Source organism: Labrus mixtus, chromosome 7 (assembly GCF_963584025.1).
Source record: "Labrus mixtus chromosome 7, fLabMix1.1, whole genome shotgun sequence".
NCBI lineage: Eukaryota > Metazoa > Chordata > Actinopteri > Labriformes > Labridae > Labrus > Labrus mixtus.
The window spans coordinates 17,087,724-17,157,429 of NC_083618.1; the positions used below are offsets into that span (position 1 = coordinate 17,087,724).

Consider the following 69,706-nt stretch of genomic DNA (forward strand, 5'->3'; position numbering starts at 1 on the left):
TTGTGGTTCGCCTGTTGTGGTCTACAAAATATGGAATACCGTCCACAGTGAACCTCATCTCCCAACCCTCTGGCAGGGGCTTGTCATTTAACAGCCTGAGCAAAGGAAATCCAAATGAACAGAAAGCAAACAGGTTAACAAAATAAAAAATGAAAATTATGGACTTCATTTACAAAAGACTTAGGAGAGTATAAGGAGCATAAATGATCTTAATAAAACAGCACACTATACTTCTGCATCGCTCAGATTAATACAAGACTGGCGGATCTGAGAGTATATTTTCTGACATTAGAAATATCTCATAGGAGCAATATGTAACTGCAACAAATGTTACTGAGGTCCAAATTCAAAACATTTGAGAGCGCTGTTTCCCCCCTGCCCCTCCTCCATAGAATCAATGTGCATGCGTGTTGCCATGTCGCAGAGAAGCTTCACTTTTTCAGTGTTTAATCACTTCTGTGTCAGTCTGTAAACATTTCTGGGTTCTAACCTCTCTAATGCTGAGGTAATGCTTTTAAGGTCGGGTAGAATCAGTTATATCTGAACCAGTTTGCTTGCCAGCTTCCATCGCTGTAACACCTGTTGGTTTGCTGTTTGCCTTGCAAACCGAGGGGCGTCCGTAACAGCCGTGTGGAGTTTCCCTTAAAACTGCTTACTTCTGTGGTCAGAACAAACAGACCATTGCAGACAGGAATTGAAACATAGGAGGAGGACATACTGGCTTCTGCATTGTTTTTAGAGAAGCCAGCACTTATCATGTTGCCTTAATGTCTGATGATATAGTAAGGTCATGTTATGATTTAATTCAGTAGATATCCTACATATTGCTCCTGAAAGGCTGATGGAAATGTTCAAGGTATTTTATTTTTTTTAAATTGTTTTATCTCTTGTTTTATAGAAATGTGCCATCTCATTCATATGAATTTTATGGGTTAAGAAGTGAATGTCCTTCACACTGACTCCTGACATTAACTAGTGAAAGTAACAGTTTCATCAGATGATCAGGTGCACACACAACTTCCTCATCATAAGCAGTTTATTTATGATTCATAGCACACAGAGTTTAACCTATCAATCATTTGGATTTGAGTTACATTACACTTCCTACTTTCTCTAAATTCACTTCCTCTCCATTGTTAACATGTATGTGTCCTGTCATTATCCAACTGTAGGTTACTCATACTCATAGAGTTCATGAGTAGAGAGGAATCAATTATTAATACAAGAAAATAGAAAAGCCTGTTTAAGCACATAAGGAGGGCTAAACGTCTCTCGCTCTATTCTATACTGAAAGGTTTTAGTAAACCTGGAGCTGAGCAGGATGCTTACACGTTAGCGCCTCTTACAGACCTTCAAATGTAATTACAACCAATTCTGTAAGAGTCCTTTATTCTTAATAGAGATAACCAGGCACACACTCACCCTTGCGTCCTGGGGTCTTCCCACTGTGTTGTCCGAGTCGAATGATGAACAAAATATACTCTGCCATTTGTGTCTGTTCTCTTCTCTGACATTGAGAAAGAAAAAGAGTCCATTTCATTTCATGCATTAAAACTGAAATCAAAGTCATAGTCCGAGATTACAAATTGAAAGTGTTTTTCTATAGTATCAGTAAATTATATTTACCCCAGCCGTGAGGTAAAGGTCCCAGCGGGTCAAACTCTTTATTAGCTGTGGCCGCCAACTGGTCCTGGAGCTGAGGAAGAGAGAGAGAGAGAGAGAGAGGGACAAATATTGATTGAGTTTTAAGCACTGCCTTTGTGTACAACTTGTTGAAGCACAAATCTCTAGTAAAGTTTAAAATGATCATGAGGCAATTGTAAACATACAGATATCATTTTTATCTCTGTTCTGACTCAAAACATGTAATCCATAGATAACCATCATCAAAAGGCAGCATAGATGTAACTTGTTCATAAAGAGTAAGAGTTAGTAAAGAATGAAAAATGCTTCATTTGCTGTAGAAGAATCCTTCATGTGGACATTCCTTATTCAATCATAGATATATTTGTGATAAGAGTCATTCAACTCAAGTCATTGTCATTCAAAGTCATTCAAAGGGAAGTATTGTTATTGGCTGAATAGTGTTGGGATGGGAATTTAAGTAAAAAAAAAAAAGAAAAAGAAGAAATGCACTACAAATGCAGTGATTGTCACAGCTACAGCAGAGACTGCTCTTACCCCATATATGAATCTCTGGTTGAACTGCTGCATGGCTCCCTGCAGCTGGCTACGCTGGTTTTGCCACTCCTCATAGTTACGCACAGACTCCTGCGTGGGGCGTTGCCATGTCGTAGTCCTGGTTATGTGGTCGACATAGTACACCCTTCCCATGGGGTCCACCCTTCGCTCCCACCTGTAGAAAAGGGGCGAGAAAAGAGAAGGCAGTGCTTTGATGTTAAAATTTGTTCTTGTACTTATACACATCATTGCCATCAAATTTAAGAACAAAACATCATGAAGGAAAGAGTGCAGCTCCTCTGTTGAAGTGGTGGTCCGAGGTATATTTTTAATGGTATTATAATTGCACATTCTTTCAGAGCAGGGCAAGAAGCATGGTGACTTAAATAATGTAAAAGATGAAGGGATTCGGTACCCTGTAGGAAGGGGCTCAGGCCTGTCCCAGGTTGTCCTTTTCTCAATATGATCCACATAGTACACACGTCCGTTTTGGTCCACTCTCTGCTCCCACCTAAAGCAACGATATGATGATACAGATGAGTGAGCGAAGCAAAAGCAAAGAAAAACAGGACTGAGATGAAGAGCAAATGTTTTCTACACAATAAACACATTTTTACCAAAGCTGCAGGCCAATATGCCTAATAAACATAACATGCAAAACAAAGTATAGTGCCTTGCTCCTTACCCTGGTGGTAAGGGGCCATTGCTCATTGGTGTGATTCTGGGGGTTGTGGCCAGGGCTGCTGTGGTGGAGGTCTCTGGTGGTTTTGGACCACTTGCTGCCTGTGAAGAACCTGCAGTAGCTGCTGCTCCTCCTGCACCTGAATCATCCTGCTGATTTGAACATCCACTAGCCGACGCCTGAGAGGAGCCATCTGAAGCTGGACCTTCACTAAGCTCACTTGGAGAGGAACTGCTAGAAGAGGCTGGAGAGAGAGGAGAGGTTAGAAAGACGGGGATTAGAAAACATTTAAATCTGCAGAGTTCTCCAACACATGTAAGGTATGTAGTATGTAAACGAATGTCATATTGTAACGCCCTTGATGTCACTCTTGTGCTTTTCCTACTTGGTGAGGCTGCAGGTCTGCGAGGAGTAGCCGGAGGAGGTCGAGCTGGTCTGGGAGGACGCGAGGCGCTGGAGCCCCCTGGAGATCGGGAAGGTGAACCCTTACCATTTACAGCATGACCGTTGGGTACAATCACCCACTCCTCTGAGTCACTAGAGGGGGAAGTGTCTCTGCTTGACCTGGGGATAAAAACATTTACCTTAGTTCATCTACAGGTATGCAAGAAAACACAAAAATGTTGGCTTATCAAATCCATAACAAAAGAGTTAAACAAAGAGGCATGTGTAGGCCTATAAAGAAAAGTTTACTAAACCTGTTGCCAGTGTCTCCATTTTGTCTGGCATTCCCGTTGGGAACAGAAGCTAGAAGACAGAGAAAAGGAGGACAGTGAAATCAACTTTGAAAATAATATTGGATGTTGCTGCATATTTAACATATTTTGACCTCTCTTACAAAAGCTGACTTTTACATTAATTTCAATATGTATACATCAGTACTGATCAGTCATTCAAATAGTCTTAAATGCGTCCATCCACTTCTTTAAAACCTGAATTGTTTGAATGCCAACCACTGCAGGACTCTGTAAACCAGCCCACAATAAATACATGATAAAGCTGGCTAACAACAATGTCTGGGACCCCTACCACACTCTGAACAGTGAATATGCAGTATTACCATCAAACCTGAGATGCGGCATCATGTGTTTTAATAAGGTCAGACTGAAGCACTCTTTTGTACATTAGTCAACTCTAAAGTTTAGGATGGAGCTGATTACCAAATCTAAAGTATGTTGAAGGCCTCTGAATATTTGTTTGGTGTTTGAAATGTTGTCAAATGTTGACAATGTTGTGTTGTCGTGTCTTTTATTTCTATATTTAAACCAGTCTGCTGTGATGCAAATTTCAGACTTTGACAAAAATCCAATTAATCAATCAAAAAAAACAGAAGTATCTGTCCGGCTCTAAGAAAACACTGATTACAAACTCCAACATTTGAGAGTTGGATTCAGTACATGTGTCCATCATTTAGTCTCTCACACTGATGCTGTGGTTGACCTTGTATTGGGGTACTGTATTGTTTCTTACCCTGTTCTCTCTCAGCCGTTGCGAAGGTTTCCGGGTCTACCTGCATGCCGTCGAGACAGACCGATAGGTCACCTACAATATCCTGGGCGTCTCTGTCAGAGCACAGCTGTAGTGTCTTCACCACCTCAGATACTGAAGAGGACACAGAGGATAATATTTAACCGAGGCTGAATGACAACAAATCCCACTAATCACAAAAAAAACAGCTACATGTAACCATCACATCAAATTGAAAACAGATGATTCTAAAGCTGCACTGGGGAAGTTTGATTTACACTTAAGGTACTTACATTTAACAATGAAAATTCTGACATTAAATTAAACAACATTCCCCCCCCCCCCCCTTTCTAGTCATTCAAAATAACCTCTATCTCAAGTTTGTTGGGTGCAGTTTTTAGCCCAGCTTGTAGGAGTTGGGGCCCTGGAGATGTCTGTGTCAGTCACTCTATCAGCTCAGTCACATGAGGTGTAAAAACCACCATGATCTCAAGAGTGGCGTGCAAAGTTTAGAGAGCAGCTGCATAGAACATTTCATGTCACATGGTGCTTTACTGTTGCTGACCAGGGGATGAGGGGAGGCATTGTATTAGGCTGAAAAAAGCATACTACGGGCAAGCAGAAGGTCATACACTTAGGTGAGGCATGTGTCCCAGAAGGAGAAAAACAAAACAAGAACAGCGCTTTTTAATGTTTAGGCTTATTAAAGCCCAATAAAACATTCTCATAACAAACACAGGCAGATATGTATTCATGAAAAGAAAGTGTGTCCAGTGTCTGCTGTGTGTTCAACATCTGCAAAGCATCATATTCTGCCTACAGGCAAAGACACAGAAAGAGAATAATGAGCAGAAGATCACAAGGGATTCAACTTTTTATATTTGTTGTAAATAAATAAGCTGTCTTCTGAATACCTTTCATTAGTTTGTGGGAATCAACTCGTAGAGCATGAAAATATGAACTTCAGAGTTCAAATGGAAAACAGCAGTGCAGATGTGTGTGAAGGTTATTTGTCATCAAGGTCATAGTGGTGCTAATTTTAATCCAAAGACAGTGTAAAGAAAGCTTACCGATTAGCCTTGAACTTTACAAGTCCATAGTTTCAAATGCCGTTCAATGGAAAAGTAAGTTTGGGATTTAATACATTTTTTTGCCTGTCATCTTAAAATAGTGGATTACCACCAAGTTGAAAGAAAGTAGGATGAACTCACATTTCAAGTCGTTAGCCTTTAGAGTCTCATTGATCTCCAGTGTGGCCATTCCCAACAGGATGTCTGCTTTAAGTGTTTGATGACTCCAAACACGGAAGATCAGCTTGCTAACAGGAGTCACAATCCTGCAGAGAAGATAGAAAACGACGAAATAAGTAAACAACTAAGAAAATTATGAAGTGTTACCATCACTTATACTGAAATGATCTGAAGTAGACAAAGCAGCTGTGAGAAAATAAGATGATAAAGTTTCAGATATTTCAGTTGGGGGAGGTTTTACTTTATAAGGCGTTGGCCTCTCAATTCTTCTTTTTACATGTGTGTTATTTATGTTTCCTACTTGATTCGATAATTAAATTCATCAAAAGCATTTCAAGTTACTTTAAAAAGGCAGACGAAGTATGATTTTCATTTTCTTTAATAGATTTATAACAAAAATAATCCCTCTTGATCATCTCTCATGATCCACTAATGTGTGTGTGGCTGTGTCTGTATCTGCACAGGCCCTGCCATCTGTCTGTACTTTCTTATTTATCTTGGCCTGGTTCATTCTGGCAACACTTGGGGCACTAGTGTGTTACCCCCATTGAGCAGGTAGACACTCAAAATAAACATCGCCAACTGGTTATATTGTTGTTAGCCTTTCTCTTTATAAGGGGCCAAAGCAGGGTTGTGCAGATATGTTGACATGTGCAATAGAACACAATGGCACTGAAAGTGTTTGGAAATTATGAATAAATACATTCTCTCTGAAACACTGCTTGGTTCTCACTGCTCCTTCACTTCACTCATTCCCAACCTTGCTATGCCACCACTGCTGCCCTTCCTCTCAATTGTTCAAGACAAGACTTGTAGAATAAGGGATGGTTCAAGTAGACGTTTTTTAAATTCCATGCAAGAATCCCAGTGGTGTGATACTGGGTCTACCAGTTACTCATTAAGGGAATTGTTTATAAGAAACAGAATCCGCTGAACGGGCCAAGTATGTTTTCACATATACTCCAGTTTTATGTCACTCTCAAAGTGCAAACAGGATTATTTTGAGTAACATAGAAAAGTACATGTACTGTATCAAAAAAAAGGTCAACATAGATTCACAAAGATAGAAAAAAAAAATCTATTACATACTTAAAGTTAACGTATAAATAGTTATACAGAAACAAAAAGTTTAACGGCAAAACAGCAGTAATAAAGAAGGTGTTGTTTGCATGGCCTTTGCAAAACACATCTGCTATTTCCATTATTTTATTCAAAAATATCCTTTAAATCATCATCTTTCTCATGTTGACAGAATCAACACATTTTTCCCAGTTCAGTAACTTAATGCAGCAGACGTTCTGACACATCTACACTGTGGACAACAAACATAGCCTTATACTAACAACAAGCAACAAAGTTATAGATGTGTCAACACCAACAATGTTTAATGTTCGCTGACAACATTTATATCATCCACAAGTACTTCAATCAATACCGGTTCTGTTACTTGTTTAACTGCTTCTTCCTCTTTGACAAACACAACGGTCATACTCACACTGTGAGAGCCTGCTTCCATTTGGGACTGTGTGTGTTGTTGCACTTTTCAGTCCTCTTTGACTGACCATCCACGGCTACCTCGACGTAAGGACTGGGACCAAACCAGTTCTTTTTGTTCTCCTTCAGCTTGGCTGAAAGCACTAAAAAGAAAGAAAGAGAGGAAACGTTGTGTAGCTCTCAGTATATTTGCTAAAATGTTTATAAGAAACAGCATGGGGTAAAGCTGCAACAACTTGATAATACCATAAACTTAATGCGTAAACCACCACATCCTGTGGCCACACAACTGCAACAAACACTTTCTGCATCAGTATTGCAATGGGAAACATGATGACACAAAGTCTGTAGTTCCCTAAACCCAAAGTCAAACATTTATACGCTTTATTAATATATCAAACTTGTAACATAGTTTTGATAGAACATCTAAAAATATTGCAACAATAACTTACCAGTAACTTGAAGTTGGGCCTTCATGGTTCATCCATAACACTGCAGCCTTGTTTGGCTGCACTGAAGGACCTGCAACCAGTGACGTCAGATGTAAACACAGGACACTCTATTCAATTAACCTACTTACAAAGTGATTAGGCTATCAGGTTGCTTCAGTCACTGGAAAACAAAACTTTGCTCTGCATACAAGTACAACAGTATGGATTGAGGAGGCTCTCTATGCATGAGGGTTCCAGGTTAACTCTAACATGTATCCTTGTATTTCAGACTCTTGAGCAAAAGCTTGACATTTCAGGGAAAATTCCTCAATGGTATTGATTTACTTGTATGCATTAAATTAGATTTTAGATTAACATAATGTGCATTGTGTTGCCTGATCTAGTCTAACAAAGTGTTGTACAGAAATAACTTTCACTTTTAACATCCACTGAAGCGATGCACTAAAGTTGATTTCTTTAAAACTGCATAAAACGCATATTACCAAGTGGCTTAATTTAAACCTTAGCTATTTCAAGGTGCCAGCTTTCATAAGAGAAAATCCCATCCTTAACTTTGCCAAGTTAAGTATCTCTAAACCTACTTTGCTAATCTATCCTATGGCGAGGCAGGATGATAGCTATAGACAGGGGAGATGCGTTTCTACTCTTTTTTACTGGCTGATGTGTGTTAACCTAACAGAGGCGACGTGTTGTCTGTCAACTAAAACATGAAGGTAGCTAAAGTGTGGCTCAAAGTTAGCTTTACAGCTTTACCTGTACTGTTAGCATGAAGGGTTAGCCAGCATCTGTTGACAACTTCATACACCAGCCTCACGTAGAGAAAGGGTTTTCAATGTGACAATACTCTGATGTAATAATGACTGGTGTGTAAATGCTGATGGGAATCACTAAAACAAGGTGAGAAGTTCCACTGCCAGGAGCAACTTTATTCGCCTACGTAATGTAACACCGTGGGATTAGCTAACCATGCATTAACTATCGCTGGTGATGCTAACACAGCCCGGCTAACTCGACCAGCTTCAGTCGTTCAGCGGGATCAATCTGACGATATACCTGAGGAAACGACTACCTGTCCTTACCTGACAGTGGCAGACGACAAAAGGGCAACACAGACTTCAGTTTCAGATATTCCTATGTTGTTGACAGGTAGATGCAAGCCATCAGCACAGACCCGTGTTCCGCTAGCCAGAACGAGACCAGCGTTTCCGGTAAAGGTTTTCAGAATAAAATAAGGAAGAAAACAAACCCTTCAATCTTAAGTAATCAATTTTGCTCTAAACTTATATAGACCTAATCTATAACCAGATAAGATAAATCAAATGAAGTTGCTCTAATAAAACACAAGTAGAAGAATTACATAATATGGCATTATTATCTGCACAATCCAAGTTCCTCACTTGTATTAGTGTTAGTGTATTAGAGAAAATCTTGAACTATAGATAGATAGATGATAGATAGATAGATAGATAGGTAGTTAGGAAGATAGATAGATAGGTAGGTAGGTAGGTAGGTAGGTAGATAGATAGATAGAGAGAGAGAGAGATACTTTATTGATCCCGAGGGAAATTCAAAGCATCCAGTAGCAGGTTACAAAGACGTATATGACATGAAACATTTGTTACAAATTAACCACAAAACCGATTCCCCCCCCATACATATATATTAACCCGAAAAAAGATTTAAAGAATACCCCTAGATGAAACAAACTTAAACTGTGCAATTAAAAAATAGACTTATACAAGAAATGTACATAACCATATAATCCACTAACTACCTTTCTTTTTAAGATAAGAAAAACACGTTCATATATATAAATAGTATCTGTTCATGCTGAGTAAGTTTTTCAAGATTTTGAAAGAGAAGGCTAAACAAAGAAGTTAATTAACATCAAAACAAAAAGGCATACACAAAAGATTGGAAGAAAAAAAATAAAAATAAAATAAAAGCTTGAAAATAGACCAAAAATCTAAAACGCCAGACATCACAAATTATGCCAATATCGCAGACACATTAAGCCTTTGCAGTTGTGTTTTCTTTCAAATAGTCCAAAAATGAACCAGATTCCTTCAAACATGTATTGTTCAACTCAGACATCAGAAACCATATCCAATCCATTTGGGCTATAAGAAACCTTCATTGAGCCATTTCTGAAAGCAGGGAGGGCTGGTTTATTCTTTTAGAGCAAAAAGGTGCAAATTGAAGGTCAGGTTCAGAGACTTTCCTGAGGACTCAAGAAAACATGTTAGCTATCTTTAATCAGAAATCGTGCAAAGCAGCATAGAGCCATAAAAGGTGTGTCAGTCTGCCAGCTGTTGTTTGACATCTATCACACAGAGGAGACATATAAGAATACGTTCTGTTCAGTTTAATCTTTGTTATTTAAAGAAATGTCCAAAAGAGATGCAAAATCCTTGTTTTAATTACATATCCTAATTTTACCCATGGCATAATCAAAATTAATGTGATGGATATGTAATTCAATAGACGTGGTGGTGACAGTATCGGCTTTTATTTTGAAGGCTCAGACGGAAATACGTTGAAATTGACACTGACATCACCGTTAAACAAATATCCCAAATAAATGATAAAATTAAAAGCTGCACTCCTGTGTCCTTAAGCAGTGTGGAACCACGCACCCTACAAGCTGACCAGATTATCCCACTTTGTGTTGTGTTCATTAAAATGTTAAACTGATGATAAATGAAGAATCGCCATTTTGGACACGCCCACTCCTGTTCGCTCTCGAGCTCGGTCTCGTGACACACTAAGTCACCTGTTAGCTTCTCCGACTGCCTCGCGGATAATAGCCATGTTATTGAGATAGCTTCAACAAAAGGTTTATTTGCGTGTGAATAAAACCTCACAGGCCACCTAAAAGATGTTGTCTCGTCTACTGAAGGAGCACCAAGCAAAGCAGAGTGACCGGAAGGAGCAGCAGGGTGAGAAAGACCTACCTACTTAGCTTACGTGCTAACAGATGCTAAAAACAAAGCTGGATGAGAATGTTGTTTTGGCCTCGCTTTCTATATTAATTTGGTGATTTTTCTTTATCTGTGCCAAAATGTTTAAGTCTACGGTGTCGATGTGTTTTATTTATGTTCACAGAGAGACGCAGGCGTGAAGCTATTACAGCAGCTACCTGCCTGACAGAAGCCCTGGTCGACCACCTCAATGTTGGGTACACATGCTTTTATATACTGCTTTATATCAAATCAAATCTTAACATTAACATATTCTGCTTTTATATACTGCTTTATATCAAATCAAATCTTAACATTAACATATTCTGCTTTTATATACTGCTTTATATCAAATCAAATCTTAACATTAACATATTCTGCTTTTATATACTGCTTTATATCAAATCTTAACATTAACATATTCTGCTTTTATATACTGATTTATATCAAATCAAATCTTAACATTAACATATTCTGCTTTTATATACTGCTTTATATCAATTCAAATCTTAACATTAACAATTCTGCTTTTATATACTGCTTTATATCAATTCAAATCTTAACATTAACATATTCTGCTTTTATATACTGTTTTATATCAAATCTTAACATTAACATATTCTGCTTTTATATACTGCTTTATATCAAATCTTAACATTAACATATTCTGCTTTTATATACTGCTTTATATCAATTCAAATCTTAACATTAACATATTCTGCTTTTATATACTGCTTTATATCAAATCTTAACATTAACATATTCTGCTTTTATATACTGCTTTATATCAAATCTTAACATTAACATATTCTGCTTTTATATACTGCTTTATATCAATTCAAACATTACTGAATTGTCTTTTTTATCCTACTACAATTAAATTAAATATTTTTCTCTTATGTATTTATTTTAATATCTTGTTGCTTTTATGTGTCGTATTTTATTTTTTATTTTTTTATACATATTTTTTAATTCTTATTGGTGTGCATTAGTCTCTCAATGGTTTTATCAATGGTTTTATAAACTACTTTTTTGTCAATAACTTTTCTGCACTCCTGTTTAGCACTTTGAACTGCAATTTAATTTGTCTGAAAGGTGCTATATAAGTAAAGTTTGATTGATTGATTGATTGATAGACATCGGGGTATCCTCAATTAGAAAGCTATGTGCGAGTTGAAGACACTCTCATCAGAATCCTGCAAACTTTTCCTCTCAAATCTAAAATGACTGACTCACAAGTTTACTCAACAGAAGCCGGTGCTCTACATTTAGTTTCAGTGTAGCTGTACACCAGCTGTGAGACGAATCATACAAGTAGCTTTTATCCATGGTGATTTAGGCCTGTAAATAATGACTATATTGACTACTGAAGAATCTGCAAATTATTTCCTTGATTTATAAAATGGTGTTTAAAACATCAGAAAACAGAACGGAAATCTTTTTGAGTATTTGAAGCTTGAGATGACAAGACCTCAGACAAATTGTGATCCATCAAATGGCCTGTTATCTTAAGCTACAGGTGTCAAAAATGTTAAGTATTTTTTTCAGACATTTTAGGAGACAGTCATCAAGTATTTTGTGATTAAAGTAAAGTCCATGATAATAGGTAATGTGACATTTTGCAGAGTTTATGGAAAATTATTTTTTTACCATAATCCATCTTCTGCTACAAGGCCTATGTACAAATTATGTTTCTGCATTAGAAACATATTCCATCAGGTCATTGTCAGATAAACACTACACTGCAGGAAGTGCTTAGATTCCTTAGTTACCGTGTTTCCTAACAGGCTGGAGGTGTAAGCTAACACATCCGGGTTTCCCACCAACGTTTATTTCAAGCCTACAAACAAATCAGTCCATTCTTCGCAGGGCTAAAACAGCACATTGTCTAACAGGACTTTCAAAACTCTAAATACGCAATATAAACTCAATGAATGCTGTGATAAAAACCAAAACAATCAGCTATAAGAACAAAAATAGGATGCAAAATTTTTTTATTTTTTCTTGCATAATGTGAATATATTACATTTCAAGTACGTTTCAGAGAAATGTAGGACTCAAACTGGGACTTAAAAAAAGTATTCTATCATGCATGAGTTGATATCTAATGCATAATACTCTGTTTTCATTTAATGGGGTAACTGTATAATTGCTTTTAATTGTTTGTCCCTTATGTTTAGAGTTGCCCAGGCGTATGTAAATCAGCGTAAACTGGACCATGAGGTGAAGACTCTCCAAGTGCAGGCGAGCCAATTCTCCAAACAAACTGCACAGTGGATCAGTATGGTGGAGGGTTTCAATCAGGCCCTAAAGGTAAGATACAATGTATATCCAACATACAAATCCTTAAAAGGGGCTTTTTGTCATGTATTTGGCTTATATGTGATGTTCACTTGGTAATATGTTTTGAGCCTACAGCTGTCAAATCAAAAAGTTAAGGAAGTGAGTTAGCTAAGGGGCCTGTTCAGCTGCTGTTGGGGGCTGGTTGTCATCAAGCTTCTTGCAACTTATCCCATTATTGCTGTGACATAGTTAAGAATCGTGGTGTGCTTTTCGTTTGGTTCACATGTGAAGGGAGGTGACACGAGTCGCCTTATTTTACCTTAGAAACATTTCACGGATTAGGACAATCCTATCATTTAAGGACACTGATGAATTTATCTATGCCTTTGTGTCGTCTAGATTGGATTATTGTAATGTCCATCTGTCAGGTTTGCCAAAAAAGAGTTTTCAAGGTCTGCAGACGGTACAGAATGCAGAACCTGATGTTTTGACCAGGTCATGTAAATGTGAGCATAATACTCTGGTGACGGCCTCTCCTCATTGGCTACCTTGTCACCTTAGAGCATACTGTCTGCTAACTATTAGAATAGTTAATGGCAGTGCACCGTTGTACTGGACTGACATGATGAACCCATATATACCTACACAGGCACTGGGCTCCTAGGGGACTTGTCTTTTGAGTGTCCCTTTCATTCAGGGCACAGTCTACCTCTAGACATTAGACAAGCATGTGATGTTGAGGTTTTATTAAGCAAAGACCCACTTGTTTCCTCTTTTGTATGAGTCCTGAGGTTGTTTTAACATATTTTGTCATAGTGTTGGGTGTGTTTTTAAATGTTTTTACATAGTTTCTATTCTAGATTTTTAGTCAGTCGTTTTTTATACTTAAAATATGTGTACAGCACTTTGATTGAAAGCACTTTATAATTTCATCCTTTATTATTATTATTATTATTATGATTAAAGCTATTGTGGGTAACTCTCTGTTTGTGTCTGTTTTGATGCCCCCTGTGCACAAATTAATTAATCTAGTTTCTTTGCTGATTTTGTCCTCTACATGTGTTGGTAGTGTTAACTAAAAAATCTCATCCTGCGTTTTTTTAACAGTCAAATTTGTCCCTCATCAAGAATCTCTGATGAGAAAAATATTAAAATTAAAAAAGCTCTAGCTTTCTGTGAACCACTTTATCTGACACCTACCCCCTTGCAGTGATTTCAGGCATTTATAATAGCAATTTAGAGTTCGATCCTTATTTATGCTGATGATCTCGTTAGCTTTTTAAGCTCATGATGAGGCGTCAATATTAAATTATGTCTGTTTCATTATCATCTAAAACCTCCTCACAGGCTCTTTAATATGTCTGTATCGTGATGTGGAAAGTCTGATTGTATAATAAATATGAGATCCATGTTATTGTAGACCTCATAGCCGCACTTGCCAACATTTAAGCAAATTGAATGTCATGTGCTTATGAGTGAGTTTAGCACTATCCCTCTTACATCTCATTTGCTGTTTTTATAGTCCTAATTTACAAATTGTAGCTTAAAATGTTTTATCATTGGAATGACTCCTTAACCATCAAAATGGAATCTGGACCTATCAGATATACTAGTAATCACATTAGTTTTATTAAAGGGCCATGACACAGGTCCAGGATCTGAGCAGAGCCTCCTGTCCCTCTACTATTATCCATCGTATGTCATCTTCACAGGGAGAACCAGGGTGAAAGAATACCTTAAAGTAGTAAAAACTTGCTATATGCTGGTCCTGATGACAGGTCACGTTTGTAGAAGTACACAGAGTTGGTTTGATTCTGTTTCTGGTACTCTATTTTGAAAGGAAATCGGCGATGTGGAGAACTGGGCCCGCAGTATCGAGATGGACATGAGGACCATCGCCACAGCTCTGGAGTATGTACACAAGGGTCAACTTCAGACAGCAGCCTCATAAACTACATGGTGGGATGCAGACAGGAAAACACACTGGAAAAAAAACCTGAAATCCTGTTGATTTTGTTTGTCTGTATACCTTTTAGATCGGGCGAATGCTGAAGGTTACTTTTATTCAGAGACATGTCTGAAGTCTGGTGCCATTTATATCTGAAGACATCACATGTAAAACCTAGCTCACGTGCTTGTTGTAGGCTTACGGGGCCGAAGACAAAGACTTCTTCTACTCACTTGGTACCTGATATGTCTATGTTTATGTATTATATGTTATATGTAGAGTGGGGACTGAACTGTTTTTGTAAGACAATTTCACTTTACATTTGGTTACCCTTAAGTTACGTGTTGGAACATGATTTAAAATAAAGTGGGGAAAAATCACAAGTGTTTTTTTTTTTTTTTTCTGATGAGATAGGGTCAAAAAAGATTAAATCTGTGACTTATTTGTTTTTATAAAATGTAAATATGTAATACATAAAGGCTCACTACAGAAGATTTACTAAAGAAATTTAGAAGAATATCAAGGACATGTAATTTAAAAGAAAAATAGTTTCTCAAGGCATAAATTAAATGCTAAACTTAACCACAGAAACTGTCAGAGTCCTCACTTGAAGAACTGCACTTCACATACAAAACTTTATTTCTAGACTATATCTTGCTCATGATTTTCAGCATCTGGTTAATATATGAGTGCCCTGACTAATACAGTTGGACCTCTACAGTCTTAATTAGGGGATACAATTTAGCAACAAAGCTACTAAATACCGCAACTGGATAAATATTTGCTCGGCTGAAGTGATTGGACGATTCAGGGAAAGTGTGACGTGAGGGGAAGTTATGTCACGTTGCACGAGGCTACTGAGGTCTCTCGTGAAGGAACGTGTATTTGGTAACCAATTATGCGGCCAATTCACTGTGCGCTATTAGGAAGTAAAAATCAATGACACACCTGATCCTTCCATGTGCACCTCAAATATAGTGGATATAGGAGTATGCTCTGTTTTCTGTTAAGTCGTTCTCCAGGCTCATAATATCACTCGAGATAAATATATTTATCAATCAATCAAGACAATCTTTTGACAGGATTGAGATCGTTCAAATACAATAAAGTTAACTGTGGCGCAAGTCATGTTGATACAAAATATGTTCCCTTTTGTTGTAGTAAAACATTGATGAGCCACAATAAAGGGAATAGAATAGAATTACTTTATTGATCCCAAACTGGGAAATTGTGGAAGTGTCGCTTCTTGTTTACTGTCAACATGACTGCAGTATGAGCAGACGATTATCAAGAAATGGAACAGCAGTATATACATACAGGTGTAGTATGCTGTTGTATAGCATACCATATACTGTATATAGTGTTAATGCTTTGAGAGCTAATATAAGTAAGTAAACTGCCTGAGCCTTTGAGATTACATACATTCACATACGTTTTATAAGTACTGGAACAAAGCCAGTCTTACAGTCTTACAACATAAAGCATGTATTATGCCTATTCACTCTGGGAACCACCAGGTTCTGAAAATGAATGGACGGAGTTTCTAGTCCAATAATTGAAGACCCTGATGTAATATGAAAGTATATAACACGTGAGAATTTGGAGTTTCTAAAAATAGCTCTTTGAAATCTAAGCTGACATTGTGTACAGAAAATTCTCAGTGTTTTTTTTCTGTTCATAATTCCCACCTCTTTACTTCTCAAACGCATACACATGTTTAAAAAAACAAGTGGTTACGGATTGGGGATTACCAATTGCCGACTTGTCGCAAGGGATAAACTGCAGGGCTAAAGCCTCTCTCTGACCATTCCCTCTGAGTAAACACAGAGGAATAACTAGAGAGGGAAAGGGAAGCGGACCAAACACTTCTGGAGATCGATCACTTCTATAAGAAAAAAAAAAGAGGAAAAGGTAGGATGAATTTTTCTTTGAGTTAAGATCTCCATACCTATTCATTTACGTTTAAATACTCTGTCTTTCATGCATGTTTGATTGTCTTTCTAACTGATTTACCTTGTCATACTTGTGTCGGTCTGCTTTTCTGTTGCAAATACATCTGTGGGCAATTTAATTCATGAAAGAATTAGTATAAATTAGGGCTGTCAACAATTAAAATAATAAATTGCGATTAATCACAAAATTTGAATAGTTAATTGCGATTAATCACATTTTAAATTGCATGTTTGAAGCTCTCTTATTTTGCATTAAAAAATAAAAATTGTGAGGCTTTTATTTTGAATTTTTGTACTGTCTGAGAGTACTTTACTTTCTGTTTAAACTCAACCCTGCTTTTATTTTGAAATTAAGTAAGGACCCACTGGTAGATGGAAGGTTATGACATTAACTTAACGACAGGAAGATGAACTGGTTATGGATCTATAACTAAAGTAAAACAGCTCATAGGAACAGTAAAAAAGTGTTGGGGGGGGGGGTATAGGGGGATATTACTTTGGCCTCTTCAGCTGAGCTGTCTGAGAGTTTTTTAAAGTGAAATGTGACTTTTAAAGATGCAGCACTGTAGTTCTTTTCCATCACTGTGACTACAGGGAGACACTGCAGGCTTATCCACGGTGCGCCTAAACGGACAAAAAAAGCATGCAACTGATCGTGTTTTAAGGAAAATGAATGCATTAATTAACTAGTTAATGCTGACAGCCCTAGAATAAGTATGGGTAAAAACTTAGTTTGATATTCTGTACCTTATTAAATTATTTGGACTATTTATTGAATATTTCAATTATTCTGATGTTTTCCTTCAGAATTTAGCAGAATAGTTATTTGAAACTAAATTAAATTATTTTGACCTGAGTTGTAATTCTACAGGATCTTTCAGTCTTAATGTTCTCATCCCAGCAGCATAAGTAAGGGTGCTGTATCTGACTGAAGTCTGCAGGCAATTTAATATCATGGATGTTATTATTATCCTTTGTATCTTTCCTTTTTGTTTTCTCTCCCTAATAAGCTGGAAAACTAATTGGTTTTGAGCAATGAGCAGCTTAAGCAGCTCAGTCACGGGCATTACATTTATGCACAATGCACCCCTCCCTCCCTTGGGGGTCAGATGCCGTTCTTTCTTCCATAAGAGTATTATCCAAAGATTTCTCATGTGCCCACAGCAGTGCTGTAATACAGCCACCTCTGTTCCAGGTCCTTCACGAACAAACTCATTGTGTCCCATTGCTGACAGAGGACAATGACTCAGGGAAAACTTTTTTTTTTTAATTGAGAAGGGCTTTGCTTATCAGGATTCCTGAAATAAGTCTGTGTGCAGTATTTCTACTCTACTTTCCAATCCAGAAACACATTAGTTTTCTAATGTAGGATCTTCTAACAGACCCTCATTGTGGAGTTTTTTCATCAAGTCCTCCAGGTGATCAAAACCAAACTCTAATCCTCGAAGCAGCATGGATATGCAGGTTGTCTACGACCTTTTAGGGTAAGAAATTCATACGCCCCACCACATTTTTTGTGAATGATTTGTCTGCTGTAACCTCACCATTTAATCTCCAAATGTTCCTGTCTGTTCTCTTTTTAGGGAAAATGCCTGGTTGTACATCAGTGGTACCTTCGTGGTGTTGTGGATTGTCATTTGGCTCTACAGAGACAGCATTGAGATCGACAAAATCTCTGAAAAGTACGTCTTTGTAACCGGCTGCGACTCCGGGTTTGGAAACCTGCTTTGTAAGAAGCTGGATCGCAAAGGTTTCAAAGTGCTTGCCGGCTGCCTCACAGAAAAGGGAGCTGATGACCTGAAGAGGGTGGCGGGGCCTCATTTGAAGACCGTTCTGCTGGATGTGACCAATCAGGACAGCATCGAGAAAGCCATGGAGTGGACCAAGAAGGAGGTCGGCGAAAAGGGTGAGAGATGATTACGTTTGATTATTTAATCTCTTATTTAACAAGGAAATTCTCTAACAACAAAAATGTTCTTCCACCCTTTGTCTTTATTTCCTTTTAGGACTTTGGGGTATTGTGAACAATGCTGGACGTGCATTACCCATGGGCCCTTCAGAGTGGATGAAAGTGGAGGATTTCCACAGCACACTGAAAGTCAACATGAACGGAGTGATTGCCATGACGATGATCTTCCTGCCGCTCATCAAAAAGGCTCACGGACGTATTGTGAATGTGGCCTCAGTGCTTGGAAGGGTGGCTGCAAACGGGGGCGGATACTGCGTCTCTAAGTTTGCAGTGGAGTCTTTCTCTGACTGCCTTAGGTAAGACTTACACAGAGTCTTCAACGTCGCATTATTTAATAATGGTAGCCTTTATTACTTTGGCCACCCCTTCAAAATGATTCTAAAAATATTCACACATGCTTTTTGAATGTTTGAAGAAAAGATTTAAGAGCATGCATAAAATCTCATGAATCAGATTTCAGCAGGTAGGGTGGCGCAGAGTTTGGGTGCCAGAGTTGCTAAATCCCCATAATCCTTGGTGAACATTTGGGTTTTGGAACAAACAGTAAACCTTTAGAACCTTAGAAGGACGCAAGTCTCATAGGTAGTTACTTGATCTTTGATGTAAAAGTTTACTTTAGTTTACTTCATTAGTTTATTTGACAGAGGCCAAGTACAACACAACTGTTGGGTCAGAGTTAGCTGTATGGCTAATTGTCCCCGGTCCCTGGGATGGAATTTTACAACTTTTGCAATACAAAAAATTAAAAGCAGTAAAACTAATAACCCAAAAAAAACACGAACCCCACAGAGAACATATCACATAAAAAGGACATATTACAAAACTAAATTCCATTCAATCTCATCTGGAAGGTTCCATACAGAGGTTTATATCAGTGATTATATGGTTGGTTTGCCTTGAGCCTTGTGTGAAGTTTAAGTCAGAAAAGGTTACACCTTGAAGGCAACAATACTATTTTTCAACCAATGCAAAAATGGACAGGAAGGGAGCACAGGGACGCAAGCACCTGAGTAATATCTCTTTTTGTTGAACTGGGGGAAAATCCTACCTGCAACATTTAGATGGTAGGAAAACTGGTAATACATGTGTTTTAAGCTCCATTGTTGATTTAAAAAAATAATATAGGTGTCACACTACATCGAATTTCTGTTTCCAGGAGAGATATAAACTACTTTGGAATCAACGTGTGCATCATTGAGCCAGGGTTTTTCAAGACAGCGGTGACAAGCCTGGATCCCCTCGAGCGGGAGCTGCATCGCCTCTGGAACCAGCTCAGCCCTGAGGTGCAAGCCAGCTATGGAGACAAGTACCTGGATAAATGTGAGTAGAATCTACATTTGAACTGAGCATCATTTCTCTTGTTTACTTGAAATGTGACTTAAAGATTCTGTTTTCTTGTCTGATTTGGATCACTTTCACAATCTCTTTTCCCAGAGAAGCCAAAGAAATGGTTAAAACATTTTTTCAATCAGGAAACATTTTAGTACAGATGAAACTTCACTATGCAATGGGCTTGTGTGCTTGTAAAATAAAAGCAATTGTTCAGGATTGGTTCATTGTAAAATGGTAAATGTACTAGAGCTTGCATAGCTCTTTTCTAGTCTTCTAGTCTTCTGACATTCACACACTGATGGGGTTCAGTGTCTTGCACAAGGACACTCTGTCATGTGACTGCACAATCTAGGGATGATCGAGGGAACCTCCAGACAACCGATACTACCGCTGAGCCACAGCCGCCCCTCAAGAAGAAACATTATTTATAGTTCCAGATTTAAAAAAACAACAACAATGCATTTACTGACGAAAAGCTAGTCTGCATACAAAGGCAACAGATCAATATCTATCAAAATCCTGTCTCACAATAGATAGTTTTCTTACAGAATAAGTACATTAGGAATCCCATACTATTAAGGTTGCAAGACCATGTCAAAATGAAGGTTGTTTGTGACTTTCAAAGACCATGACTATCCTTTAGCATGCAGTTTATCCTAGAACATGAGGTAAAAATAAATGTATGTTTTGAGTTCCTTTTTGTTGAACTGTCATTCTCAGACATCAAGGTCCAGCGTTTGATCATGAACGCTATCTGCGACTCCGACCTCAGCAAGGTGACCAACTGCATGGAGCACGCTCTGACCTCTGCATACCCTCGCACCAGATACAGCGCCGGCTGGGACGCCAAGCTGCTCTGGATCCCGCTGTCTTACATGCCTTCATGTGTGGTTGATATCGGGCTGAAGCTGGTTCTGCCTCGTCCTTTAAAGAGCGTGTAACTCACACTGTCTTCAAAGTTATGAGTCTTTTTATGTCAGTTTGATGCAGTACTTGGTGTTGGCTCAAAGGATTTTTTTTGCCTTTCAATATGCCCATATTCCTTATCTACACTGGCCATGCAGTGATCAGATGATGCATTTTATTTTATTGTTTTATATGTGCACAATCTGCCATTTGAAAAAATCACTTTCTGATGTCTGCTTTTAAACAGTTGGAAAATATGGAAGAATATGCCTGTTGATGCTGTTATTTATGTTCCTCGATATGGAGGCTGCTAACCACCAGAGGCTGAATAAACAGAAGTTTACTATCAAGCAGGAGTGTTTTACAGAATTCCATGATCAACTTAATGTTAAAGACAATACAAAAAAATGTGGTAAAAGCTCTGCCCTGAAAAACATGCCATGGGTTACAGCAAGGCAGTCACAGCATGATGGTTTCAAAACAGCTTGGTTCAATGAGAACAAAGATGCATCGATTAAATACCTTTACAGGTAAGTAGTATCAGTTTTTTTATGAAGAGATGCGCCATTGTTATTTGTAGACTTTTGATAAATTAAAAATTCCCAAATTCACCGTACAGTACTACAGTATGGAGTATTCTGAAATGTCATCACAATATCTTAGTCAGAAACTATAACACAATCAAATGGTAACAGTCTACCTATTTAAAAAATCTACATGTTCTTTAACACTGAAATCCACAATAGAAAAAAAGGTGTTGGGGGGGGGGGGGGGGTGCATAAGACAAAGGTTTGTCAGCTCTGAGGTAGACCTCTATGGTCAAAACATGTTGGCTTTTTAAATGATTTAAATTTGAAATTCACAAGTTGAAAATCCTTCTAGGCGGTGTTATTACTTCACATGAGAAAGTCACTCACGCCTATGCATTATTCTAATTATATTTCCACATTTGTCAATAACAAAAAGGGAAACGTGTAATATATAAAATGAACCTCCAAACTGAACTGACAGCATACAATCATTTCCGATTTTTAGAGTTTTTTAAATGTTTGTTGTGTTGTTAAAAAAAAGTTATCTCACGTTGAATTCACTTTACTTAGATTAGACTAAGAGCCTTTTGTCAACAGTTCGTATAAGCCATCAGTTCAGTAAATAAGGCCTAAAAGTGAAAAGGCAGCAACATATTTTTTTAATAATCTAATAATAGTGAGTTTTCTTACCACTAGGATGCCCTTGGACAGTTTCATTCATAATGATAATGAATTCTAAGTTATCAAAGATTCATGTATCAATATTGAGTCACACCCACTCAGTCCTCGTGGCAGGCCTTTGTTCTCAAAACACACTCCTGGCCTCTTATTGGCTACTGTATCTGTCAGTCAATGAAGTTACCACCAATATTTATTACCCCCGGAGGTGGTGTGCAAGCAGTGACTTATTTATAGTACAGACCCCCTGCTGCTTTCAAGTGCTCCTCGGAATATTGTATTCTGTCTTCAACAGGGACATCATATGGTGCACGTGTTGTCTGGCTTATAGCAATGAAAAGCTTACTTTGATATATTTTATTCATATTTTAGTGTTAATGTTCTCAATATGCTTTTCAAAAATTCAAGGTAGTAAGACCTTTATGTAGCCTACTTGAAATACATTTTAAGGTAGGTGCACTTGTTTTTTTATTAAATTACACTTTTTTGGCTTCATCTGCAATTTTTATACCAGTACCATTTAATGATACCATTAGGGACTAGTGATGTTGCAGATGATTAGTATTATAAATAGACTATATATTTGAATGTAAATAATTTGTTCTGGTGTTTTGTTTACATCGTAATTTATTGTCCATTGCCCTCTTTTGGTACATGAAGTAGCATCTATTTTTACGCTAAAACGTATTCTTTATTTTGACTTTTTTTCTTCTCTTTATTTACTTTTTCTTCTTTTTATTTACTTAAGTAGACAACTTAAGTAGACAACTTAAGTAAATAAGGTAGACTACTTAAGTAAATAAGGGGGTAAGTTGAAAGTGCAAAATTCCTCACTACACCTGAAGGCATCAAAACTTCAAAGCAAGTAACCCCACAGGAGCGACCGGTAAACAGTTGTAAAATAGGCCTACCGACTGCTGGTGAGATCTACTGTACTCCTCGGCCTCAGTCACACTTTCTGGGCTGTATTTTGTAGCAACCATGCATTGTTTTAAAGCTCTGCGGCTGTCGACCTCTGCGCACCTCTTCGTCAAAAACACAGACGCTCTGAAGAAAGTTTTCATCATCCAGCCGGCATGTTGTCACTGCACGAAGTCAACGTCGTCGTCCCAGCAACGACCTGCAACGCACTTGGATCATGTCCATGTCAAAATGTGAGTCTGATAAGCTGAGTGGCAACAGCTTGATGCTGCTGTGATACAGACGCCATATATTCCTATTGTCACGAAGGCTACAGTGTATTCGACTTTCGACACTTATAGTAATGGGGAAAGTATTCATTTGCTCTTTTAAAGTAATATGACCACACTCTAAGAATAGCCTACTCACATCCTAAAAGGGAAAGTCCTGCATTGAAATTCTTACTTAAAGAAAGGATAATAAGGAAAATGCAGCCTAAAGTAATAAAGTACTAGACTAGCACTTAAAATGCTTGTTATGGTTGGAAAAAAAAGTCTTTAAATAAATAATAAATAAATAAATATTTTGACAAGGACTGAATGAAAATATTCTCCAAATAGCTGCCAATACATTTTCTCATTGAAATAGTTTGATCTGCACCGAAGCTTATCATATAGCCTCGCTCTCTATTCTTTTTTTGTATGGACGAGCAGCAAACAAAACATTAAAGAGAGCTATACAATTTGCTGAGATGCTGAAGAGAATCAGCCCTCAAAACCTTAACACAAAAAATTAGCACATTGTTTTTTGTGTGTGACGTCTGTACAGTAAATGTTATCTTATCTTATTATATGTAAGGTAACTGTTGTGTAATTGTTATCTGTCTTGTATCAGTTAGGCTAACTTTACATGATAACAACTGTTTTTTTTTATATAAATAAGTTTCAATTGAATAGGAAGGTATCATTTTAGCTACGTAATACATACCCATATGTGAGAAAGAAAATTCAGAAAGTCTGCTTATTCTTCGCTTTATCAGGAATGTAAACTCAAAGCCCCCGAGCTCTGGAGTGGAGGACATGCTCTTCTACACAATCACAGAGGGAAAAGATCAAGTGCCTCTGTCATACTTTACATCAGTAAGTAGCTTAAGAAACGCCCGCCAACCACATTTTATCTACAGCTATCCACGTAGTCTTAATAGCCATTCAGTGTAATGATGAATTAGTTTGTTGTCTGTAGGCCCTGAAGAGAACTGGCCTTCACCCGTCTGACCCTCGTCTAAAGGACTGCATGGAGAAGCTTCAAAAGGCTGTGAATGAGTCAGATGGTGAGGTGATGATGGACAGAGACCTTTTCCACAGGTGAGCCGGTCCGTAAATAATCAACTGATAACAACCAACTCTGACAGTTGTAGACTTGAAGTATGAACAGGCAGATTTGAAGGAGTAGTTTGACCCCAAACAACACATTATAAGCTTCACACTGTGATCCATAAAAGCTGTAAACACTTGTTCACTGTTGGATTCAGAACTAATATGTAATTGAAGTAGTGGTCGTCTTCGTGGCTGTCTGATAGGAGGGAGGGAAAAATGGAAAATTGGCACCTGTTGTATGTGTTGGGACATCAGCACGCAGAACATCTCCTGGCATGGGCAGCCTTTACTGTACTTTTAGCCCTGGAGAGACATTCTGATCAAGTGTTTACTGCTGGAATTGTCTTCTGAAGGGCATCCCATTGTGTTAAGGGAAATGCAATGAGGTTTTCTCCAACTGATTTGCAACCTAGCATTTTATCTAGTTATTAACATGGAGTTAAACACACCTGGAGTAAAGCTGATCACATATCAAAGGCCATCCCAGAGGGCAATTTAGCACATTTTATTCACTAAGAGAGGAACATGTAAGGCACATTATTACATTTTCTCAACTAAAAAGTTACTCCCAGAGTGCATTGATCATTTTCTCTCCACTTGGAGAGTTTCCTGAAGGACATCACATTTTCTCCACTGGTAGGCCATCCTTGGGGGCACTTTATGGAGGACAAAGCTCAAACCAAAGACAGTGATTACTTAACTAATTGTCCCAATTTATTTGGAACTGCAACTTGGTATCAATCCATTGACGATGGATACACCAGTGTTTTGAACTGCCGCTTTGATGACAGTGTAAAGCTGTAAAATCCGACCTACTGATGTGACTGTGATTTTCCTTTTTTTCACCTTCTCTAAAGCCTTACTTTGCGCAAGTATGCCAATATAGCAGATCAGCAACTCAGACAGAGACAGGAAACTTTCAGGCACTTTTAGTAAGCAACAGCACTTTGGGCTGCAGGCTTTTATGTATTAAAGGTGCTGTATACATTAAGTTGAGTTGAGAACTGTTCCAGACAATCAGGAACTGAACATAGACAGAAAATATAACAATGTTTTGTTTTTTTTCAGGTCTTGTTTTGTTGCCTGTGTCATAACAGACTTGTATCTCAACGCTGACGTTCTCATGCTGTTTGTTTTCCATTTACCAACACGTGCAGGCATGAGACCAAACTATTTTTAGTCTGACCTTCCAACAAGAATCCGTTTTAATGCAGGATTTGTTGTAAGTGGACGGCTGCTTGTCTCTACGTCTCCCTCTCTCCCTTTGTTCTTAACAACCGACTTAACATGACTAATTTTGAGGCATTTATGATTTTAGGTACAGCGTGGTAACTTGTAGACTCCGGGACTACAGGAGGCTTAAACAGCCAACATATTCACATTCAAAGGTTAAATACAATTGTTTGTGAATGTTAAAATCTGACTGACTTAAAGGTTGCATTACATTATGCAATTCCTTGAGGTTATGTTGTGAGTGTTGTGTGGCATTTGACAGGACGTGTCAGATTTATTTCATGTCATGTTGAGCAAAGCAAAGGCCTGTTGCTCAGACTGATCGCAGACAGCTGCTGCTCTCATCTGTCACCAGCCACACACACATGCACACACACACACACACACACACACACACACACACACACACACACACACACACACACACACACACACACACACACGCACATACAACTCTGTTTATGTTTTTTTTTTTTTTTTCTTCAGGTGTGTTGGTGGAAATGTCATCCTGCTGATCCAGGCCTTCAGAAAGAAATTCATTATCCCTGAGTTTGATGTGTTTGCACAGAAAATAAATGAAATCTACCACACTGTGCAAAGCCACAGTGATGGGAAGGTACGTATATATTTATGTACATACAATGAAGAACAAGTTGTATTTACAGGATGTTATGGCTCTCTGTAAATGAATACTACCAAACCGATATTTGCATTCATCAAATTAAACACTGGCTGTGTTTGAGATAAAAAAAGATTTATCTAATAATGATTACCATACAGAGAAACTTTACACTCACACGTCATCTGTGACACTTATTGCCTCATGTTACACTCATTGAACTCTGTCACTGTGGTTCTGTGTCTAATTTTAGGTTGCAGACTACATCCCCCAACTGGCCAAGTTTAGCCCAAGACTGTGGGGCGTGTCTCTGTGTACAGTGGACGGCCAGAGGTAAGACTTACAGATTCTAAGATGCTTGACAAAACTATCTCACACCGAATGCCTTTCAGTAGCTATTGTGAAGCTTTTGATTGTAAAATATGGTCTTCCTAAAATATATGATTTTACAATTTGGGCGGATGTGGCTCAGTTGGTAGAGTTGGTCATCTCTCAACCAGAAGGTTTGGGGTTCAATCCCCATCTCCGACAGCCAGATGACTGATATGTCTTAGGGCATGAAACTGCTGCTTCATTGGCGGCAAATTTAAGTAGCCAGAAGACTAGAAAAGTTCTATGCAAGTTCAAGTCCATATACAATGAAATCATCAAACCATATAATTGTACTTCCTTTGAAAACGGAGATTGTTTTTATTTGACTGATGCTGAGGAAGACTGCCTGATTTTATTGACAAGTGCTACTTAACAACCTTGTGGTGTTGTTGCTTTGTCAACTGCAGTTTCTAAAATAAAGACTGAACTTGTTTTCTTCCTGACTCCAGCTTATGGCAGCATGAGATTTAATATATGAGCGTTTTTAAACTTGAGGTGAAGGAAGATTCATCTGTTTTGCTCACTCTTTCCCATATTTATAAAAAAAAAAAAAAAACATTTAAAAAGTCACCTTTAACTGAGCCACTGTTTCACCTGATTAGCCAATATGAACATGTTAGTGTTGCCAGACTGTTTTGAACCCCTTCCAGGTGTGGTTGTCAAAGTGAATCTGCTCAGTGTGACTGGAAACATCCAGGTTTTTTTTTGTGTTTAAGATGTGTTTTCACTGATCTCCCGCAGACACTCAGTGGGCGACACCAAGCAGCCGTTCTGCCTGCAGTCGTGTGTGAAGCCGCTGCAGTACGCCATCGCCGCCCACGAGGCGGGGACAGAACAAGTTCATCGCTATGTCGGCATGGAGCCCAGCGGATTCAAGTTCAACATGCTCTCACTGGATGATGAAGGTGTGTAAATATTTGGCTTTTGGTTGTGTCCCATGAATTCTGCAAATTAACAATGAGCATTTTTCACTAAATAAATTTTTAAAAACATTTTGACATTGAACAAGATAATGTAAAAAAAAAAGCAGTTGATCACATTGACACACAGAAAGATTTAGTGATCTCATATCAGAAGTTGCACTTTAATTACTTTTTATGTTGCTTGTTTAAACTATTTTCTAACCAGACAGGCATGTTTTTTTTTTCAAACAAACCTCTCTACACACATATAAATATAATAATAAATAAAAGTAATGAACTAGGTTCATGCACGAGTTATCAAAGTGCCTCAACAAAAAGCTTTCCTTTTGCATCTTATCTTGTTGTCCTTTCTCACAGATAAGCCCCACAACCCCATGGTGAACGCTGGAGCCATAGTGATCAGCTCTCTTATCAAGGTAAGCTATTGGACTTGTTTGAACTAGTGTGTGTGTGTGAAAGCTGAGCACAAACTGTACAGTAAAGTCAATTGCTTCACATTTACTAGTGATTCCTTTATGTTGCTATTTTTTTCTTTATGCACAAAACGACAGGATGACCCCTTGTCATTCAGTTTGTGTGTGTATGTACTGAAATGTCTTCAGTAAATTGGTGCACCAGAATTATATTGCATGAAAGTTGATTATTTTGTAATTTCAGACTTCAATAGACACATTCCTTGGTACATTTCAGCATTTTTTTTAAACTAGAATACTTTTAAAAATGTTTCTGGGTATAGTTTTATTTGATAGAATTGTATTTCTGATTTCTTTGATAGGGACAGATACAATATACATAGACAAACTGAAAACAGCAATCCAATGCAAGTATCATAGTGTTTATAGCGTTTGTGTAAATAAAAGATTAAAACAGTTAAAAAAAGAGAGAGTAGACTGGGTACAGAGAGAAACAATGAGACACACATTTAGCGGTGATATATCTATAAAAAATGTAATATGAGTACATGTCTGTTGCTGAACTAAGTAGGACTTGGGGGCTCTCTTAAAAGTGGTAAAGTTTGCAGTAAGCTTCAAGTGATCAGGTAGCGAGGTCCAGGATTTTACTCCTTTCACAGAAAAATCTGTTTGAGCAGAGGATGTTTTGCTAAATGAAACTTTAGAGTTGCCACTTGAAGCTGCTCTGCTGCAGCCGTGTACTCTCTGTATTTATTTATGACTAATTGACACACTGGTCATTTGCCCCGTGTCATGCTCAGTGTGTTCTAGTTCAGAGCCTGCAGGTTGTAAAGATGATTCTGTTGATGTGATGATGCTCTTCATGATAAAGCCTGGGGAAATGTCACAAAGCAACAGCAGCAAGTTATTGATAGTTTTATGCAATATTGAGTACACACATTGTATGTATAAACTTATCTAATGGAGTGAGACCAGAAAACAGAACAGGAAAAATCGTTTAATTTTAACAACTATTTTGTTAAATTGTCCTATTTTATGAGATATTCCCTGAACTCCTCATGAGCTCTGTCGTTCATTATTCACTGCCTATCTTTCCTTCAAATCTATTCATGTTGACAGGCCCGCCCACAGAAATGGCTGGGCCCCTGAAAGACCAAGTGAATGGGCCCTCCAGCTGTCATATCATCACACAAATAACTTTCTCTTTGTTTCCAGCCTCTTTCAAATAAGGCCGAGAAGTTTGACTATGTGAGTATAGTTCCTCTTCTTTTTATAAGACCATACATATTAAACTCATATCTCAGTGATTAGAGCTTTGCTGCAGTAACCACACACATTTACATATCTTGTCTTATTCCTCCTAAGGTTATGGACTTTGTGAAAAAGATGGCGGGTCAGGAGTTTGTGGGATTCAGCAATGCCATGTGAGTGTCCTGTTCAATACATTTCAGGTGTTTTTTTGTGACAATAAATCTTTGTTTGGAATACCTCTAAGTTGAAAGACAGTATAAGACCGATTGGCTTGCATGTCCACTGCCATGTTGCATTATTAATGATGTCCCAATATTGAGCCCTCCTCCCTCTGTGTCTCAGGTTTCAGTCAGAAAAAGAAACCGGCAACAGAAACTTTGCCATCGGATACTACATGAAAGAGAAGAAGGTCAGTAGAAAAATGCTGGAAAGCTGCTTGAGGTAAAGCTGAATTTTTACACATTTGACTCCAACTGAGAGTTTAGTGTTCAAATGTGTTGAGCAAATCAGTGTGTGTTCAGTCCTGATGATCATGTTTCGATCCTCAGTGTTTCCCCCCGGGTGTTGAAATGATCGATGCCCTGGACTTCTACTTCCAGGTAAACAGCTCTGCCATGAATGAAGGATCATTTAACATATTTTTGTCGTGTTTCTCTTGTGGACTGGTATTGATTTAACTGAAGTACAAATAGTTCCCTTACAGTAGCTTTGACCATGAGCTGATGATCCCTTTTCTGTCTCAGCTTTGCTCCATCGAGGTGACCTGCGAGTCAGGGAGCATCATGGCTGCCACTCTGGCCAACGGAGGGATCTGTCCAATCACAGGCGAGCGTGTGCTGAGCGCTGAGGCAGTGCGAAATACCTTGAGTCTGATGCACTCATGTGGCATGTATGACTTCTCTGGACAGATGGCTTTTCATGTGAGTAACCCTAGAAAGGAAAAATACCCCACTGACACAACAGAAACCTCATTTTCTAAAGGATGATCTATGGTCTACTGTCTTCAGTTTGATTTCTCTGTGAGAGAAATATTGTACATTTTTGGCCTGAAACAAATCCCACATCTTTCCTCAGGTGGGCTTGCCGGCTAAATCCGGGGTGTCCGGTGCAATACTGCTGGTGATCCCCAACGTCATGGGAGTGATGTGTTGGTCACCTCCGCTGGACAGAGTCGGAAACAGCGTCAGAGGAATACATTTCTGTCAGGCAAGACCAAAGGGCCGCATATATTTACTTTGGTACCTAAGATTTTTGACTCTTTTGGATAAAGGGTACATTTTTTATGTTGCCACCAGATGGCGCCAAACCTGTTTGACTTCAAACTTATTAGCTTTAGTTGCTGAGGAAAGCAATGAAGCGACAATGGTGACCTGCTTAGTTCAAATCTTTTCAAATCAATTGAAGCTTGTTGGAAAATGTCTTCCTAACAAAAGCAGAAACTTAAAAAATTGTGTCATTAGGCAAAAATATGATTTTAAAAATGTTGACAAAAATCACTTGAGCTGAGTTTTTTTTTTTAATCTGCTTTAGATTTGACATCCATGTGACTTAAAAGTTTAACATTTCCATTAACCCCTTATTCCTCTTGATCTGAAAGAAGACATGGTTTTTCTCACGTTAGTTTTTCTTCTCTTGAAACAGATGTAGACATATACCACTGCTCTCCTTCTTTATGAATTATACTTTATATTATCATCCTCAGGAGCTTGTATCGCTCTTCAATTTCCACAACTACGACAACTTGAGGCACTTTGTGAAGAAGCAGGACCCTCGCAGACAGGATGGCGAGGAGAGGGTTTGTTTATTGCTTAATATGTTTGTGTTTTTTTGTCCTTTGTGTTTTGTAAAGTTTGGGATGTTTCCTGCCTCTGTTTTTATGTTGCTTCTCTTTATTTGCAGAACAAGTCTGTCGTCAACTTGATGTTTGCAGCCTACAGTGGAGACGTGTCTGCTCTGAGAAGGTACATTAGCAGCCGACCATCTTTTTGATTTCATATTTTTGAAGAGGTAATAAATGGTGAACTTTATTTATTTATTCCTTCAGGTTTGCTCTCTCATCCATGGACATGGACCTGAAAGACTATGATTCTCGAACAGCGCTGCATATCGCTGCAGCAGAGGGTGAGCTCCACACCATGTGTTTGTCCTGTCATGGCCGGACAAATAGCCAGAGACAAATAATGGAAATCTCAAAAATATGGTCCACTTATTTACACTTCAGTTCATAAGTCAATTTAACAAACATTATGAGATGTGGAAGTCAGTGAATCAGTTGTGTAGGTAGTGGTAATTATGCCTGAATGAAGATATGATGAGTTATGTGTTGTGTGGAAGTGGGGCCTGCTCTTATGGATTGGTAACACAGGGGCCTGTACTACGAAGCAGGATTTGGGGTTAGCGAGGTAACTTCAGGGTTAACCCTGGGTTTTCAGTCTTCATGAAGTGTCCTCTCGATCAGCTCTGGGAGCTCCACGATCAAAAGATCTGATTGGTCAGTGGGCGGAGATTTTCACTGGTTGATGTCATATCGACCATAACCTGCTTCGAAGCAGGTTGTTTAGGCTCCTGGTGTTCTTAATCCATGATGACCCAGCCACACCTCCTGGCACCTGACACACACAGACAGCACAACCAGACAAACAAGCAAACAAAAACAACCAGCAGGGTCGTCACAATGCGTTGTAATATTTGTTGAACAGGCAACTCACTCCATCAGTCCCTGAATCAGGCACACTATAAAGCAGTCAGCTGATATATCTGTATGACCACCAAGGAAAGATCATCAATCTAGCACAAAATCTTCAGCTCTTAAAGGTCAAAGAAGGCATAAAAAAGGAGAAAATATGACCTCCATTAAACCATAAGACAATCACAGAAAATGACTCTTACCCATGTATGATGCTTTTCTTTCTTCTGTTTACACTTGCATATTTGATTGTTCTTTAAACCAAACAGTTCTGTGCCAAACACAGTTTGTTTTTCTTCTGGCTGAATGTTTGCGTTTATCTGTCGTCTGTGACAGAGATAAGAGATTTTGTGTTTATCCATGACCCAGGCACAGAAACTCTTACACTTGTTAAATGATTTGTTTTGACACTCACAGCTGTAATGAGTGCCAACTTAGCACTCACTTCATTTGTTTTCATGATTAACTGTAGAGGCAGGCGCGCTACCTTTTGGCTCACTTTCCACTGAACCACTAATGAATCAGCTCCCGACAAACCCTCACAGAGAACCATATGGTCCATTATTTGTCCTCTGTTGTTATCTACGTTGATTCCCGGCACAGATTTAACGCTCTGCTGCAGCTTATTTAACTGTTACATTTTTCAGGAAGGGGCCAGTAAGCAAGCCATTTATTTAAAAGACTAAAAAACAGGAGGGGAATATTCTGTTGGTTGAAATAGACAAAGGAGGAGGGAATAATAAAACGTCAGCTGACTTTTTCTGTGCTGATTATGTTTGTAGGAGCTTTTTTTATCTCCAACCACAGTATGTATTTTATATCATGGCTAACCTTTTCACCCCAAAGTGTGCTTCTGAGTTGGAAAACTATAAACTGTCATCTTCTGTTTATCCTCAGGTCACGTGGATGTGATGAAGTTTCTTACTGAAACCTGCAAAGTTGATCCGTTTGTTAAAGACAGGTGAGATCATTGGTTCCTTTAATTTACAAAAAGGCTTTTTTTTTATTTTTTATTCTATGACCTTGAATTTCTTCAAAGCTCTGAATGTTGAGCCTTTTATCAAAATGAAATAATTGAACTGTCTTCTTGCTGAAAGCAGCCCATACAGTAGTTGGAACATTTTTCTTCTAAGTAACACCGAACACAGAATAAGTATCTTAAAAAAACCTTGTATACTTAATCTTGTGCATGTATGATCATCCTGCTCTTTGCCTTGTTTGTCACAGCACGTGTTGTGAACTGTTTTAAAAGTTTTAAAAATATTTCCTATTAATGAGACTTTTTGTGACTCTAGTCAAACCCTCTTGTATTGTCATTTACCTCTTGATTCAGAAAACTTGCTGGCTTTCTCAGGGTCAAAGTTTAAAAATCCTCATATTGTAAACCTTTGACTGACACCTTAAACCTTCTGACAATTATCTTCCATAATCTCTTTTCTCTGCTCCTTTTGTTTCATTCCTTGTTGAGCAGGTGGGGGAACCTTCCCATCGATGACGCCCTGCAGTTTGGTCATGACGAGGTGGTGAAGGTGCTGAAAGACTACCAGCAGATCTTCAGTCAGCAGGAAATACAGCGCACTGAGCCTGAGCATACCCCGAAGCTGGACACCATCGAGGGAATGGTGTGATGTCTTTTTTTTTTTTTTTTTTATAGAATAGAATAGAGTCCCCAAACTGTAACACTTCAGGGCATTTGTGCAATCTGTCATGTTTGAAATGTGAGGGTCCATTTGTAGCACGTAACAGAGCAGAATATGACTTGTAAAGCATTAAATAAGTATGCAAACTGCAGTAATGGATACCATTCATCTGTGAATTCAGTATTATATTTAAATACGATGTTAAGGCAGTAGTAACTTACAAAATGTCAATCCATCAAACCAAACCAAAGCAAGAGATTCAGTTATAAAATCTGCTGCTTAAATAATCAGACACATGGGGGCGCCAGATAGCCTAGCAGTTATGTTGTGTGCCGCATGTGCAGAGGGTGCAGACCTTGTTGCAGCAACCATGGATTCAAATCCGACCTGGGCTCTTTGCTGCATGTCATCCCCCACTCTGTCTTGGCAACATTTCCTGTCTCTCTTCAGCTGTCCTTTTAATGAAGGCAAAAAAAAAAAAAAAAACAGCTCCAAAAAAATGAAACAAGAAACAATTTGAAGAAGATCTGCTGGAGAACATCATTACTCTGGACAAAATGTTCCCTTTTTCAAGATTAAGGCATGTTCTTATGTAGCAAAGTCTCTCAGCATATTTTTTTAAAGGGATTTGAAAAAAACTCCTCTGGTAAAGAGAGGTGTGTTATGAACAGTATATATTTACCTCTATCTGTTATTATCACTCTGTCGTGCCTTGTTGAAACATTTTTGAAGATGTTAAATTAACTGAAATGTTTGCATACCAAATCCCAGATCATTTTGAATGTAAAAAAATGGAAGTGACGTTATATACAGCCATGAAACAAAATGTTTGGTATGTTGTATATATGATGTTCTTTAGCTGTAAATAAGGACCCTTGATTCCCAATAACGGATAAATATGATTATACGCTGTGTCACGAAAACAAGGGATGTATTTTTTTGAAATATTTTGACTTGAAAGGCATCTATTAAACATGTTTTATATATCTGCAACCCATGGGTTTATTTGTTTTGGTTTCCCAATGCTAGTCAATGTTTCATGCTGTCAGCTTTTAGTCATCAAATAATAAGCAGCATGTTCTCAATCAGTTGACTGTAGTGATACATGATGAAGAAGCAGCAGGGGAGAGTTGAGATAGCTGAAGTGTTTTAAATGTAATTATAAGAATTTGCTTTGCATGTTATATCTTTGAAATACAAAAGAGAGCATCATCATGTAAAAGAGAGAGAGAGACTTTCAGCTGTGGCTTTAAATGATGAATAATGTACGCTGAATTATTGCCCGCTCATTTTAAGGGACTCATCTTTATTAATAGATGTAGACTTAATCAGAAATGACAGACCGTCCCATTACTGACATGCTTTATGTTGCTGCTGCAGCCTCAGTCCACGTGTGCTGCAGTTCTTTTTGCATCCAGCAGATGGCACTGGCTCCTCATTCTGAACACATTTTCTGTAATCTCACCTGGTGGACGCAGAACCGGTATGTGTGGACACAACAGAGCAGCTCGTGTTTTTTTCTCCAGGAAAGAAAGAACATCATGGAGTAGATAAGAGCTTATGTAAGACTGACCTGACATCCAGAGAGAGAGAGAGGCTGCTGCCACCTGCACAGAGCCAGGTGGTCCTGACACATCCTACACACTCCTCCACAGTCAGGTGCTCCTTCTGCGGCTTAGCAGACCAGAGCACTTTGAAAGAAAGTGAAATATAGTTTCTTACAGTCGTCTTAACATTGCAAATTGTGGCTTATCATGAAATAATGAAGATACAGTCATGTCCTCCAAAAGTTTGACCTCTTGTAAGTTCAATAATTCACCCAATCTATTTCCTCTGAAAACATAATCATGTCAAAAGAATCTGCCCAATCTCTGTTAATCATCAAGTACCTGATACAACTGTGACTTTCCTTTCATCCTCAGCTGGACTTGGTGTAGACATTCCTGCTGATATTGACAATAACATTTACACATGAAGACAATCTAAAGCATGTTTTTTCTTCAGAGAAATTTGAAGACTTTAAGATATCGCCCAAATGTTATTAAGGAGCTTTGTGGTGGTTCCAGCTGTTTTCTCTTCCTGACAATGGTGTGTTTTATTTAGCAAACTGGAGGTGTGTAGTGATTCAGAGAAGGGTCTCGTGGTACAGGTTGTGGTCAGTTGGCCGTGAGCCCGGCTGTAGAGGGAGTGGAAGTTGGTACCAAAAAAGACAAACCTGAAAATTCAAACAGAAAACACTCAAAGGTGCAGTAACAGTATGACAATAACACCACTGGAATTTGTACTCTCAGTGCTGACAGGGTGCTACGATAAAAGATGAACACTTTTCATCACAACTGGAACATAATTAATCAGGCAGAAACATGATACATGAGTTGCAATTAGTCCTGCAAGTGAACAGTTTCTCATTAAAGTCAAGACGCTCACGTCCTCACAAAGATATTACAGATGCATTAACATCTTGATTTAGTTTCATCAGCTCAGAAAGTTGTGAAAAATGTTGTTAGTCATTAATTTTGTGCTGATTAACTTGTGGAACAATCAGTGATTAGTTTTGCAATCTCTGCTGGATATCTCAACATTATGTGCTGTGGTTATTAAATATTTAGAAAGACATTGTGCTGCTCTGTTCCAGTTCAAACTTCCTCTACTGTTCATCCATTTCAGACTTCACCACCAACCCTTTTAAGCTGTCGACAGTATATGAAGTGGACTTTTCTGTTTTGTTTAAAGGGAACCCCACATATTCAGACATGTCAACCTGATTGGATAAGGCTGTACTTTATCTATAATTTGTGTGTTGTATGAAAAACATACTGTGCTAGATTTCTAAATTTGGAGAAAATAAATTTGCCACTGTCGTAGCCTATAGGCCTACACTGCAAAGCATGGTTGCATCAATTTCCCCCCATACTGTTACCCTACATGAGCGTTGTGTTTTAAGACTTTAAGACTTTTTGGAGCTAATGGTGTCTGTATGACAACAGCTCGTCAATGCTACCAAGAAATGGACATGAGCTTGTATAGTGATTTTCTAGTCTTCTGACCACTCAACGCGCTCAAAGGCAGGTCACACCTACCCATTCAGACTCATTCACACGCTGATGGAAGAGGCTGCTATGTGAAGTGTCAATTTGTATTACCTAATCCATACATACATGTCATACACGCCATTGAAGCAGCATGAGCAACAAGGGGTTACGTTTCTTGGCCAAAGACACATCGGACATGTGGCTGCAGGAGCTGGGGATCAACCCGACCTTCAGGTTGAGAGACGACCAACTCTACCACTGAGCCACGGCCTCCCCAAGAGAGAGATAGGGACGGTGAATACGTGGTATTACAGATGTGTCCTGTCTGATCACAACTATATTTCTAAGCACATCTGTTCACACCTGGCCAGATCACTGAATCTCCTAATGTGTCTCCAACATGGATACACACTTTCCCAACTTCTATAGCCTTTAAAACACGAAGTAATGATAACACACCTTGATAAAGACCCAAAGCACAGAGAGCTGGAGGTGCTGAAGTGATGACCTGATATTAAACTGAATTTATTATCACTGACTCAAGGACTACACAGCAGAATGGAATCACTGTGAATATCTCTAAAAATTAATAATGAAAAAAAAAAATAGATTAGATTAGAAAACTATTTCTAAAGGGGAAAGTCATTTTCCACTTGGTCAATTCATACACAAAACAGACACTACAATCACCAGACACAACAAGTAATAATAATTTACAGCCATGAATCAGAGCCACAGCTCAAAATATTCATTAAAACATCTGACTGCCACTGGAACAAACAAAGGACCTTCTGAGTCGTTCAGTAGAACAGCAAGGCATCGCTAGTCGCTCACTGAAGGAGCTTCTGAGTCTAAGTGGTGAAACGTCTTCAAGAGGCTCGCAGGGTTCTTCTTCCAGATGTAAAACCAGTCCAGTTGCTTTTGGATCAAGCTAAGACGTAGATATTTAGGGTTTTTGTTTGACATACAGTAAAAGATACCAGTGTTAATCCAAAGAGGTCAAAGTGTCTGGTGTGTTCCCTTTAAAATCTGTGCCCCTGAAGCTACCGAAGAAGCTGACATGTTTAAATATTTCTTATGAGCTGTTCTTTTTGGACACTAATGATAACAAGGCAGTGTTGTTATGTTGTGTTTTCGCGTTAAAAGTTTGACACACGAGAGTTTCAAACAAGCTCTGATGTTCCTCTCTCTTGTTAACATGCAGTTTGCGTTCCACTTACAGCAGATGTCCGCGTTACAGCAGGACGATATGACAGCCATTACTGCAGGATGTAGAGCCATCATTGCCACCATATGGCCACACCGCTGCAGAGACACACACACACAGCTTTAATAAATCTGGACTAAAAAGGGCAAATAGATGAAAAAAAAAGTGTTTATAAATACCGTTTGTAACATTTTATTGATTCCAATATTTCTGTTTCCTCATGTGAAGGTTTACGATGATATCTTTTTACACTTGTGCTGTCTTTTATGCTTTTTACATTTTTTTTTGTTTTTCATCTGATGTGCAGTTTATTTGTTTTGACAGATATGCCCTCCCTCTGAGGCTGGTGAGGGTTGACACATTTTATGACTTCAGATGGATTTAAAAGCACTTTCTTATACAGCCTGGAGGGATTTCTGACGCTCTGATTTGGAGGTGATTTCACAGACTGTGTCACACATTTGTGTCATACCTTTTAGAATAAGTCATCCATCGGAGCGGTGACATCTGAATTTCTACAGTGACGAGTGACATCAGAATGAGTCTAGACAGTTGCGTTTTGAAGTGATGAAGCTTTAGAGCCTATTTCCATTACATTTTGAGTTCTTAATGATTTATCGCAGTCTAATCACTTCTTTTTGTTCCCCCTTTTGCAAAAAAAAAAGCTGTTTTACAAATTGTACACTACTTCGCTGAAAGAAAAGCTGAGTTATCCATGTTTGAGACAGTGTTACTATTAGTTTGAATCAACTGCTCTAAAGGTCACCTCACACTGACACCTGGTTTAAAAAAAACCCGACCTGTTACAGTAATAGGAGAATACTTTGCTCTGTCTTTTCGCAGAAACACTTAATCAATCAATCAATCAATCAATCAATCAATCAATCAATCAATCAATCAATCAATCAATCAATTTTTATTTGTATAGCGTCAACTCATAACAAGTGTTATCTCGAGACACTTTACAAAAAGCAGGTAAAATACCTTACTCATTGTTATGTTACAAAAAGCAGGTAAAAGACCTTACCTATTGCTATGTTACAAAGATCCGGCCTATCCATCATGAGCACTTTAGCAAAGCAGCAAAAGTTTCAGTGGTAAGAAAAAACTGCCTTATTAAAAAGCAGAAATCTTCGGCCGGATCCCCGGCTCATGACGAAACAGCCTTCACAGGCCTAGACTGCGCCGGGCTTGGAAAGGAATAGGAGGAGAGATGGGATAAGATGCAGGAAGAGGGATAGGGAGCAAGGGGGTGGGGGGAGGTAGACCGTCCATCAACAATCCGGTGGGGAGGGGGTTGTTCTGGCAAGCCGTCCAGGGCCTAAACCACTTTCCACCTTAAAGGCTTTATATGTGATTTTTCACACTTAAATATAATAGAAATCAAGTATATCTTCTGAAAATAACTCAAGGGGCGACATCTGCTGGGTCAAAAAATCGCATATAAAGCATTAAGTGACTTGTGCTTTTACAAATCTGAAGATGAACAAGGTCTGCTGTCTCCCACACGCAAGAACATTCAAACAAAGGAGCAAGAGTCCAAATGCAAATTATAAGAGGATTTTATTCTGATGGAGTTTGGCAGAAAACTGAGATGAGTGTTTTCGCTCGTCTCCATGGTGATCGTCCTTCTTCTCAACCCATGATCTGTCAAAGCAAGGACACATGAGTCATTATGTGATTATCCTCAAAAATCATGTCTAATTGCTGCTCAAATATAGTAGACGTGTTTTTGTAAAGGGTGAAGGAGTGCATGAACAAGATTATTCAATCATTCAGTTACTGCCTAAAATATGTGACTCAAATCATGCATAGCCTAACCAACATTAATGATTTAAAGATTTTTCTTAAACATTTAGGCTTTTTTGGTTTTACTGACTCCATTCATCCAGCTGATGTATGCGGAGACACGGGTGAAGACAGTGGGCCTCCTGTAGGCGTTGCAGCCGGAGGAGGACACAAAGCTGGTCACACCGTGGACCACCCACTGGCCGTTGACGCTGCAGTTCAGAGGGCCGCCGGAGTCACCCTGAATTCACAGAAAACACAAAACAAATACTCAGAGTCAACCAATCATGACCTTTTAGAAGAGTTAGGACACATACCTCATTTTCCAATGCAATTCATTTGTTCCTACTTGCTTCCCGTATCGCTGTCCGATCCATTACAGCCTCAAGAAAGTTTGGACACAGTGGGAACTTCGAAAACTTTGACACTTTGTGCAGTTTAAGCACAAGCCTGGTTCATTGTAACTGACTTACGCCCCTGCTGATGCAGCAAGTAATCCCGCATGTGTCCCCCAAAATATCTTTTCTTGACAGGACGGGGTCAGACCTCAGCTCAGAGGGAGATGGGTGGGTGGGGAGTGGGGGGGCATTCAATTTCACTTTGTCATGGTGTAGTGGGACTGAATTCTGACTTTACAGTGTTTCTCCCTCTCCGCTTGTGCTTAAACATCAGTCCTGCTGTTCTTAACACAGGGTGACACTGAAGTTTGGGAGAGAAGTGCAGAAACTGGGTCAGAAAAATGTGAGCTGAGAAGAATTGTCAATGCCACAACAGACATCCTTTAAATAAGATTTGAATAGTTGTAACTAATAGCTTCAAAATCCATCAGTTTGTAATGCTTTGTAGATCCAGCATGAGCCTTTTGCAAACACACATTTGGCCGCAGGTTGGAAAAAAAATATGACAAGCTGTTTTTAATCTCCAGGAACTGCACTGTAAAATCACAATGTGAAATTTACTTATCCATTCTAAAGGCTTAATGAGCTGTTTATAAATTAATCTTGGTCTAGATCGTGTTAGTATTTTTATTCCCACTAAAGATGTCAGAAAAGTCAAATTACTCAACAGGAAGTCACAACCTGGCAACCCAACGTTTTTTCGGATTAATTGCTTATAACTCATTTATTATGCTTCAGTCAAATCATCATTAATCACTTAATTTGTCACTCTTTATTTAGACAAGATTTTCCTCGTGCCATTTTCTGTATTTGTGGGATCAATGAAAGGTGAACGCCACTAATTTTGCACGATAGTCTGTCTGTAGTCTCTCTGTATGTGTAAGAAAAACCATCTGATAAAGCCTCAAGTGGTGTCACTTGAGTCTGCCTCAGATAGAGCCGAATACTGCAGGTTTATCAGAAATGATGTTGACAATACATGAAATCAGAAGAAAAGTCTTTTGTTCTTTCTAAAAGAAATACTCAATGTAAGGGCCATTATTTTCCTGCCTATCTTACCTGGCAACCAGATTCGCTGGCGCCTCCAGCACAAACCATGGAGTCCTTCACGGTGCTGCCCCACCATCCGTAGCTGGTGCAGGTTTTGTGGTCAACAACGGGGAGGTAGGCCTGCTTCAGCTGAGCGGACAGCTGACCGCCAGCTGAGGAAAACAAGAGAAACATCATCATTCATGTGTTAGAATACAACGTTTAGAGCAGGACAATAGCAGCCACATGTTCATTCGCCCTTTGGCAAGACAGTGAAACCTGCTGCTTTGGTGGTGGTTTGTGAATGTGTTGGGATAAATGAATCCTGATGGACACTTTACATAGCAGCCTCTGTAAAGTGTGTGAATGGGAGTGAATGGGTCAGTGTGACCTGCAGTGTAAAATAACTAGAACAGTGCTGATGCAAGCTCAGATGTATTTACCATTTAAAGTAGTTTTATTGCAGATAAATATTGAATTAAATAAAAAGTAATATAACTGTTGGACTCTGTGGGTTGACTCACTCTGAGTGCGTCCCCAGCCGGTGATGTAGCAGAAGTTATTGTGGGGCAGGACCTGACCGGAGGGGGGCAGAGCACCGAGCTGAACATTGTTGTTGAGAGAAGCATCAGTGGACAGACGCAGGAGAGCAATATCCCATCTGAAGGTTGGGAAAATATGCACCAAAGTCACAGAGTTATTAATCTTTACCCTGAAGCTCGTTAAGGGTTGTGTGTAAAGGTGGGCCGCTGTTTGTATGTGGTTTTTAAACTTTTATGTACAGAGCTGCTAAAATAACTGATTCATTTGCATGATATTCCTTTGATGGATGTTTTAGTTGCATTGTTAGTTTCCCGAAGCACAGAGTGATGCCAAAAATAATAAAGAAACTGATGATTAAATTTGTAGTATTTTGAAACAGAGGAAAGCTACAAACTTCTACATTAAGAACGATGATTATGGAGAAGATTAATTTCTTAGTTTTTATCTGTACTTATGTTAGTATGTATGATTGGGTATGTTCAACCATAGGATGCATCACAAATGAAATGACTGCAGAAATCTTGCAGACGTTTTTCATCACATTATTTCTTATAACAAATAACTACATGCATTCCACATTTGGATCATATGACGTATATATACTGTATATATAACAGCCTGTGCTGTATTTGTTTGCAGAAGTGGGTCAAAACCTTGACCGACAACGAAGCACTCACCCTCCGGCGACGCTGTTGGAGTTCCAGTTGGGGTGGATGTAGACGCGGCTCACGCTCATGTACTGCTCAGTGCCCTCTTGGGAGTTGATGTTGTGATCTCCAAGAACAACACGCCAAGTCCTGGAACTGTGGATGAACGATAAATGATAATATTCATTTTCCACTCGTAGCCTCAGTTGATGCTCTTGTGAAAGATTAGGATAGCTGCTGAAAATCAATACTGAACATGGAAACTATGTTGTTGCTTTTATTAAAAACAGGCTGGAATACAATAACGCTGCAGTCTGATTTCAACCTTGAATTGACATGGATTATCTTGTGAAACTCCAGGACATAAGTGATGAAATGCAGGTATGTTAATATCAAGCTCTTGCATCCCCTGTCATCTATAGCTCTTATTACTGTTAGGCTCAGCAGCTATTCTGTGAAGCGTGAAACTCGTACCTGTCCACACAGTGAGCGGCGGTCATGACCCATCCCCTCCTGATCAGGGTGCCTCCACAGGTGTGGTAGAAGTTGCTGCCAGATTTGTACTGAAGAGAGATCTAATGAAACGAGAACAGAAAGCAGTACAAATATCAAAAATTGACATATGCATATTCTAGCTAAGGGGTCTTTGGCAGCATTCCCAGCATAAAATTAATCTTGACAGACAAGAGCCCACTCATGAATTCTACTGATGAACTTTATGTTTGTTCACAGAAGTTTATGTTGCAGGGACTGATTTACATTTTAGAGGAAAGATGTCGATCAAGTGTTATTTTACCCTCCCTCTTAATGATCAAACCTTTAATTAAATATTCACAATTCAGCTAAAATTTTTTCTCTCCATTTCCCGAGGTAGTGTCTTTGGTCTTGTATGCTGTTAAATTTATTTTTAAGATATAGTTGCTCTCTTATCAATTTATTCCTTGAAAAGATTTAACCAGGATATAAAATATGATGCATTATTATACTGTAGATTCTGGGCCTTGTGTACCCACAATAGTGTCCAGTAAGGCACTTACAAGAGTACTGCAGGACTTAAGACATGCAGTAATAATGATAAGTAATGAAAGAGCTAATAAGGTTGGTGAAGTAGTAACTTTTTTGGCAACAAGACTAGCAGAAACACCTGTGATGGACATGGTAAAAATTAAACTGCAGAATCCAGATATCTTAAAGGACATTCACGGCTACATAATTTGACACGTTACAGTATTTATTTATCAAATGTTTATTTGTGTAGCGACAAGAATGAAGCAAGTGAACTGTTGCAACACACCGCAACACTTAAAGCCTTCGTTCATTTGTAATATCTGTCCCAAAATGGGCCTTGAGTACAGAATCTATTCTGCATAAAGAGTAATCTGATACTTGAAACATTTTGCTTGTATTCTTGTGTTATTTGGTTGAAGTGGAATTTTGATTGCAAGATTTCTCCCATTAAGGTTTGGCTGCTTAAACAACAAACAAAATAAACACTTCTTCATAAAGTAATTGCTCGAGGCAAACAAAGTAATACACAAATGAACATGTTGAGAAATTCAAGTTCTCAAGGCAAAGTTAAGCAAAAGTTTTTACACTTGTTGATCTTACTAAGAGTTTTAAGTTTGGACAAAAGTTCTGCCAACATGGCAGAGATGGGTCACCCATGGCATTTGTGTGAGGCAAACAATACATTTATAAAACAATAAATTGCTACATTGGCGAATAATTCTTTGCTCCAGTAAAACTGTAGCCTATATTTCTGTTGTAAAAAATTAAAAGCATAGATCTCAAAGTGAGTTTATCTGTCATGATGACATGACTTGTTACCTGAAGGTCATAGGTTAAGATAACACAAGCCTTGTATTGAGAATCAGATTTTTTTAATTAATCCTCAGCTAAAGTCATGTTAGACTTTAACACAAATCATGGGCAAAGATCTTTCTTTCAGAGACATTGTATGCTGCAGGCAAGAGAAAAAAGATTCAAAGGTAGACCTCATCTACTTTGATAATCAGAGTCTGCAGCATGCACAAGACCAGGGACAGTAAGGCTGCATGTAGAGGTTTTATTAGTGTATAATGTACTGTACCTGCCAGGGCCAGGAGTTGGGTCTGGCCACTTCACCTCCCACAACTCTCTCCTCAGCACTGTCATCCTCCAGGAACCTGGGCTGGGGCTCCAGCTCAGCCAGCACTGAGACATAGGAAGTATCACAGTCAGTAATTGATCAAGAGAATGAGTTTGTAAGGAGTCGTTTGTGTGTGTGTGCTGAGTGTCAAAGGAGAGGAAGAATCAGGCAGTTCTTACCGAGGGCTGCGAGAGAGGTCAACAAAAGAAACCTGAGCATGTTTGCAGTCTACTGAAACTTTCTGCATGGACTTAACCTCCCATCACTCTTTTATACCCTCAGGCCACCACTCCTGATTGTGTCTGTGTGTGTGAAACCTGTTCGATACCAGCACATGTCCACCTGTTTCTGTCTCACAGTTATCAGTACAGTGGGGACAGAGAGGGTATTCATATATGGAGTAGCTGACTCAGCGTCTGAATTTATTTTCCCACTTGTATTGGCCTTCACTTTCAGACATTTTTGACAGTTTATGACTGTAAGCAAAGGAAATGCTTCTTCTAACTGTGAAATATTTCTCAAGTGCATGACTGCAGTTAACAACACTCTTGAGAGTCATTTCAATCTCACAAAATTCAGACTTTAAACTTTGACGACTCGGTTCTCTTTTTCCGGAGATTCAACTGAAGGTGACCACATACTGGGATTTGTCAAAAAAAAAAAAAATTGTTTACACAGCACAGTACAATACTCATAGCATAATGTGATTCAAGCTTGTTTGGTTACATAAACCATATGTCAGTTGAACTCAATAATTGTCTGTTTCTACAACCATGTTTTAAAACAAAATGCATTTTTGCAAAGAGTAGAGAGGAACATGAAGAGAGGAGGTGATGCTCAAAGATTATGATGTGTTCTACAAGTTGAAAGTTGTTTCTTATATCAGATTAAGATCAGAATTTAAATTCACAGTAACAACTTGAGGCTACATTACAATATTCCTCTTTAAGCGGTAACACTTTATATTAAGGTGCTTGTAATAAGCATTAATAACAGGTAATAAGTCACTTAAAAGACCTTATTAGATTCTTATTAACACAAATAAGACTATATAAGTGTTAATATAGGCATAATTAACACATTTATTATGTCTTATAAGACACTTATACTTTATTAGAAACTTATTAACACTTTATATACGGTCATAAACATTAATAAGATGTTTATTAACATTCATGAGTGTTCATGAGTGTTAATTAAACTATAAATTAATTTATAATTAGCTTGTGAGATATTAATTAACACAAATAAACTTGTTATAGACCACTTATCAACATCCATAAGATGTTTATTAACATTGATAAGACTCTATTAGGTTCATATTAATGTCTTATAAAGATGAATAAATACTTTATTATGCACGTATTAACAGTTAATAAAGCTCCTCTGCATGTACTGGATCTAAAGTGGGAACACTACTTATAAAGGTTAATAAATACTTTATTATCACTTATTAACAGTTAATAAAGCTCCTCTGCAGGTACTGGATCTAAAGTGGGAACACTACTTATAAAGATTAATAAATACTTTATTATGCACTTATTAACAGCTCAGTGGGAACAGGGTCCAACTTTCAAGTAAACGCAGAAACAAAAAGGAGGTCTATTAAACTTCCACTCAAACAGTTTTTGAAAAAAAAATGCTACTACAACTACAAGTATTATCTTTAACGTTAAATGTAAACCAAATTATGAAAACATTTGGTGTGTCATAGCTACCAACATATCTGATAAAATTCAGGGAAAAGGCATAGTTGTTTTTAACCCATGTTACTGTAAATAAAGTGTTGAAGGTGGACAAACATCAGAAGACTAGGACACCTGGAGCCCAAAGTCTGAATACCAGTCAAGAGACGTACACAGGAATACATTAGCAAACTTTGTATGTTAGGAACACAAATATTGCAGGTCAAGATCACAATATACAATTTACTAATGCAATTAACAACTAAATTAATAAAGTGTGCACATAAAATAAAACAAACATTTGAAGTGTCTAAGCCCAGTCTTTTTCGTTGGGGCTCAATCCAGGTGTGTGTTTCTGTTTCATCTGTGCTTCTGCTCTATGAAGTAGCGAAGAAAGTTCTTCCTTAGAAGAAACAGTCTTCTTAATCCCTCTCGAGGTCTCGAAGGTTCAGCTCACTATCCAGTTAGCTGCTTACAGTTCTATGGTGGATGATCTTGTCGACGGATGGTCTTCTGGATGCTGGATTAGCCCAAAATCCGCCTTTTACCAAAACCTGACCTACAGACAGGTCATACCACCCCTATAAATATAAACATGCACGTCAGCATCAACACAGGCTTCGTCTCAATTTAAGCACTTAGCATTTAACGCAAAGTATTAAAATAACATCTGTTTTTATTCACAATTTTCTATTAGCTCTGTTGTACTACAAAAAAAAGGTTAAAGATATCCATATTTTATACAGTGAAGTGTATAGTCAAAATGTAGGAAAATCCACTTACCTGCACCTCTTAAGCTCAATACTTAACACGATATATCTCATTTATTCAATCAGCAAAACAAACTAATTGAAAAATAAAATCTCTTTATGTTGAGAGTCTTGCTGGAAACATCCACAAACAGCATTCCTGATAAAACTATAGCTGGGAGCATCTAACTTACACATTCACATGGATCATTGTTACAGACTCCTCAAAGGGACTTATTTAAACATATATATGGAAGATACTCCAGTGTTCTAAGGTAAAAAGTTTATGGGGTGCTGGTGGCGCCCCATGTATGGAGGCTGTAGTCTTCCAAGAAGGGCAGCCCAGGTTCAAATCCAGCCTGTGGCTCCTTTCCTGCATGTCGTTCCCCCTTCTCTCTCTCTCTCTATCTCTCTCTCTCTCTCTCTCTCTCTCTCTCTGATTTCCAACTCTATCCACTGTCCTATCTAAAAAGCTCAAAAATAAATCTTTAAAAAAAAAAGAAAAGTTTATTAAATGTATTTGTAACATTTACTGACATCTAGCAGATTTTACAAAAAAAACAATGTGGGAAGGAGAAGTCTGGAGAACCAGTGAAAGGGATATACAACAGCGTGTGCTGCTTTTTGTCTTAAAATACAGACAGTTATAACTGTATCTGCCAGAGATGTTTCCATTGTGATTCTTGAGCAACATATGGACCCTTCCCACTATATATAGGGCACCTTGTCATGCATCTTATGTACCCTCCATTAGTGCCACAGTGCTTGTAGCCGTTTTTCCTTTAGAATGTCACAAATCCACCAGAGAGGCAGCAGAAAGTAACAGAAGCATTCTGTTTATGAAACACCATTCAGGCCTTTTCTCTTCTTTTTTTTCATGGGATGGGGGAAAAACAAATGATGAATTTAAGAAAGAAAAAGAAAGGCAGATTAACAAAAAGGGCAGGAAGGCTGGAAAATGAAGCAGCGTTCACTCAGGATTGTTTGATGTCAGGACTCAGAACAAGATAACTAAATTGTCCCTGGTAGGCTATGGCCCCTCTGTGTACCCTCTATTCGTCTCTGAATTTGTCCCATTTCTGTCATAGAGTTAACTTGCTGAGTGCTGACAACGCTCACATGCCACACTGAACAGGACATTTTTGGATTTATAAAAGCAGTAGGCCTCATAAAAAGTACTTTGTTTGCTGTTCATCAGAGTTTCAGGGTTAGTTTTGATGTAAAGAGTAATAGGCTCAACAAGAGGATATTGGGAAATAACCTGGACGTAACACAAACAAGTGCAACTGACATTGTAAATATAAAAAGAGGTGCTTGTATATTTTGCTTGTTAAAAAAGTGATCAGGGGGCCCTGGTGTCCTAGCAGTTAGTGCATGAGCCCCCTTAACAGAGGCTAAGGTCATCGAGAGCGGCGGCCCAGGTTTGAATCCGACATGTGGCTTCTTTTCCACATGTCATTCCCCACTCTCTCTCTCTGCCTGGTTTCTGACTCTATTCACTGACTTAACAAGTTCTTTTTGGGTATGTTGCTTTGCAATACTGCACCTGCCAAGGCAACTACCCGAAGCTATGTGAAATCATCTCTTCCCCTCCCGCAACACTTCCTACAATGCTGCTCCTCTGTGTAGCTGGGCTGCAGCTCTGGCTCAGCCAGCACTGGAGCACAGAGGTAACTAATCAAAAGACAATTTAAACATGGATTCCCAATTCTGTTAATTGAATGTAAATGTTGGACAGGACAGCAGTAGACTATTTAAATTACAGCCTTGAAATGTCTTACCCACAGCTGTGAGCACAGTGAACAAGCAGAAACATGAACATGTCTGCAGCGACTTAACATTTCTTAAAACGTTTCTTTCTCTTGTTCTCTGTGCTGACCTTCATTTGATGTGACCACTGCTGAGCATGGCAGAGTGGCACCTGTGGTCCCTCTCAGACGTTATCAGAGTTTGTGATAGTGTGTGACAGCGTGTTGCCACATAACATTGAATTTACTTAAACATTAAAGGAGCTTTCCAAGTATTTCAAAGTGCTGAAACAATAATTTTCACAGCCTGTTTTAATACTTTTAATGATCCATTTCTTGTTATGTTTAAGTGTCTTTTAAACAAGTCTTCCTCAGAGTAGGAGGATAATTTGATGCCTACTGTTAGACAGAAGTAACCTTGTAACCTTCATAATGACAAAAATAACTGTGGTTGCATAAACTCCTCGATAAGACATGAGTCATCAGTCAATGTTTAATGAAGTTTATTTTCTGAAGGGTGAGACCAGTCAAGGGAATAAGCACAGCAGAAATATTGGTGGGGAAATGTGGTCTCTGTCTTTGTTTGCTGCACGATGGATGACTCCTCTGTTTAGTTCATGATCTGGAAAACAGGAGACACAAATAAGGGATTAAACATCAGATAACCACAAAAACTCACAGGAGTTATGATAATCTACAAAACCATAACTCAATACTGACAGCATCCATCCAGCCGATGTAGGCGGAGACACGGGTGAAGACGGTGGGCTTCTTGGGATAGTTACATCCATAACCAGACACAAAGCTGGCAATGCCATGGACGTGGTAATTTCCATTAACAAGGCAGTTCAGGGGGCCACCAGAGTCACCCTGCAAGAAATGAGAGCAACTTAAGGAATGTGCAACAAGGGTTGATAGTGGTTGTGGTTGATATGAAATTCAAATAACTCACAGATAATACAAAGGCATACAATAAAAAAAAAATTATTCTAAGACTAAGTGCAATTGTTATCTATTGAGCATTAAACTTTTTCATGTATAAGAGAAGACTCACATTGCATCCAGCCTCGGCACCACCACCACCGCACACCATAGTGGGCTGGACAGTGCTGCCCCACCAGTCGCCGCTGCTGCAGGTCTCATGGCCGACCAGAGGCAGGTAGGCCTGCTTCAGCTGAGAGGAGAGGCTGCCACCAGCTGCACAAGGGGAAATCAGACAGGTAAAATGTATTGCAGAAAAGACTAAAAACCATGGCACTGTGAAAGCCCACAGGGGATCATACAACCAACTCACTGGAAGTGCGCCCCCATCCGGTGACGTAGCAGAGGTTGTTGTGGGGCAGAATCTGGCCAGAAGGAGGCAGAGAGCCCAGCTGGACATTGGAGTTCAGGGTGGCGTCAGAGGACAAACGCAGCAGGGCAATGTCGAATCTGAGGAGGAGATCCATAGATTAACATGAATGCCAAATGAGAGAAATGAGTGATCATAGAAATATTATATCACACAATGTTTTCTATTGATTTCGTTCTTTATTTTCAACATTTATATGAAATACAAGCTGACCAATAACTAAATATGAACAATAAAAGTATGAACAATAAAGCTTTTAAATATTCTCAATTGCAAAATTTGACGCAAAGTATTTGTGCGCACACATGTGAATGACCAGTGTCTGTTTACCCTTTTGTCTCCACACCACTAATTATACCTTTATTAAAAACTAACATGTAAGTATCATACAGAAGTCATATTCCTTTGTATAACATCTCAACCTTAACAACAACAAAGTTGTTGTTCCGATTTGAGCAGGTGTTGATGTGTATTTTATAACTCGGAAATTTGTTTTTTCCGATGTGTCCAACACCACATGAATGCAGCATATGTCTCGCTTCTGATAAAATAACCAAATCATCGCCAGGGATTTTGGGTTGGCACCAGCCAGGATTGGCCAATCAGATTTGAATGCCACCCCTCTGGACCCGTCCTCCTCTCTATATTAATCAGAGATAGAGTTTTTTTTTGTTGTTGTTTGTTTGAGTTCCAGATTCAGATATTAACCACAAATCAACCCCGCAGAATGTGATACACTGACTCTTCCTTAGCTTGCCAGCACAGTAGTCATCTTCTTTATAACAGATACCTTGCGTTCAACAGACACATGTGCGTTTAATATTCTTTAAAGGTCTTGAATGTGGAAACAAAAATGAGAATGTTCACCCATTAGCCACGCTGCTGGAGTCCCATCCCTGATGGATGTAAACTTTGCTGACAGTCTTGATTTGCTCCGTGCCACTGTTGCTGTTGAGGTCATGTTCGCCGATAACAACGCGCCATTCCCTGTTACTGCAATATACAATTTTAAAAAAGCAATGAAAAACAAAAAATGGTAACAATTCATGATATAGATGCAACTCATACTAATGTTTTTTTATTGAGCAATCTGATGCAACAAGTTAAGACCCAAAGGCACCAATACCCTGCTATTATTTAATCCTTCATTTTGAGTCTTTTCTTAACCTCTATTAACATAAATAAACTCTCTTGGTATGTTACAAATAATACTGTGAGAACTTTCCTCATGCCCGTGACATTTAGAAACACTGAAATATCTGGATATCATAATCAGAGCTGCAGATACTGAAGCCATATAATCAAAAATGACTCACATAGGTAAAGGGAAGCCTGTGCTTGAGATAATAATTCTGTTACCTGTCCACACAGTGAGCAGCAGTCATAACCCAGCCTCTCTGAATCAGGGTTCCTCCGCATGTGTGGTAGAACCTGCTGCCAGATCTGTACTGAAGAGAGATCTAATGGGCGAAATAAACTATAGTTTAGTTTATTTCTGATTCTGATAAGGGGGAATTTGAATTGATAGGTCACTTTGTTTTGCCAAAACTGTGTTTGTATCCTTTAATGTTGAGTTACCTGCCAGGGCCAGGAGTTGGGTCTGGCCACCTCACCTCCAACAACCCTTTCAAGGTTGTCCTCCAGGTACCTGGGCTGGGGCCCCAGCTCAGCCAGCACTGGTTAAAAACAAGAAACAAGGGGCTCAACTTAGAATCATGCTCTCCCAGAAGTCTCATAATGTGATTTGCTCTCATCCTGGAGAAAAAAAAAAAAAAAAAAAGGAAACAAGAAAAGTGTGCAGCGAGAGTGCAAGAGTTTACTGGCAGAGCAGAATATCAGCCTGGAACTCCAGTGTGTTGACTGAACTAAAAACTGAGTGACAGACAGGATAACAGAGCAACTGACTTATGAAAAGTAGGAGAGAGAGAAAAAGACAGAATGAGTTCAATAATTAATTGTTTTTGGTTATTTTCTTACCCAAGGCTGCTAGACTTGTCAACAGAAGAAACCTCAGCATGTCTGCACTGTGTCGGAACGTTTTTGCAAAGGAACCAAAACTTCCCTCCGTCATTTATACCTCAACGTGACCTTTGCTGGCGTGAAAAAGTGAGATGTTTTCTGTTATTCTAATGTGACAGAAGCCAAGTATGCACCTGCGGTCTGTCTCACACAGTGTTATCAGTCTCTAGGCACACACCTCCTGCTTTGACCAGTGGAAAAGACACGCACAGTAGACTGAGAGATCACTGGGTGTCATGAGTCACAGAGATTCAATGGACTGGAGTGGTAATTACGTATTTATATCAGGTTTTATAAAGCCCATCACATCTATTTTGTGAGAGCACTGATTGAAAAAAATACTTGACCGAAATGTGGCTTGGGGAGATGAGTGTAATGTTGACTTTCTGACTGCATTAACCATTTAGTAGCAAGACAACTCTCACCATTTAGTCTTTAAAGAGAAGGATTTCTACCTTTATTCTCAACCAAGGCTTCAGAAATGGTTTTCCAATGTATTCAAAATAAAAAAATAATAATTTTTGCTGTTCCTCCCCCCCAAAAAACAACCTCAAAATAAATTGTCTCATGCAATAAAGTGCAAGTTCTTGTGAATATTAACATCACATAAACATTGTGTTTCCATTTGAAGCAGCATAAATTATGGAGTAAGTTTGGGAAAATAGGTTTCTTGGTATCTTTAATCCAAGTGGTTTCCTAAAACCAAATAGAGACAAAGAAGTCCACATTTCAAGCAAACTGACAATGTAGAATTAACAAATTTACAATATATCTTACTACAATCTGTCGTAGAGACAACAAAGAAAAAGCACTTAAATATATATTTATATAAATAGTCTTTTTAACTGTGCAGTACATGTTTCTTTTGGTTAATGACGCATCTTCACTCAAAATAAACTTCAATAAATAGACTAAAACTTTTTTATATTTAAACTTTTAAATTAAAATGCTGCTCTCAACAAGTAATAAAGAAAACATAATTCATTCTTAATCTGACCATGAAGATTTGCACATTATGCAAACTTAAATACATTCATAATTTACAGTCATAAACACCAGTTATTCTGTTTGTATTTTAAGTTGATAAATGTAAAGAAAACGTTGGGCTCAAATTGTTGTCCAAGAAAGTATGAAATTATATCAAATCAGTGGCACTCTTTATGCAGCTCTTTTTTTTATTTCAAGAAGCTAAACACTGAGTTGATTTCATTCATTCTTTGTAGCATTAAAGTATAGTTTAATTACGAGAAAAGACAGAGTACTTTTGACTGCACATACCACAAGATCACAGTCCAACACTAGATGGGGCTAAAGACTAAAAATCACACAGACTTGTGCCATGTAGGGACACGCACATTCAAAAGGCATTTCAGCTGTATTTCACAGAAAACAGAAGACATTCAGCATGGGGTTTTCTTTGCTAGGCCCAAACATTTAGTTCAATTTTAAATTTGGATTTTGGTCTATAAATTAAGCTTTTAAAAAAAAAAACATTTCAAGGCAAAGTCAAAATCAGCGTTCCCAACTAAAATACTTCAATCCGGTGTGAGAACTGAGCTAAGGAGGCTTTCTCTCCTCTGCGTCTCTCTGACCTCTCTGACATTGAACAGCTACATCACAGATGCACTACTTGATGATTACTGCACAATAAGTCTCTTAGTAAAATATATTCATTAATACTTGAAAAAGGCCATTTTCTTGTTCTTAGCTGGTCACGCTGATATTTCCAACAATAGATTTCCAAACAATAGTAAGGCCTCTGATGTGCCTGTCTTTTATTAAACTGGCTTTAATTAGACAGAAAGTCATTAAAACTGTGGATTTAGGATTATTGCTTATCAGGCTATTAAAAAGATAACCACGCTGGCTGGTAATTGAGCTTGCCCCATGACACACATGGAAAAGGTCCTAATGCTGTAAGACTCGTTGATCAACAGGGGCCCCTCGTTTTTGTGTTTTCTCACAGACGTCCTAGTCCCCTCCAAACTCCTCGTGCACCCCTCCACCACACCAACGTTTTCTCACAGAGGCATAAATCAAATGGGGAGATCAAAGACAGGAAGTGTTCGGGATGTGTTAATTAAAGATGTTTGCTCTTGATACAGCTTCCCCTCGTTAATGAATAGTCGATTTGGTTCCCATAAAGATGTCTCACGAATGAGGGGAGGAAATTGAGGTTCCGAAAAAAAATTAATGGGATGCACTGATTGGGTTCTTGATAGAAAAGTCGGGCGGGGTTATCACAGAGTAACTGTTGATTATGTCAATGTGACACTATTTGTTAAGCTCAAACTGTTGTCAGAGAGTGGAGCTAAACGATTTAAATTCCCATTAGAGTCAGAAAACAACATTGCTGTGAATTACCAGACATTAATTTCAGCATATCCTGTCATCTGCTGCTATATGGCGCTTTAATCATGACAACTGCAGACTTGCTGCGTGGAGTCTCATTTTAATCAACGTTAACAGATTTTTTTGGCCACTTGGGGGCAGCAGAACAAGCTGTTTACAAATGTCTCACATATTAATAAAGGGGGGCTGACGCTCCGAAAGCATGTTTCACCCTGGTGAAGTGCACTGTTTCAATGGAAGGAGTCAGAGCTGAACTAGAAATATAGAAATTCATGTGACTGATTTAGCTTCAAACGTCACAAGCCCTTTGAGAGCGCTCCATTTAGTTTAGCAGTTAAGAGAGTAAAACAACTAAAATGAGTTATCAGCATGCTTCTGAAACAGGTAAGTAGGACTTACTACAATACTAAGCAAGAAGCATGAAAGAAGGATCACAATATAACAGTTCCAACTATTACCAAGTAATAAAATAATGAAAGTAATCACCTAATTTGAGGACTGTAAGTCTCTGAAGCATTAGATCATAACAATGAACTATCGAATGGTTAACCATGTTGTTAAAAAACATCGGCACACATAAGCTCTTATACAACTACTCCAGGAAGTACGGTTGAGTAATGTTTTGTGCCAGCAAAATTATTTAATATCAAGACTATATGACAAAATGTTAAATTTATACTGTAAAATATCACAAATACTTTCTATTAACTGTAGTCTTAAATCTGAACAAAGGTTTGCACATATAAATACACGATGCACAAACTCTGACTTTCATTTCTCAAATCTGTGACTAAAACTTTTAATATCAGTGAAGTGGTGCTTCAGCTAATCATTAAGAGCACAGCGGTTAGTGCGCTCACCCCATGTGTGGAGGCTATGGTCTTCCAGGTGGGCGGCCCACGTTCGAGTCCCACCTGTGGCTCCTTCCTGCATGTCATTCCCCACTCTCTCTCTCCCTGATTTACAACTCTATTCACTGTCCTATCGCTCCATAAAAAGCCCAAAAATAAATCTTAAAAAAATAAAAGAGGGCTACGATATGTTTTACATGCCTCCAGTGTTTGCTGAGTTTAAAACTTCAAATCTTTTATGGCACAAAGAGTAAGAGGGTCCCAAATCTTCACAAGGCTTTGTCCAACTGGCAAACTTGTGGAAAAACTGTTCCTACAATCACATGGATTTTGGTGTCATGTCATCAACTCCTCAGAGCTGAGGCTAGCTCTACTAGGCTAGTCAGGATCAAAGCAATGAACTGAGGATGAAGAGTTGAGCGTCAGTGTCCGGTGGTAAATATCTGTGGTTTCATCTCTTAGAAACACCCCGATCTAGTTGCAAGCAGTCATTTGAACAACTGAGCATACAAAGACCTTTATGAATGCAGCTTTCATCTTTTTGAAATTTTTGTATCTGAGTCAATATAAACTTTGCTTCTTCAAACAGTGGCCTAAGTTCAACTGGACAATGGACATTGTCATGGAGCCAGCTGTTTCTCATAAGGCTTTTGATATTATTCGTTCCAACCTAAACAAAAGAAATCTGTTTTGTTGCTGTCTTTCTCCATGGGCTGCAACTGCCAAAGAGAAAAGAAAACCACAGAGACTCAAAGATCTAACAAAAGCCTCTTTGTTCACAGCTTTTTCTATTTCTTGATCATCATTTGTGAGGTTCACCAAACGAAACCACGCGGACAATATGAGAGGAGGTTGCAGCCTTCAACAAATACAGCATCAATACAAAGGACACCCAAATAAGGATAAAAAGGACATTAGGAGGTGAAGAGGAGAAGCAGAGTCATTGCAATGCACTTTCCTGATCGCTCCCTGACTTCACTGTGTGACTATTAGTTAACACGGGCAAATCACCTTGCATCTGTTTGTGGCAGTGGTTTTATTTTCCACTCAATAACTTTTTATACATTATGTGGAAGAGAATTGCAGGGCTGAATTACTGCACAACATGGCACAGATCCCCATTGTCTACAGGGGCCGGCAGTGTATTTGCACTTTTCCCTGCTGGCTGAGGAAAATGTGTATGTAGACGTATCAGTGCTGCCATGCGTCCTGCTGGGTGACAGCAGAGAAACTGATCCACTGGCCTGTTTGCAACATTTAATTGCAATTATACCACAGTGAAAACAATCAATACATGCGTCCACACCCCCACTCACCCTCTGCGTGTAGCCCTCCTCTCCAGCTCACTCTCACTTTCACTCTCATGTTTCCTTTTTCACTTTTCTTTCTGTCGCTCTTCCTATACGTGCCAATGAGGTGCCTTATAGAGTGTGGGGGTGATGTGGTTTAGAGGGGGAAGGGACGAGGCAGTGTTGCAGCACGATAACTTACGTGCTGCTGGAGAAAGATGATCTGCTGTGGCTACGAGTACCCGATTGATCCTGAGGAGGACTGTTCATCCATCTCCGTCCTCCTGCGGCGGCTGCTGCTGCTTCTTCTTTCACCTCTGTCTGCTCGCCCGTTCCCTCGCCGCTGTTCCCCCTCTGCCCTGGTCTCAGCTGCAGCCGTGCTGGCGGGTCCACTATAGACTCCATCACTGCTGCAGCCTTGCTGCTGGGTCCTGGCCCCTCAGTTGCAGCAGTGATGGGGTCTACTGGAGTGGAAAAGAAGTCTGCTGCTCCAAGCTTTACTCGCTGTGTGATAGAGGGAAGAGGAAGGTGATTAAAAACTGGCACACCATGATGCTTCATCCTCGTCACACGGTGTGGGATAGTGGTTGGGCCATTAGAGGGCCTTTGGGAGCAGATATTCACACTTTAACTGGAAATGCTCATTAATATTCCCAACTGGAGGGCCTTAATATTGGTTACAGCTCATGCCAAATTACTCCAACATAGCCCGTTCACTTTAAACCATTGACTTTGTGTGCGTCTTACCCCTCTTTCCACCCATTTCCAGTGTGCACCTTCATTTTCAAGCTTTCCAATTAAAACCAAAATGCTCCAAAAACCAGACACTTATCAAACCAACGAGACATAAACAGATTAAATTAGCTTTAATTGTTGATATTACATTTAGGAAGTGATTCAGTCAGTAAAGAACAGGACAAAGTTGCCCCCACCCCCTAACAAAAAAACTATATTTACCCAACCTACACACATAAACAGATAAAAAGATTTAGAATGTGATATAGTTACAGCCAATAAATAGCATCAGTAATATCAGTTTTACACAATAATCTAATTTAAAAGAAAGCACATACGGAGAGCTTGTGTGCAGGTGTTTTGTGTAGCAGGTTTTATAGCACCACACATTTATACTTGTCGCTAGCTGTCATCATAAATATTCCCTGAGGAAAAAAGGGGAAATAGCTATATGTCAATTAGCACAGTAAAACAGAGACAGCACTACAGTTTGAGTATGCGAGCTGTGATTACAGCAACTTGTTAATTTGAAGTTGAATTTGTTGCAGCATGAATTGTTCAGTTATTTCACACTATTAATGATCTTTTCTACCATATGATAAACCCTCGAGGGTAACAGAAAAGTCAGATATGATACAGTGAGGAATTCATGTGAGAAAATTAAGCTGTTTGATGTCTGAAGAAAATGTGAGTTTAACAACACAGTTAGAAAACCCTTGATTTCCAAACCTTTTGTGTATTCTGTCAATCACCTCGTACCTCTGACAATTGGAAATACAGAGACAGAGAGAGCAATCTTAGAGCTCCATTGGTCTGTGAAATAATACTTTCATGCATGACTGTTAACGGAAGTTAGAGAGGAGAAAATTAACTTTGAGCTCAGTAATTTTGAAATTAAGTCAGAATTGTGCACGTAGACGGCCTCCCGTTCTGTTAACTTATTGTATGTTCATCTCTATTGTATGTTCCTGCACTGTCACATTTTCATGTTGGTGCAGGATGCAAATTATTTCTTATACCGGTCTCTTTGGCTAGTACACTCAGATATTTCATTTGATTTCACAAAAAAAAAGGTGGCTAACCATTCTTAGGAGAGGAAGGGGGCTTTACTCAGCTCTTGCCTCTGTATTTCACTCTGCACTACAGAGCTAACAGTATGAGTTAAAGCTATTGATTGGGCCCCATGTGGCCAGCCTGCTTCTTGGTAAATCATAAGAAAGGAAATCACAGGATGTCTATATCAAGAACATTCCATATGTCTCTCTGAAATTGCCAGAGCAAAAACCAAATTAAAAAAAATGATTTTTTTATTGAAAATGGTTCTTAACATGTGCACTTTTAAGTCATTGAGAACTTGCTCACAGTTCACAAGCCTATAAGCAGTCTTCATGGTCAGTTATTAAAAGTAATTGCAGGCGATTTAATTTTCAATTATCTCTTCAATGAAAACTAATTCCTTTCATGTCATATTATGGACTAGGTGCCCATTTTTGCTAAGCCCATATCTCATACATGCACTGGCACAATACAATTCAAGAACAGGCAAATACTGTGCAGCAGACCACCAAAGAAATAAGAGACCAAGACAAAGGGCGGGTGTGGGGGGCTAGAGTGAAAGCCTGCATGTGAATATTTAATTAGTTGTGAATGAAAAGAAGTCATTGGGATTAAATCCTCCTTAAGGCTAATTCAAATTTTCTTTTGCACTTCTTATGAGACTGGAAGACTGAGGTGGAGCTACCGTCTTGTCCCATAATGAGGCTTCAGCTGTGGACAATAGCCAATCACTCAAAACTCTACCGCAGAAATTAGCTCTTTTAAGCGCCATGTTTTGCTCACAAAGATATCAAGAAGTAGCATGATCATTAGCCTACCTATACAAAAACACAAGATGTCAATTTAGTTGTGCTGTTCCAGACGTCAGCAGTAACAGTGGATCTGCCTGCAGGCCAAAATAGAAGTACATTGACTGGTTTTGCCTGGTGTCGCCATTTGTTAAAATGTCAAAACAGTAAATGTAAAATTAGTGTAAAGGTCTGACATTACAAGCTCTCCAAATGACTCACAACACTCACCTTGGATTAAGCCCCAGGCTGTAAGCGCACAAAGTTAGTGGATGGTGATTTTTAAACTTTTGTTCCATGGACGGATCATCAGTCTTGCAGCAGTGAGGCCTGATGCTGTATTGAATCAGAGACACAGATGAATTACCCATGTTCGGTCAACCACTCTAAGAGAGAAATAAATAGCAGTGGTAAGGTGACACTACCTCCTCAACCACACATTACATTACTCCATCTGCACCAGCCAGACACTGCTATTTGGCTATAATGGCTAGACCTTTTAGCAATAGCTTAAAATTACTACTAAAGCCCATGTCAAACATCAAAGGAAGAGAGGAGAGCCAACTGAGGATTTTGAATCCTACACATTTATCTGACTTTCCTCATATTCTCACTGCTTACAGATCATTTAGATTAGTGACTGAAATAAGACGGAGACCTTGAGTTAAAACAACATAATTGTTAACGCAGGAAAGATCAGACAATAGCAAATATTAGTGCTTAGCATCAGCATAGCATGCTTCCTACTGAGCACAGACATCATGAAATGTACGGTACAGTAAGCAGAGAAGCATTAACCTATGCTGTGTTCCTGATTGTTACTCATATATTTAGACAATTGTTAAAATTTGTACCATTTCTAGATTGATTCACAACTAAAAAAAAAGATATATAGTATAAATAGTAGTATAATAGCCTACATATCCCGAAATAATTCCAGAAAGTAAATAAAATACATTTATTAACCCAGGAACAGTCAAATGACAGCTAACGTTAGCATTCAGTTAGGACTACAGAGTCTGAAAGCTTATTATACTGTTTAGTAGGCTATTACACAACACAAAAGGAATAGTGAAAATCCCTAGCATACTGACAGTGTGAAATTCATATCTTTGCTATTCTAATGTTAGCTAGGAAGTTTTGAATGCTAACATTAGCTGTTTTCTCATGAAAGCTTACATCAAATATGTTGTTTTAAATTGAAGACAGGTCCAATATACTAATTATCATCTGTCTTTTCACTTTCTCATTCATTCTCGAAGCAGTGAATGGAAAAAATGGTCAGATGTACATTATTCATAAAACCTGTAACCGGGAACACAAATGTACAACTTTTTAAGAGTCTGCCCGAGAGAGAGAGAGAGAGAGATGTTGTAAAAGAAAAATGACTGCTGTATGAAAATGGTTGATTGCTTAAATGAAACACTGGTATATGGAGGCATGTTAACATTTGGCAGAAGCAAAAGCTTTGTATGGTTTGCTAATATTAGAAGGAACATAATAACAGGGGAAGGCTAGGGAGGAAGAGAGACATTACCCGTTTACAGTCACACATGATTCAGTGTAAGATTACTTGAAAGAGAAGGTTTCTTGGTGAACTGCATCCCAAAGAGCTGTTGCAATTGTGGGTATCGAAGCTTTCCGGTGATGGATTCCCCTGCTGCCTATAAAGGCGCCCTTGAGTGATAATGATCATTGCTCTCTCTCTAGGGTAGTACGCATTTATCTGGGTTTGAATCTGCAGATACTCATTATTAGATCTAACGGCCATCTGTCTATGAAGACCTTGTCCGTCACCTTCTGAAGATGTCCCTCTCTGGACCGGCGCCAAGGCAACAGTTGCTTGGAGGAAGGTTCTAGGTGTGGGCTGGAAACAGACTCAAATCATCAGGGTCAAGAGCCTCTTGCTCCCTTTGTGTCCTGCTTGTGCCAATGATAAGTAAAGAGACTTATCAATGGGACCCCAGAGTGTATTCATATTCACTGCCAGTTCCCACTGAGTTGGTTGGCACAGCACGTAGCCTTAAAAGCCAATCAGCATGGAGGGAGCTGAAAGGAAAGGAGGACACAAGAGACAGAGGGGGGGATGAAAGAAAATGAATGAGGAGGGGTTGAATAATCTGTGTGAAAGACTGCTTTCACTAACAGTGTCAAACATTTTAAATATTAAAGTAAACCCAACCACACAAACTGTTTTGTTGACAAACCTCTCCTGAATGGTCTTACATGAACCAGTTCTGTTATGTCATGTAAATGATAGTTGCAGTTATTCTGTGTTTTGGTATTGTAGGCTTATTGCTTACATGTGTGTTTATGTCATGTGTTCAAGGAGCAGCTCACTGATGACTAATAGGTGGCATCTGTGGGAAGGTGTGGGCTGGGTCTATAAAAGAGGCCTGTTACTATGCCCTCAAATATGAACCTTGTATTTCGTTTGATCACTTGCTCTTTCCAATTAATGGAAGTATTTTTCAAATCAGTCTAAACCCAGATGGCTAGTCCAAAGGTTATTTAAAGGAGGTACGATTTTTAGAACTGCTCAGCTTTTTTTATTAGGAATCACACATATTTTATTTATCCCAATTATTTTGCTGGCAACAATTATTTTGTTTGCTGAAACATATTGCTTGTCAATTAGCCCATTAGCTGAGTTGAAAAGCAACATAAGGAATCAGAAGATATAAGAGAAAAAATAATACATGGATTAGATTGTTGCTTTATTATTTCACTATCTTTAGTTGTATTAGTTATAATTCATACTCTATATATAGTAAGCTAATTAGCCAGGTGGGCTAATATTTGCAGCTTACGGTAGAGGCAATTAAAACGTGAATTCCTTACATTCTTGGGCTCGGGGTATAGTTGCTGAGTTATACTGTTAAGAGACAACCATTAGGAGTAAAAGTTTAGAACAATGCTAAAAAAAAAAGGGGGCTGTCTTGTTTATCTTGTCATTTTAGTTTTCACTCTCAAAATCCGCTAATTTTTCAGAAATGAAGAGCAGTCATTGACAAAAGACCTTTAAAAAAAATGCAGTCCTTACAAAAGCTGTTGCACCATTGCTGACGTCATTGCTTATACAGAAGACACAAGAAAAATCAATTGCTGCACTGAACAAAAAAAACTACCATATGGAACACACAGCCTTAGCATTTTTAATATGCTTTTATATTTGTGTCGAGGTCTACACTGAGGGCTGGCTGTCGTTAATGCATTTTGTTTTCCTTTGTTCCCAGCCCTTCTTACTGCTTTCTGCTTGGTGAACCCCCCCCCCCCCCCCCCCCCCCCCCCCCCCCCCTTTTATCTCACAACACTTCACTTGCATTAAAAGGCCCAGTGACTACTTTTTTATTTTAAATTCTATGTCCAAGTGCATTAAAAAGACATTAGTCCTGCTTTAAAACAAACTTCTTATTTAAACAACCCTTTTATGGCATCATTTCAACTCCACTAAAGCCGACTTTGTTGGGGTAATGTTAGACCTTATAACCAGTTTGGCAATGGTGGCTAGTTCCACTTCTGAATTGCTGCTAATAAATGAGATTATCTTTTCAACTTGTTAGCTTTCAAGATTTTCTTTATAAAATAAAGTGTCTGTCTCTCTCACCAGCAGGCCTGAGACTGCAGGAAATTTCGGCAGAGCTGAACCAAAGAGCTCCCTAAGAAAGTTGCCCTAAAAAACAACTTTGTCAGAGAGTTCTATTAACCAAGTTACCTTGGAGGAGAATTACTCTTTCATATTCTTCAGTAGTATCATGTAAATGGTTCAAAGTATCCTCTGGGTAAGATACTACTGCATCACTGTAGCAACAGATGACCATGGTAAAAGCTAAATTTGGGTTTACTTCAATCCCAGCATCTGCTTTCAACGTGTTCTTCAGTAATTTAATATCCACTGTAATATCAAACCCATGTGTGTCACTGGTGCGCAATGACTACCCAGAATTCACATCATCTCACTGTAACAGAGGCATGGCTCATCTTCCCAGAACTGCTGATCAATATGAGATGCCACATTGTCACAGTCAATACTATGGCAAATGGCAATTATGGACGAATTATGAACAATTTCATGGGTGAGCTCCCCTCGCCTCTTGGCAATACGGTGCCTATGATAGATTTGGCACCAGCAGTCTTGCGACACATCTGCCTTATCGCCTGTGTTTGGCTCGCTCACTCACTCTGACATATTTGGATGTTACATTCAGTCAACTACAGAGAATTGGTCAAGGGAGAAAATGGATTTGTTTGAGGATTTGTGTGACACCACATACAACTTTGTGTGTGTGCACGCATGTATAAACATGGGTGAATGTGTATGTGCGGTACTGCATGTGTGTGCACTGCCTGCGAATTGATGCTTGCTCATATGCATGTTTGTTTGTATTTGTTTAACAAATCACTGCTTTACAGAGGAAATGTACAACTCATCCCACAGATTTACAGTGTGTGTTTGGTTTCTGCCCACAGTATAAACGGGTGTGTCTTTGATTAAAAATATTTATTCATACAAATGTTTCTCGGCAGTACCGATGACTAGACATCTGATAAGTTATGAACCTAATACTGCAACATTATTTCTTTGTGAATTTTAAAAACTTTGCTTCTCTTCTATCAAATAATTTCTTTAGTTAAATATTATATAAAATATTGGATGTTTTTGACATCTAACACCAAAGTAGTGCATTTTCTTATGGGTTATTTTTTGTCTTTCAGTTACACTGCCTGGAAGCTGTTAGTTCGTCATGAGGTCCTCTACCCCTCTTAATTTTGAGTGCTAAAGTAGTCTTCTGGGAGGCCTTTATTAAATTATCTTGTCTGTACGCTAATGGGAATCTTCCACTTCAAGCGAGCCAATGGTCTCTTTGGTTGGTATCCTTTTCTGGTAAGCTATTAGGGAAAAAGTTAACTGTAACTCTTCTCCAATTTTTTCATTTTCACTGGATTAAGTGTAATTTCACTGACACAGTGTTTACTGCTCTGAATTTCCAAAAAAGAAAGCCTGTATGTTGCTGAGATGCTAGCTTTTTAAACTTTTCGCATTTGAAAATTACACATTAACAGTCAGAAGCCAATTTTTGAAAAGTTCACCACCAGCAGTGAATAAAATTCATTTAAATGCTCCATGTCGCGTGTAGGCAGACACATTTTTGATAACTGCTATTTTAGAAAATTTTAAAACGTCATCTAACCTTCCTTGGCTACATGATAATTAAACAGAAGTAGAAATGACAATAAATAAAAACACTGTACATGAAATACAGTCGGTATTCTAGATGAAAGTTTAGGAGGTATTATGTCAATCTGTAATGTGTAAACACATCCCTCATCTGAATGTTTTATGGCATTATAGCTCAAAGTGTGAACACCTGCAGCTACAACACTGTCATTATTTTTTTGGGCACATATGGTGTCCTGTATATGTAGCCTAGTGATACATGCATTAAATGGCAACTGTGTAAAGATAAGTAAATGTTGTTAGTTGAACTTCCCTCTGTGAACACTTGAAGTTTGTTTTGTGAAAAGTTGTTAAATTGACTTTTGTTTCTCTAAGGAAAGTTATATTGTTTTGCCCTTCAGGGCCACCATACCACCCGGTAGCTGAAGCCTGATTCACACTTATCCTGACCGTCAGCGAACGCCTCCTTTTGGTGACACCTTAACTATTGTAATTGGTTTGGCACTGACTTTAGCCTGCTTTGTTAGCAGATAAACCAGGTATATTAACTCAATTCAACTTACCTTTTGATAATGAGTTGACATTATGTCATAATGTTGCTCTTTAAAATGAAAACTTAAAAACTCCCAGTCGAAGAAAGTTGGTGCTAGCTGGGAGGACTGCCAGTCTCACTCAGGTGTAAGGTGTTTGGACGGTAGTGAAGGTTTTGAGTCATCATGTCATATTGCAATAACTGAAATTGTTGGCTGAATACACTTAAACTGGATCACCTCTGGATAACGTCCGGGCTCTGCCGAAGTATCCCCTACGTTGGACTTCGTCACCCGGTGTAAAACACACCGTCCTATCGTTGCTCTCTCCTGTTTGGGGCGAATTTAATTGATCCGGGCAAAGCGCGACCGCCTCTGAGGTGGATTCCCTGAATCCACAACGCTGAGCATCTCGCGTGGTATACACCTCTTTAGCCCGGGCACTCATTATATTTTCTCATAACTCTCTTATTGAAGGATAAACCAGCTGTAATCTAAATGAAGCCGGAGTAATTATCCCTGCATTGTTGTGTGGAGGCAGCCCGGAGGAGGGGATGGATACAAGCGAGCGAGCGAGCAGAGGCGCACCGAGGCAGCTATACCTGACAGAGCCAGCTCCTCTGTGATGCAGCTGTTTACTATACGGCTGAGAAAACCCACGGACACACCGAGGACTGCTTTTTAAAACGCTAACGAGCGAGAAATCAGCTGCTGTTTGTTATTCTGCACGTGCTGGGATTGCATATGATGAGCATGGAGAGCCATACAGGCGGTGCACTCTGCCTGCCGTGCACTCGGAGAGAGATTACAACACCGCTTTGATTTTCTCTGTCTGATTTCGCTGCTTTGCCCGTTGATGTGATTTGTCCTCTTCTTCCTCTGAACTGGGATTTTTTTTTTTCCCTTCTTCACATTTCTTTTCCCTCTATTCAGTGCGTTTTGAACGAGAAAGCCAAGCGTCAACTCGGTCATTATACAGAAGTGTTTCGAGGAGAGGACAGCGTTGGCATCTCTCCATGCGCGCTCCACGCCGGGCTGTTTATTATTATGGAACTGTGACCCCCAGCAGAAGTACAACTTATGCTTTCAAAATCTTTACTTTCTTCACTGTTTTACATGTAAGGACGGTGGCATTTTGAGGATATCTTGGTTAAAATGCGGTGTGTATCGGGGTTGTTTAGCCGGCTGTCAGTGACGCAACATCTCACATAGACTGCATGAGGAATGTATGCGTAGAAGGGCGTGAACTTGCAGACAGCAACCTCCTTACAATTAAAAAAAAAACATCTTCTTGTATATAAAGGCAGATTTTCAACCTGATACACTTCATTCAGCTTAACTCATCACGGAGACATAATGGATCTGAAAGCGGACTCGGAGGACATAGACTACAAGCAGCCGGCACCCATTGAAGTTTTTGCCAGCAGGTCCACGCTGCACGGCATCTCGCACATGTTCACTTATGAGCGAATGTGTATCAAGCGCAGCCTGTGGATTTTGTTCTTCCTAGGTTCCCTGGGTGTGCTGATGATGGTGTGCGTGGACAGGGTGCAGCTCTACTTCCAGTACCCGCATGTCACCAAGCTGGACGAGGTGGCGGCCCCTGAGATGGTGTTCCCCTCAGTCACCTTCTGCAACCTCAACTCCTTCCGCTTCAGCCGGGTGACACGCAACGACCTGTACCACGCTGGGGAGCTCCTTGCCCTGCTCAACGGCAGGTGTGTGTTTGTGTGATTCCCACTTACTTTACCTGTGCTTTAAAGTCCATACCTGTTGGCCAGAGGCAAGCATGCCCAGGGGTTTTTATAGGAGCCATGTACTGATTTTAGATTTCCACCTAACTTTTAACTGAGTTTTTCTTTCTTTCTATTGTTTGGCGTAAAACAAACGATTATTCAACGCACACACACTCTGAATGATAAGGTTTTGCCTCAGGGAGACCCATCTGTGAGGATTTAGTAGTTGTTTATTCTGGAATTGATTCTGTCCACTGCACAACAGGAGATAACAGTCAGAAGATTTAAACATTTGGCTGAAACGGTACATTTTTAATGCGGGTACACATTCTGCTGCAGTTATCAGGAAATTGAACAATTAACTTTTCCAATAAAATTAATGAAGAGCCAGTAAATCACTTCATCCCTGAACCAACAGACTAAAGTCACCAACGTCCTTTAAATATTCTCAAAGGGAAAGTAGAGATAATACTCTACTTGTTAGGCCTCACAGTTAAAATTTATGCCGTTCTTGAGGACTTTTACGTCTATGAAATATCATTGTGGTTGTAGTGGCCTTGATTTCTGTTTTAATGTCTAAAATGTCGGGGGGGGGGGGGTCACTTGGAAGTGCAAAGCAATGTTTTAACGCCTGGCCCTCTGGTTGTTGCTGTAAGGCCACTGGGACGTGATAAACGACATGGCCAAAGCATGCAAAACCTTTTTATGGCTCTCTGTGTATTTGACCCTGCTGACCTCCACCTTAGGTTTTTTAGAAAAAAAGGAGTAAAGAGAGAGCTGTTTCTTATTCAGTTTATTATTTAATAATGCAGTGACATTACTGTTCATGTCAGCTGAAATCCACACTTCACATAAGACACTGTATTTATGAAACCGTACACGACCACATGAAATATACCTTTAACATCAATCTTTTGAAACGTGTTGACACAGAGAAGGAGCACGTTTTATCGCGGATCATATGAATCCCCCTTCCAGGTAACAGATAATGGATGGGCTGTTTCTAAGTGGTTAATATAAAATGATGGAGTAAATGCCCCTGGTGCAATTTTCTGCCTCATCATTTTACAGTTCATGTGATCTGAATATCTCCGCATAAGTAGATGGGTAGATTTTTTTAAACTCACTGTTGGAAAACTGTCAAGGGATGCTTGTGTGATTCACAACTGTGGTTTCCTCCCTTTACACTTGTTGCTTTCTGCTGTGCTTTGATCATTTTAGACTTTCGGCAGGCATGACAAGCTCACTGTTGAAACTTTTGACTTTACTTTACTTTTTCTTGGCTGCCCATTTTATTCGGATCACGTTTACCATAGCGCTGAGGATAACGCTCCATGACACCGTAATCACCCACACAAACACAGGCACAGTTCACTGCAGATCTACTACATACAAACACATCTATAGTACCGCCTTGAACACATTAGTCACAAGTATATTTAGCATATTGATCCATGCAGCTCCGCGGCCAAAGGCACAGTCAAGGAGTACTTTGGCTGTACATGCTAGAAGGACATGAATTGAATTCTCTGCTTTCATACTGAATATCATTGCTCTGTGACCTCTACTGGATGTATGCATCATATCACCGGTGATAACCTTACAAAAGGAGAGCAATAGACTCCACTGCTTGAGGCTGCAGCTCTAGTGCTCTGTAGGGTATAGATTTCAAGCAGTGTGCATACATCCTATGTGCATTTGTTTCTCTTGTGTTTGTACTCTCAAGATGTAATGGTAAACATTCAACACATTCAAAACTTTTCCCCTTCTTTTTCATATCATAGCACAGCTTCAGAAAGAATTCCTGTAAGAAGTGGGAACCACACCTGAAAAACAATAAGGGCAAAGACTTAGAGGAAACCAGAAAATGAAAGTAGCGGCACTTGCTCCAAGTGACTTTGGAGCAAGCTGATTTCAGATGGAGGGAGGGAACTGCAAGCAGAGGCAATTAACTTGCGTCTCGTAAGCTCTGTGATGAACAAGTCTTTATCCCTGTGTAATTAGGGCTGTTTGTTAGGCTACAGAGTTGTCTTGCTGATTAACACTCTCTCATCTTTCTCCCTGCTTCTTGCCCCCTCTTGTTCCATTTGGCCTTGAGGGGGAGATGTCCCCTAACTTTTTGCCAATTCAGACATTGGTCCAGTGTTAATCTTGAAGCCCCTGAAACCTAAATCCAGTACAACAGTATAATGATATAATTTATAGAGCCTAATGTAAACTAACTTTGTAAGCAACTCAAAAGTTATAGAAATAAATAGCATACATTTTACACTTTCTCATTTACACTTTTGTAAACTTTTCCGATGTCAGATATGAATTTGGATGATGGTTGGATATTTATTAAAAACATTTCCCATTTAATTCCATAAACCAATCAAAAATGGATTGTAGTTCTGTAATAATACGGCCCTAGCTAATGCTACAAAGCGCTCTTTTAGCATTGCACTTCTAATATTAGAACAAAAGGTGCGAACAATGGCAAACATTGAATGTGTATGTACTGTTTACCTTGAGTAATATGGATAGCAAAGTATTTTGCGATTCAGTTACCTGTTACAACAAATAAGCTGGCAGGCCTTTTGCTTCCTTCTCTGAATCCAAATCAAAGGACGCGAACAAATAAACCCAGGGAGATAGCTGCTATGCCTTAATAGTCTAGAGTCATAGCTGAAAGAGCAAAACAAATGGTTTTCAGTTAAGTCCTATTTGATTTTTGTGTTTTCACACAAGCACAATATTCCTGAAAATGTCCGTAATTGAGCCACATGTACATGTAAACAGGACAACTTTTCCATCGACAACCCGATTTATTCCTGCCAGACCCCTGGTAAAATTTCTGCGTGACGTTGGAGTGAGCACATGTGTGAATGCAGCAGGAAATATTCAGGAAAATTCACTGCAAGTTTGCCGGGGTGATGACATTTATAGGACCTGTCACTTACGATCCGCCAGTTCATGAAACACAGCTGACAATTTCCCTCTGTTGGGGATATGTGAATAAGAACTTCAACTTCAAGAGATTCAAGGGTCAGGCTGTCCTTCAATTTCCCAGAAAATTTTTACAGCGTATGTGTGAAAACAGCTGAAGATTTAAATGAATACTTTATAAGCTAACTTTAATAAAATAATGAATGCATAATTATATTCCAAACAAAATGTCTTTGAAAGACGACAGGGAAAGCTTTACTTGCAGGTCTTACTCAGTCTCAAAGAAATAGAAAATGACTGTTTTGTTTTTCCTCCAATGTTCTTATCACACATAAGAACATTAGAGGAAAAACAAAGGAACTGTGAACAACTTGAATCTGACTGAAATGTTTTCACCTTGTTAATTGGGTTTTCTATAGACACTGCTTTTAAATTAAACTT

General features: G+C 38.9%; 7 protein-coding genes across 11 annotated transcripts in view; 4 read left to right on the forward strand and 3 right to left on the reverse strand.

Moving 5' to 3' along the window:
* itcha (itchy E3 ubiquitin protein ligase a) overlaps positions 1–8,732 on the reverse strand; it is a 16,378-nt gene extending 7,646 nt beyond the window's left edge. Inside the window, exons 1-13 of the mRNA XM_061043321.1 lie at positions 8,606–8,732; positions 7,527–7,596; positions 7,076–7,217; positions 5,542–5,666; positions 4,334–4,465; positions 3,562–3,610; positions 3,249–3,427; positions 2,867–3,107; positions 2,597–2,692; positions 2,182–2,356; positions 1,627–1,696; positions 1,423–1,507; positions 1–95 (exon numbers count right to left, since the gene is read on the reverse strand). The exon at positions 1–95 is cut by the window's left edge and continues 34 nt beyond it. Coding sequence (XP_060899304.1) covers positions 1–95; positions 1,423–1,507; positions 1,627–1,696; positions 2,182–2,356; positions 2,597–2,692; positions 2,867–3,107; positions 3,249–3,427; positions 3,562–3,610; positions 4,334–4,465; positions 5,542–5,666; positions 7,076–7,217; positions 7,527–7,551 — 1,414 coding nt within the window. The 5' untranslated portion in view covers positions 7,552–7,596; positions 8,606–8,732. The remainder of the gene's footprint in view (positions 96–1,422; positions 1,508–1,626; positions 1,697–2,181; positions 2,357–2,596; positions 2,693–2,866; positions 3,108–3,248; positions 3,428–3,561; positions 3,611–4,333; positions 4,466–5,541; positions 5,667–7,075; positions 7,218–7,526; positions 7,597–8,605) is intronic.
* Positions 8,733–10,261: 1,529 nt separating this feature from the next.
* Positions 10,262–15,100, forward strand: bloc1s1 (biogenesis of lysosomal organelles complex-1, subunit 1). The gene is made up of 4 exons (XM_061043322.1): positions 10,262–10,465; positions 10,632–10,704; positions 12,667–12,799; positions 14,610–15,100. Exons 1-4 carry the CDS (start codon positions 10,405–10,407, stop codon positions 14,718–14,720), a joined length of 378 nt encoding a protein of 125 aa, XP_060899305.1. The 5' UTR covers positions 10,262–10,404; the 3' UTR covers positions 14,721–15,100.
* Positions 15,101–16,461: 1,361 nt separating this feature from the next.
* rdh5 (retinol dehydrogenase 5 (11-cis/9-cis)) lies at positions 16,462–21,482 on the forward strand. Of its 4 annotated transcripts, none has more exons than XM_061043326.1 (6): positions 16,462–16,628; positions 18,080–18,153; positions 18,253–18,575; positions 18,676–18,934; positions 19,795–19,958; positions 20,691–21,482. In XM_061043326.1, exons 2-6 carry the CDS (start codon positions 18,122–18,124, stop codon positions 20,909–20,911), a joined length of 999 nt encoding a protein of 332 aa, XP_060899309.1. In that variant the 5' UTR covers positions 16,462–16,628; positions 18,080–18,121; the 3' UTR covers positions 20,912–21,482. The 4 variants fall into 4 exon arrangements, with proteins under 4 accessions (XP_060899309.1, XP_060899307.1, XP_060899308.1 ...); XM_061043324.1 differs by having other exon boundaries at positions 16,463–16,628; positions 17,865–18,153; positions 20,691–21,481; XM_061043325.1 differs by having other exon boundaries at positions 16,463–16,628; positions 18,039–18,153; positions 20,691–21,481.
* A 1,449-nt stretch (positions 21,483–22,931) lies between these two features.
* On the forward strand, positions 22,932–34,490 carry gls2b (glutaminase 2b (liver, mitochondrial)). Its single transcript, XM_061043328.1, has 18 exons — positions 22,932–23,238; positions 24,024–24,123; positions 24,227–24,348; positions 26,080–26,209; positions 26,466–26,545; positions 27,326–27,489; positions 27,865–27,923; positions 29,136–29,168; positions 29,286–29,344; positions 29,514–29,580; positions 29,720–29,770; positions 29,915–30,091; positions 30,246–30,377; positions 30,874–30,966; positions 31,071–31,132; positions 31,216–31,292; positions 32,755–32,818; positions 33,329–34,490. The coding sequence occupies exons 1-18, from the start codon at positions 23,066–23,068 to the stop codon at positions 33,483–33,485; spliced, it is 1,800 nt and encodes a 599-aa protein (XP_060899311.1). The 5' UTR covers positions 22,932–23,065; the 3' UTR covers positions 33,486–34,490.
* A 4,790-nt stretch (positions 34,491–39,280) lies between these two features.
* On the reverse strand, positions 39,281–44,593 carry LOC132978203 (elastase-1-like). The gene is made up of 8 exons (XM_061043329.1): positions 44,449–44,593; positions 44,231–44,334; positions 42,616–42,716; positions 42,172–42,297; positions 41,476–41,612; positions 40,982–41,124; positions 39,616–39,765; positions 39,281–39,383 (listed from the first exon to the last, which is right to left on the reverse strand). Exons 1-8 carry the CDS (start codon positions 44,486–44,488, stop codon positions 39,372–39,374), a joined length of 813 nt encoding a protein of 270 aa, XP_060899312.1. The 5' UTR covers positions 44,489–44,593; the 3' UTR covers positions 39,281–39,371.
* A 4,344-nt stretch (positions 44,594–48,937) lies between these two features.
* Positions 48,938–51,938, reverse strand: LOC132978204 (elastase-1-like). Its single transcript, XM_061043330.1, has 8 exons — positions 51,780–51,938; positions 51,381–51,478; positions 51,162–51,262; positions 50,670–50,795; positions 49,746–49,882; positions 49,506–49,648; positions 49,172–49,321; positions 48,938–49,073 (listed from the first exon to the last, which is right to left on the reverse strand). The coding sequence occupies exons 1-8, from the start codon at positions 51,871–51,873 to the stop codon at positions 49,062–49,064; spliced, it is 861 nt and encodes a 286-aa protein (XP_060899313.1). The 5' UTR covers positions 51,874–51,938; the 3' UTR covers positions 48,938–49,061.
* A 12,560-nt stretch (positions 51,939–64,498) lies between these two features.
* Positions 64,499–69,706, forward strand: part of asic1b (acid-sensing (proton-gated) ion channel 1b) — a 171,450-nt gene continuing 166,242 nt past the window's right edge. Inside the window, exons 1-2 of one of the 2 annotated variants that reach the window (XM_061043334.1) lie at positions 64,499–64,610; positions 66,112–66,319. In XM_061043334.1, coding sequence (XP_060899317.1) covers positions 66,129–66,319 — 191 coding nt within the window. In that variant the 5' untranslated portion in view covers positions 64,499–64,610; positions 66,112–66,128. Of the gene's footprint in view, positions 64,611–65,543; positions 66,320–69,706 lie in introns of those variants that run through there. The other variant, XM_061043333.1, reaches the window with a different exon arrangement.

Coding starts and splice junctions, on each gene's coding strand:
- bloc1s1 (XM_061043322.1), top strand. CDS start 10,405: ATGTTGTCTCGTCTACTGAAGGAGCACCAAGCAAAGCAGAGTGACCGG. Junction 10,705..12,666: donor GTCGACCACCTCAATGTTGG/GTACACATGCTT, acceptor CCTTATGTTTAG/AGTTGCCCAGGCGTATGTAA. Junction 12,800..14,609: donor GTTTCAATCAGGCCCTAAAG/GTAAGATACAAT, acceptor CTATTTTGAAAG/GAAATCGGCGATGTGGAGAA.
- rdh5 (XM_061043326.1), top strand. CDS start 18,122: ATGGATATGCAGGTTGTCTACGACCTTTTAGG. Junction 18,154..18,252: donor GTTGTCTACGACCTTTTAGG/GTAAGAAATTCA, acceptor TTCTCTTTTTAG/GGAAAATGCCTGGTTGTACA. Junction 18,576..18,675: donor GAAGGAGGTCGGCGAAAAGG/GTGAGAGATGAT, acceptor ATTTCCTTTTAG/GACTTTGGGGTATTGTGAAC.
- gls2b (XM_061043328.1), top strand. CDS start 23,066: ATGCATTGTTTTAAAGCTCTGCGGCTGTCGACCTCTGCGCACCTCTTC. Junction 24,124..24,226: donor CTCTGTCATACTTTACATCA/GTAAGTAGCTTA, acceptor TGTTGTCTGTAG/GCCCTGAAGAGAACTGGCCT. Junction 27,924..29,135: donor TGATCAGCTCTCTTATCAAG/GTAAGCTATTGG, acceptor CTTTGTTTCCAG/CCTCTTTCAAATAAGGCCGA.
- LOC132978203 (XM_061043329.1), bottom strand. CDS start 44,488: ATGCTCAGGTTTCTTTTGTTGACCTCTCTCGCAGCCCTCG. Junction 42,717..44,230: donor CCAACTCCTGGCCCTGGCAG/GTACAGTACATT, acceptor TCGTTTCATTAG/ATCTCTCTTCAGTACAAATC. Junction 41,125..41,475: donor CGGCTGGGGACGCACTCAGA/GTGAGTCAACCC, acceptor TGTTTTCCTCAG/CTGGCGGTCAGCTGTCCGCT.
- LOC132978204 (XM_061043330.1), bottom strand. CDS start 51,873: ATGACGGAGGGAAGTTTTGGTTCCTTTGCAAAAACGTTCCGACACAGT. Junction 51,479..51,779: donor GACAAGTCTAGCAGCCTTGG/GTAAGAAAATAA, acceptor GTTTTTAACCAG/TGCTGGCTGAGCTGGGGCCC. Junction 50,796..51,161: donor GCTGCTCACTGTGTGGACAG/GTAACAGAATTA, acceptor TGTATATTGCAG/TAACAGGGAATGGCGCGTTG.